Source organism: Bidens hawaiensis, unplaced genomic scaffold (assembly GCF_021521415.1).
Source record: "Bidens hawaiensis isolate Kalapana, Puna unplaced genomic scaffold, B.hawaiensis_p1.1 tig00043991_1, whole genome shotgun sequence".
NCBI lineage: Eukaryota > Viridiplantae > Streptophyta > Magnoliopsida > Asterales > Asteraceae > Bidens > Bidens hawaiensis.
In genome coordinates, this window is record NW_027505866.1 from 14,975 (window position 1) to 87,063 (window position 72,089).

General features: G+C 35.2%; 5 protein-coding genes and 1 non-coding gene across 6 annotated transcripts in view; 1 reads left to right on the top strand and 5 right to left on the bottom strand.

The window, feature by feature from the left end:
• Positions 1 to 725, bottom strand: part of LOC143615695 (pyruvate dehydrogenase E1 component subunit alpha-3, chloroplastic) — a 1,416-nt gene extending 691 nt beyond the window's left edge. Inside the window, exons 1-2 of the mRNA XM_077088762.1 lie at positions 702 to 725; positions 1 to 584 (exon numbers count right to left, since the gene is read on the bottom strand). The exon at positions 1 to 584 is cut by the window's left edge and continues 194 nt beyond it. Coding sequence (XP_076944877.1) covers positions 1 to 584; positions 702 to 725 — 608 coding nt within the window. The remainder of the gene's footprint in view (positions 585 to 701) is intronic.
• Positions 726 to 10,039: 9,314 nt separating this feature from the next.
• LOC143615703 (uncharacterized) lies at positions 10,040 to 11,204 on the bottom strand. Its single transcript, XM_077088768.1, has 3 exons — positions 11,099 to 11,204; positions 10,971 to 11,032; positions 10,040 to 10,349 (listed from the first exon to the last, which is right to left on the bottom strand). Exons 1-3 carry the CDS (start codon positions 11,154 to 11,156, stop codon positions 10,221 to 10,223), a joined length of 249 nt encoding a protein of 82 aa, XP_076944883.1. The 5' UTR covers positions 11,157 to 11,204; the 3' UTR covers positions 10,040 to 10,220.
• A 2,958-nt stretch (positions 11,205 to 14,162) lies between these two features.
• LOC143615698 (ATP-dependent DNA helicase PIF1-like) lies at positions 14,163 to 17,922 on the bottom strand. The gene is made up of 3 exons (XM_077088763.1): positions 17,630 to 17,922; positions 15,989 to 16,911; positions 14,163 to 15,502 (listed from the first exon to the last, which is right to left on the bottom strand). The coding sequence occupies exons 1-3, from the start codon at positions 17,920 to 17,922 to the stop codon at positions 14,163 to 14,165; spliced, it is 2,556 nt and encodes an 851-aa protein (XP_076944878.1).
• Positions 17,923 to 23,598: 5,676 nt separating this feature from the next.
• Positions 23,599 to 26,911, bottom strand: LOC143615699 (replication protein A 70 kDa DNA-binding subunit C-like). Its single transcript, XM_077088764.1, has 12 exons — positions 26,759 to 26,911; positions 26,601 to 26,674; positions 26,407 to 26,531; positions 26,114 to 26,213; positions 25,914 to 26,041; positions 25,724 to 25,808; positions 25,498 to 25,633; positions 25,193 to 25,407; positions 24,969 to 25,089; positions 24,689 to 24,871; positions 24,502 to 24,597; positions 23,599 to 23,832 (listed from the first exon to the last, which is right to left on the bottom strand). The coding sequence occupies exons 1-12, from the start codon at positions 26,909 to 26,911 to the stop codon at positions 23,599 to 23,601; spliced, it is 1,650 nt and encodes a 549-aa protein (XP_076944879.1).
• Positions 26,912 to 50,583: 23,672 nt separating this feature from the next.
• LOC143615701 (pre-mRNA cleavage factor Im 25 kDa subunit 2-like) lies at positions 50,584 to 54,976 on the top strand. Its single transcript, XM_077088766.1, has 7 exons — positions 50,584 to 50,702; positions 52,348 to 52,393; positions 53,239 to 53,332; positions 53,429 to 53,502; positions 54,451 to 54,537; positions 54,620 to 54,730; positions 54,826 to 54,976. Exons 1-7 carry the CDS (start codon positions 50,584 to 50,586, stop codon positions 54,895 to 54,897), a joined length of 603 nt encoding a protein of 200 aa, XP_076944881.1. The 3' UTR covers positions 54,898 to 54,976.
• Positions 54,977 to 72,068: 17,092 nt separating this feature from the next.
• LOC143615704 (small nucleolar RNA R71) overlaps positions 72,069 to 72,089 on the bottom strand; it is a 105-nt gene continuing 84 nt past the window's right edge. The window contains exon 1 of the small nucleolar RNA XR_013150518.1: positions 72,069 to 72,089. This exon is cut by the window's right edge and continues 84 nt beyond it. This is a non-coding gene — a small nucleolar RNA (small nucleolar RNA R71).

The following is a 72,089-nucleotide window of genomic DNA, read 5'->3' on the forward strand; positions in this document are numbered from 1 at the left end:
TCAGGGTCAGAAGTGGCCCGAAGATGTGACATTCCAATAGCCCATAAATTATTCTCCACAACAAATATTATAGGCAGTTTCCATAAAGCAGCCATGTTCAAACACTCGAAAAACTGCCCGTTGTTTGCAGTCCCGTCACCAAAAAAGGCCAATGTGACATCATCACAGTCTTCTTTCAAAACTTCTCTTTTATACTTGCTTGTGAACGCTGCACCTGTTGCAACGGGTATCCCTTCGCCTATAAAAGCAAAACCACCAAGAACATTGTGTTCAGCTGAGAACATGTGCATGGACCCACCTTGCCCTCTGCAACATCCGGTTGTTTTTCCAAAAAGTTCACTCATGACCGCGCGTGCAGGCACCCGTTTGCTTAAAGCATGAACGTGATCACGATATGTGCTCACGACACTGTCCCCTTGCTTTAAAAGTTTGATGAATCCTGAAGAAACGGCTTCTTGACCGTTGTATAAATGCACAAAACCGAACATTTTGCCCCTGTAGTACATTTGTGCACACATGTCTTCAAAGACTCTGCCCAAGTTCAAGTCTTCATAGACTTCTAAACCTTCTTCTTTGGTAACCAGCTGCACACATAAACGGTTATGATCAACTCCATTTACAGATGTGGTGAATTTCACTTAGCATATTTTATTGCAATAATCTGCTTGTACTGTTTGATAATTAACTTAAAAGAGTAGTACTGGTAAAATTGTTGATGTTGTCATTAACAATTTTTTATGTTTCTCATCAAAAGTTGAGTAATCAAGGCACTACTTATGAATAAACTGATATGTGACTGAAGAAATTTTAGAGATCACAGAATCAATGGACAGAGGCACTTAGGAGTTAGGTGGTGTCGGATTCGCCCAACACCATTCTTTTTCGCTCTTTTATATAGAATGTATAACACGAGAACTTTGAATGATCCCAATATACTTTTACGATTGAACCTGTTGGTTTAATAAAAATAAAAAATGAACCAATTTCCCATGATTTTTTACTAAAGAAACTCTTTTAATATAACTTTAACCAATTAAAAGAAACCCAAAAGTCAACAGGAGAGTCAAAGTCAACAGCTGCAACAAAGTCAAACCCTGGGTAGAAGTGTGTGCGGGAGTGTTACGACTCAGGGGTATTATTGGTATTTTGGTCATCATAGATTCTGAAAGTCAGCTATTTTAAAGAAGGTCAACTCTCAAAGTCACAAATACAACAAGGTCATCAGTTTTGAAATCTGTATCAGGAATTCAGGAGTGCAGGTTAAGAAAAAGTCAACATCAATACAGTCAATACAAATCTGCAAGTCAACCTGTTAGTTTTGTTTAGAACCAGGTCTGCTTATGTTTGGATCAGGGACAATAGGAAAGTTGGAATCTTTGTTGAGGGTTGGACTGTTTGGAATGAGTTATTTGTTTCGCCATTTTGACTACACTGGTCAATAATGACAATTTTGGGAGTTATAAAGAGGCTTTGAAAGAGTTTTGTACTGATTGGGATAAATTTGGCAGGCTTATAAGTTGGGCCTGTTTGGTATGGACTTGGGCCAAAAGGATTCTTTATGAGATTTTGAGTTTTAAACGATGTTTGGATTGGGCCGATTATGTGGACTTGCTATTGGGCTAAAGATTACCTATGGACCAGATTAGTGGGCTGCTTATCTTGTGACTTTAAGCCCAAGATGGATTTCTTGTATAGTATAGGTTACTTGTATGTGGACCTCTTGTTTTATAGGATATAATGTCTTGGAGCTAAGCCTGACTTTAGGTTTATGCATAGAAGTTGGGATAGCAATATTGTTAAAAGAGTTTGTTTATTTTCTTTTAGGGTCTTTTGAGGACATGTCCCAGCTAATTAAGATGCCTTGTTTTGTACTTTCTTTTCATCAATAATAGTTTTGCAAATGCCTCGGCCTTTTTACACCAAAAAAAATTTATGTTTTAAAATAAACCCGAATCTTTTAACAATTAAAAAAGATCATTCTGACACTGGGTTGTTAGAAATTTGAGCACCGAAACTAATCCGCCACTCTCACAGATGATCATCAAATATTGCTCAACTAGTTTGAGCCCATTAAATTTTTATCAAGAAGCAGCTCATGAACAACGTGTTAGTGGCAAATTAGGGTTTAACTGATGCATACCAATTAACAAACACTAACTCATGTTACAGATCAAAGAGTATAACCTAAGACTCATAATTAACAAATCAAGTCAGATCAATTTGGAATCCAACAATAACTTCGCTAAAGCAAATTAGCAAACACTAACTCATATCAGATTAGTGGTGCACGTGAAACTGAAAAAAAAAATGCCGAAACAAAAATCGAGATTTCTTTTTATGTTTTCACAAAAATCAAACTTTCGGTTCGGTTTTGGTTTTGTACGTTATAATAACCAAAAAGGCCAGACCGAGCCCAACTTACAAATTTTTTTTAACTTTTTATTTGAGGTATTTATAAAATTTAACAGTGTCACCCAAATATTTTAGCCCAAAAATATTGTGATCAATTAGTTATTGCTTAATATAAAAAATTAGACCCAAATTAATTATTTTGAGCCAATTTTTTTCGGCCCAAAAACTTTAAGCTGCAATGCAAAAACCAAAAAAAAAACCTAAACCGAACTCTTTTGAAAAATAATGTAACTAGTTTTAGCACATTCAACTTTAGCCGAGAAACAACTGAATGCGTGTGTAATTAAAGAAAAATAATGCTATATATGAAATTAACAAACACTAGTAATTCACGTCACAGATCAATAAACAATTAAGAAATTATATGAGATCAATTTTCACCTCCACAATAATAAATAGAACCAAATATTTAATAATAACATCGGAGACATTAGCAGCAATGGGGATGGAGGTGGAGGTGGAGGTGGACTGATCTGGCAAACGCCATTGTGTTGTGTTTTTTGGATTGATTGGGTTTGTTGCTTGCTTGATTTGATAAATAGAACAACAAGAGAGAACGAGGAGGTTGATCTGGAAATAAACGTTACTTCAAGTGTGTTTGTGGGCGTTGGATCTTGTCCACCCAAACACTATTTGTTTTTTATGTTCCAACTACAAACAAAGTGCTGGTTTGCTTCCACAAACGCTAATTATCTACCTCTTCTTTTTTAACTAATTTATAATACACATATTATATAGCATGTAACATAAGAATAAACTTGTTTATTAAAAATATGCCTATAAATAGTTACAACATTGACCAACTTCCCATCAACGATTTTCTAACGGACGTAACTTTTTCATATGCTAATATTTTTTTTTTAGAAATTGCATCATAAAAATTAGCATTTTATTGTCTTTAATTTGGGTATAGTATATTGCTATAGTTTATTCCAATTAAAACTAGCATGTTACGTATGGGTGTTCACAATTCAATTTTAACGGATTCTAAGTTAAACAATAAGCCAAACTGTTGGTTCATAATTTTTTTTATTGAAAACCGAAACTAAACCGTTGAAAACTCAAACTGAATCGTTACTAATGGTTTGGTTTCACACATTGAGCTTCAATAATAAGTTTACCGACCGGCGCGGTTTTATATGGCCGATTTTCAGTATAAAGCATAAACCACCGTTTGCTATGGTTGGAACATTCAGAAACCAACTGACAAAAAGTGACGATTGGTTTAAACGTTTTCAAGGTTTCAAACGAACCTTAAACATCCATAATTGTTAAATGATTATTAGAATTTCGTTCCTCGCCGCATCGCGCGGGCATCCGTCTATAGTATATATAATGTAGCACTCATTGGAAAATTAAGATACTAGGTTTTTAAGTAATTTACAATATTTAAAACTTTATGTAAAACCCTATAAACATGTAGCATAGGGGCAAAGTTCTCCACTACAAAATATGTTTTACGTAAATTCAATTTGTTAGAAAATAGTTACAATATTGGCCCTTAAACTTCACTAACCTTTTGTAAAGTTAAGAAATTGTTACAACGTTTACCCCTTCATCTTTACTCGTGTATTTGGCAATTTTTTATGTTTTCTTGTTTTCTTCTATATCTCTAAATATATTACGTTTAAAGAAAAAACAGAGCTTACCGATGCATCATACTTAATTTTTTCGACGTTTCCATATAAAATTTATTCAATACCAAGATACGATTTATAATGTACAAGTCACTAAAGCATTAATGCACAATTCAAATATGTAACTATAAATCAATCAAATGTTTAAACACATAAATATGCATTAAAGTATAACCCATGTTCTGTTTTAGTTTATAAATTCTGAGGTTACGAATTCAGTCCTCCATTTATACAACTCACATTACAAAAACAAAGCAATAAAATCAGCTCAAATTAATGTTATACGAAATTGCAATGGCTTCACAAAAAGTTTGAAGGCCAAACTTGAACCGTGGGCATAACCGTTAGCATCGGGTTTTCGTCGAAAACCGAAAACGACTGGCCAAAAGTTAATGAAAAAAATTAACCGTGAAATCAAGCCAATGATCAATTTGAACGGTTTTACGGTTTTAAATCAAACAACGAACGCCCATAAACTTATTACATGATTACCAAGGTATGTGTTTCCTACTGCATCGCGCGGGCACCCGCCTAGTATACTAGTATAATTGAGAACTTTGGTGCCACAAAAAGTGTTATTTTTGTTTTTGTATATGTAGTAATGGTTCTGGTGGCTGGCATATAGATGGGTGTTGGTTGGATGGCTTTGTTGGTAAGGATAAGTGTATATACCGACTTGGAATGAGGGTTCGAATCTCTAATGCTGTGGAGTGTTTGTTTCAATTTTTTAAGAGTGTTATGTTTTTGTGTTTGTTAGAATTTAGAATTATTTAAGTTTTTTAAGTGTCTTATTTATGTTTTTGTGTATCTTATAATGGTTTGTCTTTTAACATAACTTTGGTGTGGACCGAATATTTGCGTTGTTAAATGAAACTGCACCGCATTTTGTTTTAGCATTAGTATAGAAATGAAAACTGACCGAATATCAACTTTGTTTTTGTTTTTGTTTTTTTAGTTCCGGTATCGTAACTAACATGGCGGAGACCAGCCAAATTTTTGTAGACTCATTACCCCAACACCCGGAATCGACAATATGCCCGAGCTTTACTGGCCGACTCCACCCCACTAGTCCACCTCAGTTTTTAAATAGTTTTTGTTTTATTTATTATTGTAGTTCAGATACCACAACGCACATAACCAAAACTGACCGAATTCGTGTCGACAAACCGTCTCAAAGCCGGGACCTACAATGCTTGGATTTTTATCAACATCTGAGTTTTACCGACCTACCCGACTCAACACACCGGGTAAAACACTAGCTCAGTATATACGAATGATACTAACGCTCGTAAACGAACGAATACGCCCAACCTATCATCCATTCATATTTCTATAATTACACTAAAAAAACATTGCATTACTCGCTCATGTTCAATTAAATAATATTTTTTTATACTTTTATCACTGTAGTTTTTTCTCTTCTCTACTCACAACCAATTTAACAAATATTAAAAAATAAATAGGCACAAACAAAGTTTTCCCAAATTTATAAAAAAAAAAAATCACTACATTTTCTCTATTTACACTCACAACCCCGACCTATAATTTGCAAGCTTTCATCACATAATTTTAGAGGATAGGATGAGAATGCTCTAATTTTGTTAACTTGGTTTTCTACTACTTTTATTAGCATAATAGAACCATTTGGTCATTTCCATTGTGGTGTAGTGATAGGAAGCATGAATTTCTTAATAGAGACTTAGGTTCAATCCCTGCAGACAACGCTTTGAGGGACATGGGTGACTCAATGAAGGAAGGCTTGGATCTTTATGATCTCCAGTTGTATCCTCTGTATGATCTCCAGTTCGATCCTGATGGCGTCCAGGTTATACCACCAGTGGGCCTTCGAACAGGTGGGTTTTCCCCGAAATTGGATATAACTTTGAGGCGCTTAAGGGAATCGTATGGCTGGGTTGGTGGCCTTTTGCCATTGGGTTAACTCGTACGATGCAACTAGGTAATTCTCTATTTGTTTGTCGTTCAAAAAAGAATAAAACTATTTGCTTTTTTTTAATAAATAAGAGTGGGATCCGAATGCGGGTAAATACCCACCCGATCCAATTAGGCTTTCTAGAATCTTAGTTACTTTTATATTTTGATTCGTTAGTTTGTTTCCCAATATGATAAATCGATATAGGTTTGCTTCGACAAATGGTGTATATAAAAGACAACAAAAAGAATATTAATACTTGTAAACGAACTGAACGATCAAGCACAGATATGGGTATGTTCGTGTTCTTTAATTTAACTTTTATGTTGTGCTCATGCTTGTTCATTTAAAAAATAAACAAATATGAACGAACTTCCCTCCCAACAGTTAACGTATAGTTCACTGAATGTTGGGTTCAAGAGAGAACTTCGATTTTGATCCCTGTGGTTTCTTAAAATTATCAATTTTGGTTCAATGGTTTATTTTAGGCTTTTATGGTACAATAGTTTTAATTAACTATCAGCTGTAGTCCAACCCACTAACGTAATCCACCAACCATTAGTTAATATAGCTTTGATGGGCTTTTTTATATTTTCACAAACTTTTAATTCATATGAATATTTCTTTTTTTTTTACTAAATATAAGTTTTATACTTTTTGTTATTTTCTAACTTTTATGGTTTATTATATTTGTTTATATATAAATATATACTTTTTTAATTTTTTTTTTTCTGAAACCGGAGCTTTTATGCAACTGTGTATTTATTTATTTGTATTTGAAGACTTTTATTTTACTTTTTTATAGCCGTAATAACATCTAGGCTTTAAAACAAAATATTTATTTTTTCAAGTTCCTTTTTAATTCTACACTACTAGTAACAAATGATTTAGAAAACTTAACTATTCTGCTTTTATTTCTCGGTGGTAAAAAGAACATACATTTATTTTATATTGTTTTTTTTTTTACTTTTCAAATGACAGAGGGTTTTTGAAAATCTATTTATTAATTTAATTCTTGGTTTGTACTTTTTTTTCAAACAACTAAATTCTTGATTTCTATAGAGTTTAAAACAATTATTTCACATCTTAATCACCTTGCCAACCCATAAAAATGGGACTGATATCTTGGATTGTATGTATTAAAAATGTACACTTGCATAAAAGCGTCAGTTTTAAAAAAAATATATTTATTAAAAATAAAAAGTGTATAGATATTTATATATAAACAAATATAACAAACCGTAATACTAAAAATTAATAAAAAAAAGTATAAAATTTAATTTTGGTAGAAAACCCAAAAATTCTTATGATTAAAAGTTTGTGAAAAATACAAAAAAGCCCATCAAAGTTGTATTAACCAACGGTTGGCGGATGACGTTAATGGGTTGGACTAAACTGATAGTTAATTGAAACTATTGTACCAAAATTGATAATTTTAAGAAACCACATGGACCAAAATTGAAGTTTTCTCTAGGTTCAATTACATGTTTTTTTAGATTTTAAAAACACTTATAAAAGTAGAATAGTATAAAAACACAGACTTGGACCTGTAAACAAACAGAACATTTAGTAAACTGTTTATGAAACATTTAGTTAGAAGTTCATTTTAGTTGTTAAGCACCTAACCTTATATGCGAAACCCTCAAAACTACGTAGTTTTGAGTCGAATTCATTAAAAAATAATTTTATTTTTATATTCTTATTTCACTCCTATAATATTTCTTCCCCAATTTTATACGTATATATCGTTACGAATTGATACCCACACACTACTAATCTCAAATCTTAACCGATAGTAATTGTTCTTAATATCAGCTTCTTACGATCTATTACAATCCATGAACGGGGTTGGTAAACTACCCCAAATCCTCAATTCTTACTTTCTACACGTAATGGATTTTTTTACATGGCTTTTTTTTTCTTTTTTCTTCTTTTCTTTCTTATTTTATGTAAAGTCCATTTATCTGGTGTGTAACATTGAAAATTTGAGCCATCTCATGCAAAGCCATTAATTGAGATGCAAATGGATCATCAGTAAGTGCTCTGTTTTAGGCGGCGAATTATTTTTTTTTTTTAATTTATGTATTTGATCAGTTGTAAAGTATAATTCATGACTTGCAAGTTAAGTGTCAACGGGTAGAAAAATTGGCTATTTAATCATGAGATTGTAAAGATATGTGAATCCGTAAGGGAGATGGGGGAGTGGGAGAGAAATTAGGAATTTAATAACAAAAATTAAATTTTTAATTGATTTGACTCAAAACTACGTGGTTTTGGGGGTTTCGCATCTAAGATTAGATGCTTAACAGCCCCATATTCACTTTCCCCTTACAATATAGTCTAGTTACTTGAAACTAGAATATCACGCATAACAATTTAGCCTAGCTTTATTAGTTCACTTATAATTAGCTTTCATTCACTTGGTTAGTGGCTACAAACCATTCAGAAAGGGATAATGCTGGTTTGTGAAAAGAGGAGGAAGGAACGAGAATATCGAATCATTTGTGGAGATGTGTGGCTTGTATGACATTCGACGCGTAGCTCAGATGTGGCAACACTCACTATGGCATCGTGTTCTAGTTTCATCTTAGGACATCGGTAATGGTTTCCCTAAAAGTCAAAAACGTCCTATCACATAGATGGATGGGCTTTATCCACAAAGGTGTGTGATAGTTTCACTAACCACGTTGATTAAAATAGTGTTTAAATTAAATAAATAAATAAAATTAAAGGAATATGATATTGTTCACATTAATTGGTTAAATGAATTAAATGGGTGATACATTTAGTGGGTAGTCCCCTACCTAAATGTTGAGGCATTCACGCCTTGGTTGGCAACACGCAAGTTTATAAAGATTAGTAATGATATTGGAGCGTTTTAGAGGATGATGTGGCTTTGGGGTGTACCCATTGCACATGCCTTTATATAGCAGCCTACCCCATTGGATTCTACAAATAGTTTTGTTAGGTAAAAGTTTTTGGTTTCTTGGGAATTTAAAACCGAGCGGGGATTCTTTGACTTTGGAAGAGTGACGTAAATTCGATTCCTCTTGTTGGAATTAGTTTTGGCGGTTGCTGTATTGTTGCTTCGCGATATCTTGTGATTGACGGTGTATTTAGTTGGGGTGCCTTCGGGTGTTAGCCGGCATATATATTATAATTTTTATTGGTCGTTCAAAAAAATTTTTTACTGTACATGAGATTTTACTAAATGTCCCAGAGTTTTTATCTAAAAAAATACCTTTTTTTCTTAACCATTCAAAAAGTTGACCTCTTTCTTAGTATTAGAATTAACCATTCATTGTCAATTTATTTGTCCTATAAAAGAACTCATGTCCATGTTGGTTTAAACCACAAACTTCCAAACTAAAATCAAACCCAAAAGAAAAGGAAGAAAATCAAAGGCCGCAATGATAAGATATATGGAGTGAATGGAGATTTACGCTGTGTTCACAAGAGAAATGAAAAGATCTGAGAGGTATTGAGGCGGTACAAGGGTTGTGGAGGCGAGAGGTGTTGGCTGTAAAGCGTCAAGTTTGATGAAACAACTAGACGAGAGCAACAAAATCCACAGTTATAAATTATATACGCTCATCATAAACATGTAGTCATTTAACACATCAACATTTACCAACTCTTATGATAATGTGTGCATCATCACTATACGAAAACATGAAAAAGAATTAATAAACAAAAACCACTCCCAGACCGGCAATAGCCACAGATACATCAAAAACCGCCCATGAACAGGCCTCACAAAGCGCTGCTCGTGGTGCATTGTTCTTCAGTGTCACATCATCCGTTCATGGGCTCACAGAGGCCTCACTTTAAATGGACCTTGCCTCTAGAGGCGCTTGGTAAAATAATTTAGAAAACAACTCGACCTCACACACTTTTAACACGTTTTTTCCAAATTTTACAAAATAATCCTGAATCTCGTAACCACGTTTTACAAAAGCATGTCTTTCATAGTTTAATCGTGCATCTTTAATGATGTTTTCAGTGTACGACTCATTACCTACCATGACTGTTCGGCGTAAGAAAAGAATATCGCATAACATTATATAAGTTCATAAAACACCATTTTAAAGAATACAAACTCAACTTGTAAACATGATTACACTTTTTAAGTGACAGAAACGCCGGGCCACTATTTCTCGTCACTAACAAAGCGTAAAACATTTTCTTTTGAAACGTTGCCATCAACAAAATCTGTTAAATTCAACTATGAAAATATGACCTCAATTGTCAAGTTCCATGGCTTGAGCAGCTTTAGCTTTAGCCAACGGTGTCATTCTAGTCTTCAATTTCTTCTTCCCTACTGCAAATCCACCGCTACCCTTTTTCTTCTTGCTTGCACTTCCGTCAACCTAATCACAAAATATGCAGAGATTGATTCAGTTTACAACACTCCAAATAAAACAGTAACATCATAAACTAATAAAATTTGCCTATGTTGACATCCGTGTACTAAACTAATTGAAGTTAAAGGTGTGAACAAGCCAAGCCGCTCACTAGCTCTACCTAGCCTGATCCCGAGCCCGAGCTTGAGCCTCAAATAAAGCTCGCTAGTTATCGAGCCTCAAATAAAGCTGTTTAGGTATCAAGCCATAACAAGCCTCGTGTGCTCTTAACTTTTAACGTACTGTACACGAGCTCAGGCTAAGCTTAGGCTTGTTTAAGGTTTTTCTCAAAATATATAAAAAAGTAACAAGCGAGCCGGGCCCATGACAGCTCAAACTTGAAACAACAACTCGAGCTCTCGTATATCAAATCAAGCTTAGTAGAAGGCTCGGGCTTGGTGCAGTAAATTAATTTGAGTTGATTCATATATTTTTCCTAGAAACCATATCAATTTGCTAAAAAATAATAAAATTAAAGAAAAATCAATCAGTTTTATAAACATAAACATGAAAACAAACACAAGTATCAAAAACATATGAAGTAAATAAATAAATAAATAAATAAATAAATAGAGGTAAATGAGTTACTTTCATCTTGTGCTTCTTAGCTTCTAACTTCTTCGCCTTCTTTTCCATCTCTTCCTTTTCTCCTAATCATCCAAAACAATTACATTAAAAAAACAATAAATCAATTAAAAATAATAATAAGATCTTACTTCGAAGCTCGAATTCATGCTGCTTTTTTCTAAGAGATAAGTTATTTTTCTTCGACATCTCGAATCAAATACTTTCTTTCCGGCGACTGTTATGATTCAATTGATTTGATTATTATGTATCAACTGCGCCGAAACCCCATCCCTAGAGGTCAGTTTAATTTGGGTGACTTTCACCTTTTAAATATTGAAAATGATGAATATTGCTACTTGGTCCTTATAGTTTTTGCCAATGTAACTTCGAGTCCATTTTTTTAAATGCCAACGAATTCTCCAAATCGGCTACACGCTAAATTCATCATATCAGTACACACCTAGGCCCAATGCCCGTGCGCCCTATTCGTACTGGCGGAGCCAAGACAATTTTCCCTATGGGTTCGGGATTTTCGGTGCTTGGTGTTTTCCCGGTGTCAAATTTTTCGGGCCAAAATGGGTCGGGTTGGAAACTTAGAAAGCTCCTCTGCCAAACCATGATCAATGAACCTACAAAATCCTTCAAATTGTATCTGATTAAATCCAGGTATTGTGGACATTGCGTCTATCCCGGATTATTTTGAAATTGTAAGTTATTTATGTCGTCAAATTTCAGTTAAAATAAAAGGTCATATGAAACAAAAAGATAATGCATATTATAATTGTTCCTTACACGTTTTCATGTTTTGAAAATGATTCATAACATCTTCAATCGCGACTTTCAAAAATAACTTATTTTCAATATAGTAAATGCAGGCATCATTCATATCATTCATATAACCGTCGACCATCCAACTACGTAAATTCTTCTTCATGTATCTCATTAAAGAAAAATATCTATCAACACTTGTCGGTGCGCAAATCTATCTTTTGTGTTTTTTTTTATCTAATTTTTATTTAGGTATTATGTTTAAGAAATTGGGTTAGGCTTATTAACTGATTCTATTAATAATTTTGGGGTGTTCTTATAATCTATATATGGGTTATTATTGGCCAATATATAATGCTTGTTAGTAGTTTTTTTAATAATTTTTTTAAATTTTTTTATATTTTATAAAAGAAATATTCACTACCTACTCACTAAGTCTCCCATTATCACCTGGTGTCGCCAAAACTAAATTACGAGTGGCATGAATCAAACTTAAGTTACATAAAACATCACGTCTATGTCTTACCACTCCACCATCAACATATTAAACTTCAAGTCGTATTTTACTATTTTACCTTCAAACATTATAAATAACTTAAAAAAGAAAAAAAAATTGTGGTGCATTTGATTAAGATAAATACTAGCTAGCTAGACATGACATACCTAAAAAGCCCTCATAAAGTTTCAATATTGAAATTATTACACCGGTTGATCCAATCTAGTAATAGTTTCCAGGGATGAGCTCAGAACAGTATCAGTATCGACCGGTATTGAAAATACCGATTTCGAAAATCACAAAATTTGGTACCGCTACGGTACCGGTATTTAAGGTAAAAAATTAGGAAATACCGGTACCGTTCCGTACCGATCGCGAAACTCAAAACTTTGGTACCGATTCGGTATTGACGGTACCAAATCGGTACCCGTTCCGTACCGGTACCGGATTTACTTATCCCTAATGGGTTGCACCAAGTCCAAATAAAAAGACCATACTGTCCTTGCAAAGTTACAGTGCATTAAGACTAGTGATGAGATGGTATCGTACCGGTATTGGTACCAAAAATCCCGATCCCAAAAATCGTAAATTCTTGGTACTAGTACCGATACCGAAATTTTCGGTTCGGTACCGAGACAATACCGGTATTTAAGGTAAATTTCAAGAAATACCGATATCGTACCGTACCGTACCAATACCGAAACTTAAAACTTTGATACGGATTCGGTACCAAAAGTACCGAATTTGCTCATCCCTAATTAGGACAGTCTGCAACGATAACATCCATTATTTTCAATGTAGACTTAACCAACATGTCACATTAGTTTTTCACTCGTTTTTCCCGCATACTCATTTTACTCTAACACTATCATACTCATCATTCACAAATGCAACCTTATTGTTAGGAATAAGCCACGTAACGATGTGTTCCTGAGTTCACTTAACGAATTAAGACAAATGAAAGGAAAGAAAATGAAAGGAAAGAAGGAAAGCATTTTCATTCATTTCCTTTCTATTTTATTCATTTTCTTTTATTTTCTTGGCTTTACATTCACCCCCCTTTCCTTTTCTTCCATTCAATTCATTCAAACCGGAGGTAAAGCATTTATGCTATAAAAACCCTTGTTTTCTCTCTATTTCTTTTCTTTTCTTCTTTAATGAAACTCGGAGACACAAACCTTATTTTCTTTTCCATCATTTTCTGCCATTTCCTTAAGTGGAACTCATATAACTTTGACACATATCCTTTGGTGCCACAATTATTAATTTTCATATCACTTTATTTAGAAAACACCCTCGTATGATTTACAGGACACATTTCAAGTGTCGGTTAAAACTATATATATATATATGTATATATAGGAAGTGTTAAATGAAAACCCACTTGAGTTATGAAAACCCGTGTAAACCCTATGTAACATCGTTTTTTTTACACACATAATATGTGTTGTTACATTTAATACAAAATATCGAAAAATCAAAAAAACATTCTTTTGCTATTTTTTAACATTTTTTTACAAATTTTTATATATGTTTCCAGGAGAGAGAAAATATTATATATATGTTTACATTTTTTATTAACTTTAATTGTGTACCACAAGATTTAAACTTTAATTAAAAGCATGTAGTTGAGAATGAATTTCTAAAGTTTTCACAACTCAAGTGGGTTTTTATTTTAACCTAACCCTATATATATATATACACTAGCTTTTTGCCCGCGCGTCACGCGGGTTACTTTTAATTTTTTGTAGCTATTGATTTAGCCTAGTTTGAGTCGTTACCTTATAATACGTTTGTTAGTAAGCATTATAAATTCATAAAATTTTATTTATAAAATTGTACTAAATTGAGAAATCATAATATTCTAAGTGATAAAAATTAACTTTATTTCAAAAAAGAGATTGTACTAAATTGAGAAATCACAATATTGTAATTGGTAACAATTAACTTTATTTCAAATAAGAAAAAATTTCCTTGAAATCGACATTTGTCGTTTTGTTAGTCTGATTGCCATTTTTGTCAAGAATCAGTATCTTTAAACCCTTTTTGCTCGTAACTCTTGATAGTGCGATGTATAGCTGTCTATGTGAGAAGACATCGTTCTTTAAGTACAACCCCACCCTACTTAATGACTGCCCTTGACTTTTGTTTATTGTCATAGCGAAGCAAACTGATAAGGGATATTGCCGTCTTGTAAACGTGAATGCTATGTTCTTATCGGAAGGTGTCATGGCGATTCTTGGAATAGAAATCCTCTCACCATTATTATTTCCCAAAAGAATTTTCACTTCGATTACATGCGTACCCAAAGAAACAACCTGAAGCCTAGTGTCGTTGCATAATCCCTTTTTTTGATCAATATTTCTTAGAAGCATCACGGGTACACCGACTTTTAGCATAAGCTTATGGTTTGGCAGTCCGGATATTTTAAGACTGTTAAGTATTTCAGTAGAGTATAAAGTCGGATCGACATTTCCATCTATGTAGTTGGACTTAGCTACAGAAACTGAGCTTAAGTACTCGACCGGATCACCAGGAAATAATTCAAGCAGACGATCATTAATCTCATGAACAACATCGTTTGTTGGTGCAAGCAACCCCCTCTGTTGAAAGTATGTAGGGTCTTGGCTGCTGTTTAGAATGTCCGGATAGACAAACTGAATCAACTTTATGATAGGGTCGTCACATTGTTCAATAAGTAAATCAATTGATATCTCTATTTTTGCCGTACCCTCATTAGGTCCACCGACTTTACCTTCTCCTATGTCTAGTAGCCATTTAGAAAATTTTTTGGTCTCTTCTATGTCAGCCGATGGCTGACCAATTGTTAACCTTAGGTTTCTTGTTAATTTCAGAACACGACAATGATGCCAAATATAGGACGAACACAGAGAGGCGTTTACTATTTGCTGCCTGCTTCCTTTCTTAATTACCGGCAGAATCTGTCTGAAATCTCCTCCAAAGACAACAACCTTTCCTCCAAATAGCAAATTTGACTTTAAGACATCGTTGCAAGATTTGTCCAGAGCTTGAAATGCGTGTTTGTGGGTCATTGGGGCTTCATCACAAATTATTAGCTTTGTTTTCTCTAATAATTCAGCCTCATCCGAACCTCGTTCCATTACGCAAGATGAGTCCTCATTTAGATTAATCGGAATATGAAATCTGGAATGTGCCGTCCAACCTCCAGATAGCAATAATGATGCGATTCCGCTTGATGCAACATTTAAAACAATATTACCTTGGGATCGTATGGCTGAAGACAATGTCTTCCATAAATATGTTTTCCCTGTCCCACCGTGACCGTAAACAAAAAAACGCCACCTTTATTTTGCTGTACGGCTTTCGTTATTATGTCAAAAATAGTTTTTTGCTTTGAGGTTATCGATGTAAATAGGTTTTCAAATTCTGTTCTCTCTGTTTGTTGATCGTATGATTGCTCGTCTAGAACAAGGCAATTATTGATAACAGATAAGGACTATTCATCAGGGAAAGGCATTGTCTCATACCTTGTTAAACTTGAGTTGTTTTGTTGTAGGATTTTATGGATTTCGAGTAACGTAAGGTTCTTGATTTGGTCTTCTGTCAGCTGTAAATCTGTAAAAGGTTGTTAGTTTTTTTTAGAGTATGATGCTTAAAAATAATTAGAAGGTAACATATATTGATTAAACACTAATGATATTCCGCTGTTTTATTTGGTTGTTATTGGTAAACATCATGTAATTCCATAAATATTGTTTTTTAATTATGATTTGGTAAAAAAAGTAGCATATACCTAGTGATTTTAATAGCTTTCTTTGCCTGTAGAGGATATCGTCAGACAGAAGTTTCCAGGTGCTATTCCATACGTGCTCGGGCCTAGAGAGGCTATCGGTGGACAACATTGTAGCAAACAATGAACGCAGGTAAGCACCTGTTCCGGCAATGCTTGCCTCTTCAATTCCCTCAATGTATTCAGTGTCATCGTCTAATAATCCAAGGGAATAACATGTATCTCTGAAAGTAGGGTATGTATGGCCGTTAACGGTATGTATTTCTTCAAATGTTTTTGGTCCTATCACTCTGTTTAAAAGGACCCGTAAAAAGTACGCTTCTCCAAGAGCGGGTGATACTGCATGGATTCTGCCAATTGAAAATCCCTTCTTTCTTCGTTGCCAGCCGCGCGGTTTGTCGTGCCAGACGAATTTCGTCGGGAATTCTGAATAAGTTAGTTTACGCGCTTCCCGATCAACGCTGTTGCATTTCATCCACAATTCAAACATTGAAGATGCAACGGTATCTGTTTTTTCCAACACATTATCAATATCGTCCTCGGTACCGTAAATCACCTGTTGTTTACCAGGAAGGTGGAAAGGCAGTCTCATAACCGCAGGTATTCTATAATGCACATCGAATGCGAAAATACGCCACGATGCCTCACACGCTGAAATATATCGACAGTCATAGAACTCTTTAATCTCGTCAACATTACGATTTGTGTTCTTTTCATCCTCTCCACTATTAGAGAAGTACATAGTCGCACGATCAGGGCCTTTGTTTATGTATTTGAATAGGTACTTGATAGACGAACCCTGATTGCACCATTCGACGTTTATGTGAGCCTGGTATCGTTTCAAGAGTTTCTTGTTGTATGGTACGACGCTTCGGTTATCAAGATTGACGTCTAATTTTTTGACAACTGTGCCTGAATCGTGTCTTCTGTATAAAGGAAAGCCATCTGTATCTATTGACGTTTCATCTTGAAACTTCTTTGGGAAGTTTCAAGAACACTTGTTGTCTATAACGCACGAGCATGGCTTGTTATAATGTGCGCAAGGACCATGCATCATCAACTCAGCCACAAGGTTGTATAATTCAGGATCTTCGTTCTTATCAGGAATCTCGGCGCTGATGTACGGATCGACATGCTCTACGTTTGGTAGTTTGTCTTCCTTTTGCATAAACAGACAAATATGGGCATCAGGCAAACCACGCTTTTAAAACTCCACCGTATAAACAACTGTAGAAATACGAATAATATATTAGCATATAATTAATTCTTTTCGTGTTATTAAGATGTATAGTATTTGTACCTGCTTGAACTTTTCCAAGGATATCTCCATTCTTCAGGTCTTTCATCAAGGAGTCAAGTTTTATTTTAAATAGCCTGCACAATATGTCTGGCCTATCATCTGCGTTAAGATTTTTGTCTTGAAGGAATCTTTTGACTTCTGGCCATTTAGGATTGCATGTTATTGTGATGAAGAAGTCTGGGTATCCATACCACTTACAGAGGGTCATGGCATCTAAATAATTTTGCATCATGTACCGAGCTCCTCCTGTAAATGAAGAGGGTAATATGATACGTTGTCCTACGTTTGTGACATCCGAACGTCCCTGTTCCTTTAGAGATTTTAGGTTCTCAAATGTTACGGACCTCAGTTCTTTTTGTTTACTTCTTATAAAACAAAGCCTTTCGCTTTCAATCATCGTGTAACCGTCAACCAGTAATTGTTGGAATAGCCTTCTTGAGTATAGAGTTTTTGAGAACTGGCCGACCCTATCTTGAATCATATACGCAAACCATTCTCTCATTGTAGTATAAGGTCGTTTGCTACCGTCGTCGTCTTCAACTCCTCTATGCTTGATTTGAGTTCGGTAACCATCTTCACCATTAGGATGTAGCAGCGGGTACTGAAGAGGCACGTACGAAGGATGTAGCTCATTCATATATTCTAATTTGCCTCCCACTTTGTTAACACAATATCACGTGGCTCGTACGACTCCTCGATGTCTCCTACAATTAGTGCCGCAACTTCTGAAGTTGTTGGAAGGTTGTATGTTCTGCCATCTTGTTGCCTGTTACATATAAGGCATAGCTTCATATCCGTAGCTGGTTGTTGCTTATAAACATCTCTTGCCATTCTATAAGTTTGTACTAAAACATTTTGACGATCAAGCATTTCTTTCAACCATATAATAATCTCAGTATCCAGCATCTTTTCGGTAGCTGATGTATCGACATTGGCGTCTCTGACGAAATTACATCTATTAGTATTAGTATAGACAGATAAATATAAACGTAATCCTTGGTTTGATTTAAAACCGAAAATGGTTAGATGTTGATATGTTTACCTGAAAATGGTTTGTCTGTTTTGAATTTCGTTTTCTATATCATATATGTAAAGCTGTGAGAACTTTGGCTTCGTCCCATCCTTTGGTAACAGACTACCAATAGCATGATAGTTTTGACCGCTCATTATGAACACGTAAGGAGCTTTTCCTTTATTAATTGACGAGTCAACCTTTCCTCCCATAGAAGTAAAAGAGAACATGGAGTTGTAGCGACGAATATTTTTCAGGACGAACTTGCTTTTAGCATTATTTGATTTAAATAGTTCTTCATACTCTGGGTCCGATCTAACAGGTGGTGGAAGCTCAACAGCGCCATTATGACAACACAAACTATAAGTCACTTTTATTTCTTTTCGTTTGCCTCTTCTAGCCTCGTCGTCCCATAGTTTAGCGTGACACATCTCACACACAACAGAATGGTCTCCATGATCTAAGTAATCTGCAGTTAAAAATTTAAAAATGATAATTAATACTAAATATGTGTTAATTAATGTAAAAGCATCGCATAAGTGAACCAACCTTTGGAAATTCCATTAAATTCGTTATTCTCAGGCATACAACGTTCCCTTCTTCGCTTGCCATCCATTTTTATTTTCCTAGTTATATGTTTCTGTTTAGTCGCGGAGATGTCTGTTTCAATGCCTAAAAATGTAACGCCCGTTAATTCCGGTTTCAAGAATTAAAGCTTGTAGAGTATGTATAATTCTCGGGATTTATCCGACGTTTCTCGAAAGCCTTTACGTTATCCCGGTACGTTAAAAAACTTAAATTTTCCTTCTATTTTTCCTTACACTTCAATTTGGAGGGACTTGTATGTAACTATTTTATTTATATCATAAAACAAATAAACCCTAACCCCTAACCCTTTCTAGCAGCCGATTGGACCTCAAGACCCCCCTGCTCGTATTTCTTCTGCCCAGCCAAGTTTCAGCCGTGAAAACTTCAATTCAAGGTCGGTTTTATGATTCCCCATGTCTTTTACACCTTAATTGATCATATTAACGCGCTTATTGGTCGTTAAGGTTGAGTTTTGATGATAACAGTTTGCTGACAGATTCGTATACGTTTATTGTAGGGTCTGTAACACGATAATAATCCACTGTTTTTGATCAATTCTTGATTCCATGATGTTCTACTTTGAGTCTAGTTTCCAGAAAGGTATAATACGTAATTTTTGGACGAGATTTGAATGGTTTTTATGAATTTATAAAATCGAGTGTCAAAGCTGATGCGGGATGACGGATTCTGGTCTGTCTTCCCGACGTCATAACCTTTTTTCGACAGGTCCAAATTGGTTGGTTTTACTTCTGGAGGTTAGTATTTTGAGTTAGGAACCAAACCCAAATGTAATCGTTTAATTTGGTTCGGTAATGAATTTTATAAAAATAAAACTATTTTGTTGCGCACTGAAATAGCTGCACGTACCTTGCTGTGTTGGAAGAATTTTTATAATTTTTGTGTCCAATAGAAAAATATAATAAAAATATTTTTATAAACCTAAAACATTTATCAAAGTCTGGTAAAAATTTAATAATTTATTTCAAAGGCTATCCTATGTAATTAAATGCATCTTCGCATGCTAAAATCTACACGTTTTACTCGTTATTAATCGATAAGTTCGTTTTAGGCTTAACCGGTGGATTTGGTTAGTTGAAAGGTTTTAGGGGCCGAGGTAAGGTTGTTGGGCCTTGGGCCAAGTGTTGGGCCTTGGGCCAAGTGTTGGGCCTTTGGCCAACGTGTTGGGCCTTTGGAAAAGTTGTTGGGCCTTGGGCCAAAGTGTTGGGCCTTTGGCCAACGTGTTGGCCTTGGGCCAAAGTGTTGGGCTTGAACAGCCCATTAGGCAAGAGTGTTCTTACGGTCTAGTTTAGTAACGCGTTGTGTATAATTTACAGGCTCTTGCTTGTGATTGTGCACTTAGGGATTTCCTAGCTCGTTGCAGGTGTTCGATTGATTTCAGGTGAGTTGTTGATGCCCCGTTTAACTCTTTTTATTTTGGGCTAGCATGCACACCTAAGTGTTTTCTTACATGATGAAATGTTTTAAACGATTTTATATAGGCTTGCTAGTATATGGTAGGCCTTGGGATGTTAAATATATATATATATATATATATATATATATATACACACACATTATTGCTTGGCCTATATTTGGCGATGTTGTAGTCGTTTCGACTACTGATGTTGCGTATGCCTACTTTGTGTTTGCATGCGCTGATGTTACGTGTTTGGGTTGTACGTTTGCTCGACCCTGATGTTATACGTGGATGTTATATATATATATATATATATGGATGTACTTGAAAGGATGTTTATATATACATTTTGTATATGTATGTATGAGAATGTTTAGTTTTCGGTAATGATGATTTAATGGATGCACTCTTTTATTTTTAAACTTTTGGTATGACTATCATAATTGTTACTACTGATATTATTTACTTAAAACTTGAACTCACTCAGCTCAAGCTGGCTTTGTGTGCATGTTAGTGTGAGCTTCAGGTTAGGAAGATGATGCCTTATCGCTTGGACGTGCACGAAGCTACTTGGGCGGTGAATGGCATACGGGAATTGAAGATTTTATTATTAAACATTTATTTTTAAAAGTTTTTATTTAAAGATAATTATGTTGATTTTGGGCAAAATTCCCGGGTTTTGGGAACTCATTTACTTATTTACGTTTTCCGTCGAATTATACTCTGTGACGCTTATTTTAATGAAAAGAATTGTTTTTAAGTTTAATTATTTTTACCGGTGTTTTGAATGAATACCAACTGTGCGGTTTCTGGGGTTCGGGGCCTTACAAAAAATGTATGGGAAAAACGTGTTAGTAGTTAAATCAACAAAAGCTGATAAAATTTAATTTTTAAGATACCTATGTTTAAATGAGTAATTGAAGAAGTTCCGGTAGTAATAATAGCATTTGAATTTGATGATGTGGCCGTATTGTGTAACATTCGCATTTCTGAAGGTAATAAATAACAGAGAGTTTATTATTAATCGTGTGTCGTTAGTTTAATTGTGTGTGCAAATGTTTGGATAAGGATTGGAATGGGAATGGAGAGTGGGTGGTGGGACCCATAACCCACTATATAAGCCCAACCCACCCACCATTTCACCATTTTGTCTCCCTTACCACACACTAGAAACACACACACACTTCTTCTCTCAATCACCCGGAACCAAATCCGAGCAAAAGAAAGGTGAATCTCGTGTTCAACGTCATCAAGAAACGCTTGGAAGATCCTGCGTGTTGTCTAGATCTGAACTCGAACCCGAAGCAAAAAGGTAGGTTTCGGTTCAAATGGTTAAGTTTTACGGTTAGAACCCTCATGCAACTAGTTATGATGATAGACCGGGTTGTGAAATGTAAGAACAACATAAACTTGGTGAGTTATAACCTCACAGGTGTGTCGAATGACAAAAAGGTGATGTCCGGACCTCATAAACGCGGGTACACAAAGTTGGTACAACCCAAAACCCATAAAAAGGGTAAAATCGAGTCCTAAGGATGAGTCTCGGAGGAAAATGGCTTTAAAATGGTAAAAACGAAGAAAGGCAGAAATTTCGCATCGCATGGCCATGCGAAGCGAAACGCTCCCATGCGAAGCGAAACCTCCCCATGCGAAGCGAAACGCTCCCATGCGAAGCGAAACGAAACCTCCCATGCGAAATTGTTAAGTTGTGACCCGATTCATTTTCTAAAGGACCTATTAACGAAAATAATTTTTTTCCGAGCTAACTTGGCAGCTTAACCCCAGCCAGGGGCTCTGCCCCTTGGACCCGCTAGGGGCTGCCGCCCTAGACCCCGCTACCAAGGGCGCTGCTCCCGGACCCCCCATTAGTTGAGGATTTCATTAACTTAGATGTAAGAAGTATTAGTATTGGTTAATTGACGCGCGTAATGTATTGTACAGTTAGCCGTGCACAGCTAAGGAAGGGCACTACCATTGACGGTGAGAGAAATCGTCTCCATGTGAGTTCTAGCCCCATTTCTCTTTGAGATGGTTTCGGGGCTGTGTGCATACTTGTAAGAATAGTAATATATATATATATATATATATATATATATATATATATATATATATATACTTATGCGCTTAACGTGAATGATTAATGCAAGAATGAAAGAAAGATATATATCTATATGATGAAGATAACTGATTAATGTAAGAATGAAAGAAAAAGGTTAGAACTTGCATATGTTAGTTGTTTAACTTAACATGCTTGTAAGAATCTTGAAGGAATGTGAAGTAAGAGTCAGGGTGCAGGCCCTTCTAATATCTGGGCAAGAATAGTAAGAGTCAGGGTGGCAGACCCTTCTAATACCTGGGCAAGAATAGAGTGGCCGACTCTACGATATCGGTGCAAGAAGTCGGGTGGCAGACCCTTATAATATCTGTGCAAGAATGTATGTATAATTGTATGTTTGTAAGAATGTGTAAGAGTAGTACAAATAATACTTGTATGGATATGAAAGAATGTGTAAGAATAATCCCGTAAACTGTTAAACTAGAACTCACTCAGCGTAGCTGACTATTAGTATGCACGCAGGTGAATAGGATGCGACGGGTTGCTTAAGGGAAGACACGTGGCAACAAAGTGAAGACTGGCATCAAAGAAAAGAAGAATTCACGTGTCGTTTACGTTACCTTTTAAGACTTAATGTATTTTGTTTAAAACAAGCACTTATGTTATGTAAGAATGTTTAATATTATGTATTCCGCGAAAAGTTTTTAATTAACTCTGATTTTAAGAACTATGTTTATGAGTAAGTCCAACGCCAAAGTAGGGCTTCCGAGAACGGGGCAATACAATTGGGCATTGAAACATGTTTTCTTCTTCTGCTATCCAAAATTAATTTTCTTCTCATACGATCTACTTTTGCTACATTGGTAGAATTAACCTTTCCTCTTTTTGCATCCAAAAGCAACTTCCTTTTAAAACGATTCTGTTTGTAGAGCATCTTCTTTATCTGAGTTCCTAAAATAATATTAATTATTTGTTGATATAACTTAGAGCAAAACATAACATTGTTATTAATCTTATTATTTAAGTTGAAATGTATTACCATTAGTAGAATTACAAGTCTGAGTGTTGAATATTCTTCGGGTACTAATTTCTACAAGATATATAGGAAATAATGTCAAGTCAATTGCAATGCAAAAGTGTCCATCAACGAAAAATAAAAAGTACTTAAAAGAACCTTCAATTAACCAAATAAAAACTAATACAAAGTTTTGCATGGTTATTAAAAAATTAAGACGATAATTTATTTCTCCTTTTTAGGTGTTAAAAGATGGTTCTTGCCCGAATCTTGAACTTTTGATGATCTTTTTTGTTTCGAAGTTGATTGTTGAGGTACACTATCAACATCATACACATCTTGGACCTTCCTCTTTCCGGTTTCAGCATTCTTGTTCTTGTTTTGTTTGTTGACAGCTGATGCCTTTGATGTCTTTCTTTCCAAAGGCGTGACATCATCATCTTCAATAATAACAGAATCCTAATAAAAAAATTTAAGTTTCATAAAAAGCTTTATAAATTATGTGTATACTTGTACTCGTTCTAACGAAGTTAATCTATACTGCATACCTTATCAATCAATCAATCAATCAATCAATCAATCATACCCAGTAAAATCCCACCGACAGCAAAGCTATAGGTAGGGTCTGGGGAGGGTGGGATGTAGGCACACCGTACCTCTATCCAAAGGAATAAAGAGGTGGCTTCCAGAGAGACCCTCGGCTCTAAGTACATGTGTATGAAGCAAAATAAAGGAAATCAAAGTTTATCCGTTATATAAAAACTACTACTAATTATAATAATATTAATAATAAGGTCACAGTTTAACAGCAATATAAAAGCTAATAATAATAATAATAATAATAATAATAATATATGTAAGGGAAATACCATTATGGTATGTGACCTAAATAAGTTAAGTCTAAGCCCTAAGTTATTCAATTCTCTCTAAAAATCCTTAACTTTAATTCTACTTCTCCACGAATTCCTATCCTCAACCATGTCCTCGGAGAGGTTTAGGTCTATCAAATCATGCCTAATCCTCTCATCCCAAGTCAATTTAGGTCGTCCTCTACCCCTTCTCCCCTCTATAGTAATGTTTTCTACGGATCTAACAGGATTCGTCGTCTGTCTTCTCTTTACTGCATACCTTATCAGATAGGTTTATATCAGGATATGTAATGGAATCTTCATTACTTGAATCTAAAGTTGGTTCTTGAGAATTTTGAACACAAATAATCAAATTCTTTATGTTATGAAATACGGTATGTAGTAGATATCAGAAATCTTAAACATGTATAAACCAAAACCAGTAAGTTAATTAACAAATATCTTACCAGATTCAATTCATGCTTTTTTTGCAGCTCATTTATTATGTTTGGATCTTTGGTAAGTCTAAAAATATTGTAGGAAGACCCTTCATTCAGTAGATTGTATTGTTGAATGTTGATCTTAAAAGCGAAAATTTGACCCTCAATATTGTGTATCTCTTTAGGAATTTCTTCAGTATTAGCACCACTCTGTGCAAAAATTTAAAATATTGATACTGTAATTATCATTTAATTGCTAAGTTATACCATATTTTGAAATGCTATTTTATAGTATAACAAAACTTACCTCTACCAATCTCTTAAACAGATCCATAGCAGTAATCTTGAACATGGGAAATGCTTGTCCTTCCCATAAAGTTAACGACAGTGATCCAGTTGAGTCTTGAACATCAAAGGGGACTTGGTACCTGCATTAATGGTGATTAACGTTGTTATAGGCAATAACTATATTATCTTATTATAAGCGTAAACAGTATTTATGTCTATAATCAAACGTTATTGTTCACAAACCTGGCAACTGCATCTACAATAGCATCGTTGCATTTTTGGCTACCGCATTTATATGTTCCTTTGAATTGATTCAACGATGTCTCCCCATCGATATCGTTTTCATGGCTTACCTTGTTTTCGGTTTTCAGCGTTGTAGCACACACTTTACAGCCAATATAGTACCAACGACTATAATTAGATGTTGGCATTATGGTTCCACAGACAACTTTTTTGGTCTGAAACAAATAAACAGAATTTATAATTTAGAATGGTTATAATAAAATTACATTATTAATATATATATAAAGATGACGGTTAAACATTACTGTTCTTATATTCTCAACTTCTCCAATATGACTAAACTCCGTGTCATTAACAAATTCAGTAAGAAACGGATTCCGAATAGTTGGTGGGCTTAGCAAAGCGCTTGAAGACGGTTCAGAGGCAAGCATTTGAACCAAGCTAACAATGAACATTAAAATGTTAGCTAAACGACATATTCTTGCATTTAAAATATGGATGTTATTTGCAAAGTTATTTAAACTGTTTTACCTGTTCTTAAAATCAACAATCTCTGGGATTTCTTGATTAAGGATTAACTTCGTAACACCGTTTGCATTAGAGATACAAGGTTCACCTGAAAAACGATAACCACATTGATACATATGTAATCTAAACTGTTATAAATATTTTTAATATAATTTAACACGCCAATAGTAAAAAATAAATTTTATTAACTAACCATAAAAAGGTTTGTATACAGCAAAGTGTAAAATAACAACCATCGGTGCTTCTTGTGGATTCTGTTCAATGTAAGATAGAATTTGTGTTGCATACGAATTCCATAAAGTGACACTGATTTTATTGCCACTGAAATAAATATATAAAAAATGTTACTAACAAGTTTTCAATGCATAATTCTTTTAGTATGAAAATACTTACTTGCTTCCATATAAGTCGATCTCTAATAGTTTGGCAGGGATACCGATTTTCTTTATGATATCTCTAAATTTGCCATTATCTTGAATAATTCCAATAACATCTGTTCACAACATAAACAAAACAATAGTTATTAAATGCGTTAAGTGATAAATCAAAAGATATCAACAAAATCAAAAGGAATAAAAAAATAAAACACAAGATCCAACAAAACATTAATTATTATTATTATTATTATGTCAATGTGAGAGTCAATACAAATCTAACATTAATGCTTAGTATGTAAATGTACTAACCAATGCATGTATCAGCAGCGATTGTTCCAGAAAGCAACGTGTCAATGGGTGTAATGTTGAATGCGTTAATTTCGCCGACAAAATCATCACATAGTTTTACATCAGTCGTCTTGGAAAAATTTACCCTATGTGAGTTTTTCACATACTTGTACAGATCAGCTTAAGCTACAAAACTTGCTTTTGATATTTTATACCAGCTAGATTCTTTTATCTTGTTATCAAAGGAGTTTATAAGCTGCTTTGGAATAGAAGCATGAACTTTATTTCCCTTAAAGAAACAAAAAATAACACATATTATCATTTATTTGGTACAAAACGTAAAGTAATTATTATAGTTATAATCAAGTCTTACCTCTTCGTCTTGTAATATAAAATCCAGAGAAATAACGATAAGAGGTTTGTCAAGCACATGGTTTATCCACTTCCTTAACACCCTTACCAACATAACTGATTTTTCATTAGCATCACCAAGATCATTCAACATCTTGAAGTTTTTGGTATCCATTCTGTAAATAATCATGTATAGGAAATCATATGTATACTTGCTTATTTATTTTATATTTAAAGTTTACTACTTTATTGGTATATAGATTACTTAATAATGCACAGGGTAATACTAAAATTAATATATATAGTGATTTTTGTGGTTTAACAAGGAAAATACAGTTTAGGTTTACACAATCAAACATATAGCTAGTCTAAAAGCTACAATTAGAACTATTTTGTAATATGATTTTGTTTATTTAGTTTACCCTTCAAAGAGTTATTCTGAGATCATATTGTTCATATATTGGAGTTTTGGTTTTTCATGTGTGCTGGAATATGAAATTGTTAAAAAAGGATTATAGTATATTCACTTTACACATACAAATTCCAAATTCTTCATATCTTACTAACCCACGAAACTTCATCACAAAAATCAATAGTTATGAGAAAAAGGTCAACATTCCAAACTCACGTAAAAAGATTTAGGTCACAAAAGAGTGCAACTTTTATATGCAGAGTAATTATTAGTTTACATGCATCATTAAGATCATGGTTCACTGAGCTTTTATTGATTTTTGGGCAAAAATGGAAAGTAGAAAGCTGGATCCAAATGTAGATTTTCTTAAGGAAGTGACAAAGTTGAAGTAAAAACTTTTAACTAAAAGAATTTCCAAAAACCGAACTAACTTATAAAATCAATAAAATCATAATTCACATCTACATCATCAACAGACAGCAGCACAAAGTGGCAGTAGAGTAAAACAATTAAACAAAGCATCAATTTCACCAAAAACATATGAGTTACATATTTATCAAAATTCATATATAAACTACTTGAAATAAAAAAAATATAAAGTAAAAATCTGTACATTCGGTTCAATTTTGTCGGTTTTTACTAACACAAAAACAAAACTGAACCACAATTTCGGTCTTCACAAAAACATAAAACCAAACCTACAATTTTTGTTTCGATTTGGTTTTTCAGTTTGGTTTATTTCGGTTTCAGATAGGTTTAATGGCAGTGATTTTGCTGTGAAATTTAATTCTATCCATATTAAGATGTTTAGATCCAATTTAAAAGATGACGTATGGTGTTCATTTCAGCTACAAATATTAAAAAGGTTGGCCTTAAAAGTCAAATTTTATATAAGAGTAGAACATGCAAAGAGTGGTGTTTTACCATGTTGAGGTTACATGGTACTCAACATATTTTAAAAAAAATATATTCCGATTCAGTTTCAGATTTGCTACTGAAACTGAAAAAACCAAACCGAACCGAACAAAGTGATTCATGGTCATATAGATTAACCAATGTAGATTCATGAGGTTAATACCCTGATTTTAATTATAATACAACCAACAACACTAACAGTAACATCAGCAAATATAAATATTATAATCTAACATACTGTATGTAGCTGGATTGAAAGGTTTGGTTGGATCTTTAAACACGTATTGGTGGATGCTGAAGAAACAGAGGTATCGATAATTGTAACAGAGGTTGGGATGGTTGTATATTTATAACGATTACCGTATGAGTTTTATTATACTTATAATAGGTAAAGATACACCCTAGATTAAATAGGGATTTGAATTAAATTATTATTATTGTTGAAGGAATATCATTATTTAAATTATATTCAGCTACAAATTAAATTTAATACATCTCCTAATATTCAGCTACAAATAATCTGATTAGAATTTGTTTCCAAATCATATATATTACAATATGACTAAATTAATAGTATCTATTAATTAACATAATCATATCTATATCACCAAATTTATCAAATTTATGTTTAAAATTTAAACTAATAGTAGTTAATTAAACAGAGGTATAATTAATACTTTATTAATTATGAAAATTCATTAATACAATGCTTTCACATTTGTTTTGACTACGTAAATTAGATAATTTTCAATGTTAAAGAATCAACTGCAATATAATTAATTTGGCACGTGAATAGTGCAAATATACTGAGAAAATAATAAGCTGATGATTACAACAATATATGCTTACCAAGCATGTCATCATCGCCTCTGATGGTAAACCATCACAACTCCATGGTGTTGACCTTTTGACTTTGTTGGTCAACATTAGTCGACTTTCCTGGAACTGGTGGGATAGGCAAAGAGCTTATTTTGTTAAGGATTTGCATGAGTTGGTCTTTGTTTCGTAATGGTGGAGAACTCCTGGTTATGTTTTCGGTGTTTCCTAATATTTAAAGAACCACAAATATTAGATTGTTGAAAAAATGGCAGAAAGAAACGAAGAAGGTATTTTGGTAATTATACCTTGAGTTGCTTTTATTATTTTCGTTTAATACATGTGAAGCAGCATCTTCTGGTTGAGTTTTTCTTCTTCTCCTGTTGTGGCCCGCAAGCCTACGCCTGCAGCTTCGTTTACCCTCATCAAACTCAGAAAGAAGGTGAAACCTAAAACATAAAAAGTTACCAAATTACCCTCAATTGAAATATAAGAGACTTAGTTAATTAACTAACCAACCTGATGCACTGTTGACAAAATGGTTTAGCCACGAGCCTTAAACTGTCCCACTCCCAATTTCTAGGGTTCCAATTGTTTCCGGACTCATCTAAACTTCAATTTAATCTTTGAAAATACTGTTGCTGTTGCTGCTGCTGTTGCAGCACACAGTTTGTGCTTTGAAACGGTATGCCTCGTTTCTTGGCGATTATCAATAACGATTGAATTAACACAAAATTGAACCGTAAACGTTAGGAATGAGAAGTTATACTTGATTTCTGCATAAAAATCCAGCAGCTTTTTGAATCAGGCAATTCATAAGACAAAATGCATTAGAAGTAGACTTTGGTCACACTTTTATTAGATCCATTTTGACATAATACACAACCAAATTATAGATGTATCATTATTCAAGCAGAATTAGCTACATGAGTATTTATATAAAAATATTCATGAAAATCAAATGAGAAAGAAAAAAGACAGTGATCTTTGGGAGGAAAAGTTTGAAACAATAGTTGGTTCTTACAAGGAACCCCCCTCGTAGTAATAAAAATGAAAATTATTCTAAGCGTGATTTATATACACATAATCAGCAAGATTTCAAGGATAGTATGCCTAAATCACCCAACTACATCTTGCATTATTAAAAGAAAAAAGAAACACACAATGAAAAACACAATCAGCAGATTTTACACTACTAACAGTTTGGTCACAGACATATCAGTTCAACCACCTAATTAAGCCAAATCATTGAGCAAATTATCAGACTTACTCGAGTTTTCTGACCGAAAACACCATACGACTTCCAATTTGCTTAGATAAACGCACTCTTCATCATCCCGTCGTTGATTGATTCATACCATTGATCATTAGCGGTAGATGACGATGGAGTATTTTACCAAAAAATTAGAACTTGAAATTGAAATCAATTTGATCGTAAAATTAGGATGATTCTGCTTGTAGATTCGGTGTCTCCGTTCCGAATGAGGGGGCGGTGGAAGAGTTAGGGTTTAGAGGATATTGTTGTAAACGTTATTGTTTATGAAATATTATTAAATCCCCATTTCATAAAACAAATTTTAGTTTTATAATATAAAAAAGAAGAAAGTCATACGTGAAGTTATATTTAATAATTAATATAAGAATTAAAATAAAAGATAATAATTTAAAACTAAAAGTTACAGCTATTTTCTAATTTCCTTTAATTTTTTTAATTATTTTTTGTATTCTCTTTCAACTAACCAAACATTCATCTAAGCAATCTTTCTTCTTCTTCTTCTTCACAAACAACTAGAATTTATGTCCGACGATTCAGGTGCAATTCGATTCGTCCAAGTATTCATTTCGGTATGAAGATAGAGACAGAGATCTAGGGCTAAAATTCGTTTTGGGGCTATGGCGGTGGTGAGGGTGTTAACAGCCGGCTTTTGAAGGAAATTGTGACAGTGAGGATGGTGGAATTAGTAACTGGGTTTTTAAGCAAATGAAACCTTCATTCTTCTTTCTCTTCTTTCTTTTAAGAAAATAAATGAAATATAATAAGAAAAGAGAGAGGAGAGAGAGGTATATATATATACACACTAGCCTTTAGCCCGCGTGTTACGCGGGTTTTGTTAGGTTTTTGTTTTTTTATAATTTGTTTTGCTAACGATATGTTTTATTTTTCAATTGAGTTAAATTAACACGTATGTATTAGTTTGTTAGGTTTATTATATTTTTTAATGTTTAAAACTCTTTCAATTAAGATGGGCATGTCTATATTTGGGTTGGAAGTTTGAAGATTAGAGCGAAGATGATGAACCAATCGTCTATATCAAAGAATGGTATTATATTGGGGATTCGGGTTGAGTGGGAAGACGGCACCCAAGGCTTTTACTTGTTCTGGGGGGAAGACTCAACAGATTTGATATTTTTGATGGGTTTAGATAGTTTGAAGATGGCGAGCAAGGAAGCTAAGAGTGCATTTGGAGTTAATGAATAAAATAATACACCCTTTATTCGAGTAAAAAATGTTACAATTAATATTACGCATTACAAAAAATAATAATGATTATCAAATATATTTTTTATAACTGAGTCAAAAATTTTGAACTTTCCCTACGACTTGTAGTTTAAAGACGGCATAATAACTTTTCATAAAAAAAACCCTCAAAATTCACGGTTTAAATCGAAACTTTAATTCATACAGTGCCATCCATAAAGCAAAAGTAAATAATAAAATTGAAAATATGACAAAGAAATGGCCTAAATAAAGTTCATTTTCTTACACAACCAAAACTTATATTCAATCAGATTTGTCAAAATAACTAACCGTAATTAATCACACCGGCGGGTGACTTTAATAGAAATTTAACCGAAGTACCGAAACAAATCTTGACTATTTCCGCCATTTACATGACCATTCTGATCGCGAATCATTTGCCTATATGCTTCAACCTCTTTTCCAAGAAATGTTTCTCCCTTTCTCCTCAACAATTTCTTTCAAAATACTCATTTATTCAGCATCATAAGCCGATTTTTCTTTTATCATTCTTTGATAATGTAACAACTCCATCTTTGCAGTGGATTTCTCCTCTTGTAAACGAAGAATCATCGACATCGCTTCATTTGCAGCGCATGCAACCACGTTTCTTTCCTTCTCAAGCTCAACATTGAGTGTTGCGCGTGCAACTTGTGCCTGGTCAACTCGTGTGTCAACAAAACAATCATCTTTTCTTTATCATCCTCATTAGAATTCAATAAAAAAATCATGAACTGCAAATGGAAACAAAATATCATAAATGACACAAATTTATAGCTTGCATACATGATTTAAGTTTTTTTTTTTTTGTTCTTCGTCTGAAACGATATTAAACATTCATATTCTCTAAAAACTTATATGATACTGACTTATATGATACTTGTAATCACTCTTAAAAATTCATCATTAACTGAAACAAATTGAGATGCACCATCTTTCTATATTTTTGTTTAATAGAAATCAGCTTATAAAAATGGACAACGTATTTCAAAATATGTAACTAATGATTACAAAAAATTGTTTTCAGTTTGAATTTTGATAATCTACGTTTTCAAAACTTATTTTTTTTCAATATAAAATAAACTTTCGAATTTAAAGATCGTTAGCTAAGAACCCCCATTCTCATCATAAATCTCATGATATTGCTAAACTCAAAAGTAGATTTCAAATTGAATTCTTTCATCCATACATACAAAATTTCAATTCGCAATATGCATATACAATTGGATAACCATAAACATTAACACATACATGAAGGAATGGTCATGCCCGAGTGATGATGATCAAATTGCACAGCTTGTTGAACTCCAAAGGCTTGATGATCTATAAGAGGTCTCTTTAACTTTTTCAACCTGAAAAGCTCATAACTTTTGATGTTAATTTTTTAGTTGATAAATAAGATATTATGAAGGATTTCTCAATCATATGCCACAATAAAAATACCTTGGATATTTATGTGATTTAGTCGTTATTTTTATTACCATGATTCCATGAATAATTTAATAAAACCGACGCAGTTCTGGAACGATCAATAGCTCAAGCAACTTTGTGATTAATCAAAGGCGATAAATTGAACCACAGGTTCCATAAACTCTGTTCTTATTGCATCAAAACTTAATCAAACACTAACTCAATAATAAACCCTACACTTTATTTATGCTAAACGAAAGAAAAAATATAAACATGGAAACAAAATAAACGTAAATAATAAAAGATAAAATATAAAATAGACTTTCGAATTTGAAGTAAGATATTTTGCATAAAAAACATTAAACATCTTTTCTTGTTATAAAAAATTAGGCTAATAGCTGGAGTTTCGGGTCTATTTAGGTGATCGATTATGGCTAAAAAATATAAAAAGGTTTTGGGTTTGTTAAATCAGCTTTCGGGCTATTTCCGGTCAGGTAAGACGGATGTTGTTCACTCAGGTTTCTTGTGACTTCGGGTGGAGTTCAACAATTGAGTTCAGGTCGGGTAAACATTCTTACTCAAGCTATGAGCTTTTTTTTCCCTTTTTTTTATCTCAACCCGGTGTCGTTATTAACCGTAATCCAATACCAGAACTGACCCGAAATCAACCGACATAAACTCAAATACCGAGCCCAACCCATCTAAGCAAACCTATTAACACAAAATTATGTTATGCTAGCATAATTTTCTAGACTTGGTAATGCTTGCTCACGTTTACTCAATTCACCATGTGTGAATATACATGTACATATATGCGTATACACATACATGTGTGCCATTCAGTTTACAAATGATGATTTCTTTAGTTCATGAATACAACATTATTTATAATAGTAATTCTTCTTTAATGACTTATTTTAACCGACGAGATTACAAATACTATCCACGAAAAAAAGATTGAATTTCAGGTTTAATAGGTTTAATAGTCTGAGACATCTTGCAGACATGGACGGACAAAAAAAACTTGATTAATAAATGTATCATAAAAACTTAAACTTGAAACACAATGTTCCTAAGTAAAATGCAAGACTTACCAAACACAATTGAAATGGCCCTTTGAAACTACCTGTGCTTTCTAGTTTCTACCTTCACCAGATTTTCTGCACATAACAACAGAGAAACATAAACACATTAATAAACCTAAGTAAAATGTAAGATTTGTATGAAAAGAAATTCAACACACCCAACAAAAAGGTATTACCTTTTACAAACGACTGGTAAAAGTCGAACTGCGATACGCCATCTAAAATGTCAACCAAACCTGCAAGGTTCAACAAAACTACAAATTAAAATCAAATAAAAAAATAAATAGTCGATCTGTAATGCGAAATGTTTAATTCATGTGTGTACAGTGAATATTAAGTGGTCTAAACCGAGAAAGCTACTCCGGGATCGGCTAAGGAATCAATTATTTCCAGCTATCTTTTTATATCACACCTCTGTTTTTTGCCTAGCTGCAACATCAACACAAAATCCTTTAAAATCCCTCGAAAACAGCTTTATAAATTACCATTTAGCTCACAATAGTAGCAGTAAAAGTACACAAGTAGTAATTTAAAATCAATAGTTTTTAAAGAAAAATGGTAGTCCTTGATCTAAGTAGCTTGTAGCCTGTATTTCGTTTATTTAATTTTATAAGATTAAAAGAAAGAACCTGATATTCTATTTATTTAGAACCTGAAACGGGGTTACTTCTTAGCAATGCAACTGTTAAGATTTGATATGAGAAAAATCGAGATGACATGTTATAAAAGAAGACAACACGCTACTGGCGTATTTCGACTGTTGTACACTTTCCTCGATCTCAAACTACAAAATCAATTCGCCTAACAAAAAATCCAGTGAAACGACTTACCCAAATCTACCGTCGCAGTCGAAGAAGAATGGTATTCCCTGCCTTACATGCTTCAAATTAATGTCGAGCGAAAGGGGATTTCTGAAGTAAAAAAAGAGGCAAACGGAAGTATTATTATTATTATTTATTATGTAATGGAAAAATGCTCAAACGTTGAGAACACGTGTAAGTATTGGAAAGGCTTGGTAAACTCAACGCCTGCATCACTCTACTCTTGGAGTCTTGGTTGTACTCTGCGCATTAAAAATTGTACTGCAAAGTGAATAGTTACTTTCGTGTCTACCACCGGCATTACTAATTAATATATAGTGTTCGTGTACAGGTAATGCTCAAATTTCCAATACAGTTTATATGTATGTGTGTCGTAGAACGACCACGGCTAACTGAGAAGACCACCGGTATAGTTAACTCGGGGACCTTAACAACACAAATTGTATCTAAACATGTTCTGAAAGTGCATTGATTCAGTGTCAAATGTATATGTAAATAGTTTCAATTATTTAGGAAGTAATAGATTATTTATAGTTCAAAATTAAAATCAATCAAATCCAAAAACTGTTCTGAACCTGAGAATTAGTCTCGGCTTCTTGGTGGAGCATGTTAACCAATTCTTGCAACTCAAGAGCAAGACCTGCAGATTAAGTTTTTATAGAGGTTAATTAGAGTTTTCTGTTGCTATCTTTTTAATAAATAAGCTTGTTGATTCATCTAGTAATCTTTCTTGACATTCACTTTTTTTTTCCAGAAACAGATATAATATTTATAAACCCAATTGATAAACTCACAGTTTAAGCTAACACGAACATACAACTAACATTTTCATACGTTAATCCACACACACCCTCATCGAGTAATCGGAGAACAGCAAGATAAATAAAAACATACAATGATTGTATCACCCTATAAGCATAACATAATCAAAATTAGTTCTGGTGGTAACAGAGATTAGAACCACCAATTAACTGACGTTAATCCACACACACCATCATCGAGTAATTGGAGAACAGCAAGATAAATAAAAGCATACAATGATTGTATTAGGCAGCGGGTATAAAACGCAATCGAAAACCAGAAATTAGGGTTCATGACTACACGAGTAACACACAAATACACAACAGATACGATAAATAAACTCAATTAACGAAGAATTATGATAATTGTTGTAATCTTAATTACCTACGATGATTGTAAACACTAAACAGAAGGAGATGAGAATTCTAGTAAGGCACTTGTTAGTCAGCAGGTTTAGGGCTAGAGAGAGAGAGATAAGTGAAGTTGAAATTAGAAAGAGGTAGGAATTAATTATGACCCGAGAGTTATCCGGGTCAAACTGGGTAATTATGGTGTCTTTTCATAAAAGAGGGAGCGACCACATCGTGACACGTAGGATTTTTTAGGTTTCGTTTATATATATTATAGATACGTGTGTGTGTGTGTTATTTAAATATCTTTATTTATTCTCTTTATTAACTTTTATTTATTAACTAAATTGTAGAATTATAAAACTACCCTCATGTGCCTTGCACATGTCAAGATTTAACGAAAAAATTAACGTGGTTAGTGCCAAAGAACGAAACATGAAAGGAATTTGAAACATGATATACGTCTTTTGCTATTTCTTTTGTTAAAGAACGTCTACTGAAAAAACGATCAAACATAAAGTACGCATTTTGCTATTTTGTCTATATTTTATTATAGGTATAAGATAGGTTGTTACTCTTTCATATCCCTCATTATTCTAATTCAAAATAGATGTTGTTCAAGAAATACATGGATTGTAACACCCCGGCTTAAGCGGAAACGCCCGAGTGTGACGTACAGATTGTTCAAACACACGTGACACTATTTTGTGACCATAATAACATTAATTCATTAATAAGCCAAGTAAAACAAGTTCAAAAGTAATAATACAAGTTCAAACCAAAACACAACCATAACAATAGTTCTTTTATTTAAATACCCTAGGTATTCTAAGTGTCTTCTAGTCCTTCATCCTCTAATCACGGTACCTGTAACATATGTATAAAATAAAGTCAGCTATAAATAGCCGGTGAGTTTCCACAGTTTTAAATACATACATAAAAACCGTACAACTCATGGACAAGTGATAAACGAGCAAGTAAGCCCTTTCCAGTTGGTAACAACCAACGTACTTGGGTAATCGCGCAAGTAAGGTCCTTTCCAATTGGTAACAACCACGTACTTGGATAATGAGGCCCTTTTCCACTCGATACAAAATGGACCGGAGTGCAAGGGAAGCGTATGATCATACTTAATGAGGCTTCCCAATCGTGCAAGTAATACAAGTAGCACACAAGTCCATATACGAATTGTAGTTTGTAATAGAAGAAACAATGCTTGAATTTTTATAAGGATACATATGCTACCCCAAAACATTAAAACATTAAAAAGGGGAGGTGAAAAACTTACCTTAATGATTGAGGCGAAAAGGGAATAAGTACTTGAAACCGTTTGAGAATAACCACAATCGAACACGTCACGTAAGCCGAAGCAAACAATCCGCGCTAACTAAATTGAGTAAAAACAAGACTTAATCGATAATCGTATGGGGTGTTTTTATTGTAAAACTTGTAATGAATATTTTATATTATTTTCTATTCTTTGATTATAATATTATTATTTATGCTTTAACGATAAATCGGTTATTAGTACGATTTAAGCACTTTAATGGCGAGAAAACAAAGTTATATGTTCGAAAAGCTTGAATTATTGATTATAAGTTATAATTATAATTAATGCGTTGACTAGACGATTTTTAGGAATTTAAAGTTTACTTTACGTTTATTAAACGATTTTTAATAGCGGCTTACGAAAACGAACAACTTGGTTTTTAAGTGTAAAATAGTGAGATTTATTTTATAGTTAATTTACATAATTTTTATTTAATTTAAAAAGGTTTTTATAAATTTATTTTGATTTTTAAATGATTAAAATTGATTAATTAATAAACCTGGAAATTAAATAAAATAATAAAAAATATATGATTGACCGGGGTTTCGAACCCAGGTCTTGAGGTTATAATGTTCGTGCCTTACCAGTTGCTCTAGGGTTCATATTCGTTAAGGTCTTGATTATTATTATGTATAAATTATAAATTTTAAAGTTATATAATAATAATAATAATAATAATAATAATAACAGAACAGGTTATAAAAAAAATAACATCATGGACGCGTGACCTGGGTTTCGAACTCGGGTCCAGAGCTTGTAACGTGAAGGCCTTAACCAGTTGGTCTGTGTGAAACATTCGTTTTAAGTATAAAAAAACATAGATATATATAATATATTTCAGGTTCATCTTCTTCATATGAACCATAGATTTTACAATCGACTAATCTGTTCAAGGTTTGGTGAAATTAGTTTAGGGTTTTTAATCATTGATGTTACGACAGTAAAAAACATATATCAATTACCTTTAACGTTTTGATTTGGCCGAGATTAAGGTCGTCTGAATAAAATAAATAAGAACTCCCAATTACAGATTACTCAGTGTATTAGAGGGGGATTTAGAGGAATAAGCAAGTTGGTCTAAGGTCTAAGCTACTATTTATACTAAGTGGAGTAGTGTATTCGTTGATTTGATTTTCTGGATTTTCCGGCGGGGATCACTGTGACATCTGCCCCGATCCGACCCGACCCAGGTACCCGTTTCTCTGACCCGATCTCTTTCTTTTATGATTTAATATTTATTTATACTTATACTTTATTTTTAATAATAATAATATATTTTCCTTCCCGCCTCTTTCTCTCTCTTTCTTTCCGCCGTCCCGTCCCTCTTCTCTCTTTCCGCCTTCTTTTCCCCTCTTGTCGCCGTCCCGCCCTTACGCCTTGTTTCCCTCTTTTTCTTCTCTTTGCTTGTCCTTTGTTCCTTCCCGCCTAAGGTTGTCTGCGCAGCTCCACGGGCCAGACTCCTTACAAGGAAGCCTGCGTGAAGACCACCTGTTACAGCGATACGCGAGACGAACTCTTCTCGCAGCGCGCTAAGAATTGTAATTCTTCTCGCAGCGCGCTAAGAACGGTAGTTCTTCCCGCGACGCGCTAAGGATTTGTAGTTCTTCTCGCAGCGCGCTAAGAATCGTAGTTCATCCCTCGACGCGCGAAGAATTATAGTTCTTCCCGCGGCGCGCTAGGAATTTTAGTTCCTCCCGCGGCGCGCTAAGAAATGTGATTCTTCCCGCGGCGCGCTTAGAAATGTAGTTCTTTCCGCGACGCGTTAAGGTTGGTTCCGTCTGCCTTCGCGCTCGCGCCCTCTTGACCTTCTCTGTCTGCCTTCGCGCCTTAGCTTTCTCGCGCTAACCCTTTGAGTTTTCTTCTGTTTAATCTAGCCATTTGCTTTTGTGTTGTCTTATCTTTTGTGCTGTTGACCTAATCTGCTTTATGTCTGAAAAGCCACTTTCGGCGCAGCATGCGCACCAACCCCATTGGTTGGCAGAAAAAGTGACTGACATTATCTTTTGAGATCTGCTGTTTCCATGCTTGACCAGTACCTTTTTCTGAACCGCCCATGCCTTTTTACTGTTAACCTGTCAGCTTTTTTCTCTTTTTCCCTGCTACCATATCTTTTGATATCTTTTGCTTTTGGAATCTTTTGCTTTTTGAGATCTTTTTTCCCCTTTTCTAGGGATTGTGTTCCCTAGGGTTTCTCTATAAATAATAGTATTATTTTTCCTAACACTACACACACAAAACACTTAATCTCTCCTGTTCTTCCTTGCTCTCTGCCGTTGATCCTCTGCCGTCTCTCTTTGCCTCCGTCTTCCTCCCTATTCTGCCCTGCTTTTCCGGTAATATATAATATATATAATAATTTACTTATTAATTATGCTAACTCATAATCAAGACTTAAAACCAATCATTAAAACAATAATCTTATTTATAGGTTAACTTGTGCTTGTTTAAAGTTGGTTCTTGCTTTATCTTACACCGCATCGTTTATCAAGTGAGTAATCTCGTACCTAATCCCTTTTTATTTTTAATGTTTTGGGATGTTCATGTGTTCGTACAAACTTGAGTCTTAAACTGGTTTATGAACTTTAGTCGCGCAGTATCCCATGTGTTGAGGACGTTTACTTGGCTGTTTATTTGTATGTGTGTATCATTAACCGCTTTGTTCGGCCTATTCCGCAGTTTTCATGGATCCATTAGATGAACACGGGAGACCTATCGTTTACGGTTTTCTTTGTTTACACTTGCACAGATGTTTTCTCGTTTTTGTGCTCAATTGGGAGCACGGATTGAACTATGAACTATGAGCTATGATCTATTTAGGCTTGATCACAATCTGATTGCACCCTTGTTAAACACCAGACATACACGTGTTGCGCGCAGATTTATTGTTATCTATGTATTGTATTAAACTTGATTTCTCACCAACACGCAAGTGTTTGACGTTTATTTTAACACATGTTCAGGTTTGCAGTAGCTGTTTTGGAGCTTGTGGACACATAGGAAGTTTTCTTTATTTTGGACCTAGATTAAAATGTATCAAGACAAGTTATTTGTTCTAACATTTTGCCTTATAATATATTGATTTATGTTATCTTGTGTTTACTTTGCGCGTGCGCGAATTAATGTATTTATTAAATATTGACACCCAATAGTGTCACGAGTAATGAAACAATATGTGGCGCCCCGATGTATAATCCGCCTTTGGTCGGGGTGTTACAATCACGGCTTTATTTACGGCGAATAAACGCAATTAACTTGTTGGTTAATGTTTTATATTGGCGGAGAAACGCGTTTACATATTTATTTGGTTAAAACGACGAAGTTTGGTGGTGTTTGTGGTTTAGATTCATGCAACAAGACAGGACATGTCGCAACAAATTATTGGAAGAAATCAATGACTTGCTTTAATTGCAAGGAGATCGGACATCTCAGTTTTGAATCTCCGAAGAAAAATATTGTAGCTGGTGGAGGTGCTGGAGGAAGCAGCACCAAGAATGATAGGAATAAGGGAAACGCTCGAGTCTTTGTACTTGACACCAAAAAGGCTGCGAACTTACCAGACACCATCACCGGTACGCTTTTAGTTAATAACGTTTATGCAAGAGTTATATTTGATTCAGGTGCAAATCAAAGTTTTATTGATTATAAGTTTTGTAATTTATTAAACGAACCTTTAAAGAAATTGAATAAAACTATAAACGTCAAAACAACCAGTGGTGAGATAGTTAAGATTTCAGAAACCGTAGAAAACGGAAAGATGCTTTTAGCAGGCTACGTCATACGCTTACAGTTATTACCAATGACTTTAGTTGGCTTTGACATCGTTTTAGGTATGGACTGGTTACCCGATCACCATACCCGTATCATTTGTAATAAGAAAACCATAGAACTCTAAGCCCCTGACAAGATGATCTTAATGAAACATAATTACTTTTATGATTTGTAAACAATTTAATAAACGAGTGATTCACTTCATGTTCAGGTAATGTGATAACAAACTAGTCACAGATTCTTTTAAGTTGATTGCGTAGTAATTACTAGACCTAGTAGTTTGGTTGTGATGACAAACGAAACCCTATCCGAATTGTTGACAGAACTGAGCGCAATCTACCCAATTACCAGTTTTATATTATGAAAACCAATTATTAAGTAATGACTAACGGTTATCAAATCAATGACATAAGAATATAATCCTAAATGTTGATGCACACAACCTAATAGTTGATGCAAGATTTGATAAACAAAACACAAACGGTTTAAACAATCAATTAATAAAGCAAAGCAAGATAAATAAGATAATCAATCAAGCTTTGAAACAATTAAGAACATAAAATTCGATCATAACAAGTTTTTATAAAATCCTACACCTGAAGTGGTCACGAGGGGGTTTAATCTTGCCTTTGTATCATGAACACAAAAATCATCCAAGAGTTGTAGAGAGAAAGACTTGTTATGAGAACTCTGAATTGTCGTCCAAAAACCCTACTTGTGCGTCACTCCTTGAAAAACCTCGTACAAAAATTCAATTCCCATACTCTTTCATTAAAATCCAAGTAATAAGTCCATGTCTCGTTAAAAGCCCAAGATGCCAATTAGTGGAGTATACTTAAATTTCATTTTATATTTCAGTTTCGTGAATGCTACATTGCTACTCTGCCACATTAAAATAGAGTAATAGATATATCATTTGCATCCCATTTATTTCAATTTAATTATTAATTCAAAATGCTTTATAAAAAAAATTGAAGGCAGCCACTGATTGGACTACCCTAAAGTTACTGTATCTATAGGTTTCCATTTATATATACCAGATCTAATAATATTCTAATAACAATCTTCAAAACCCATCTTTATCTTCCCAAATAAGATTCAAAACTGCTAACTAATGAGAAATAATAATACCCTTAAAAACCCATGTCTCTATCAATATTATTTCTCTCAGACATTTTCACAAACACCTGGTGTGCACAACTGGATCTAATAATAATCTAACAATAATATGCAAAACCCATGTGTATCACTACCCAAGTAAGATTCAAAGGTGCAACTAATGAGTGATTTGAGGATAGATTTAATACCCTTGAATCGAATTCTTTCAGAATTGGTGGTTAGATCATAAAACCCAGTAGGGTTTAAGCTTGAAATCTGGTGATTGTTGGTGATAATGGAGATTTGGAGTTTGATTGATTGATGGAATGGTGAATTGTGGAAGAGTAAAGAGTAATCAAGGTTCGGATACTTCAAGAATTGGTAAAATGGAGGCTACAAGTAAACGGTCAATGGTGATGTTGTTGGTGCGTTGAATATGTTGTTACTGTAGGTTAGCTACAGTAGCGCCGCCCACTTCCCTTTATATATAGATAAATTATATACTATATATAAGCTATAAATTATAACAACAATATATAATGATATAATTAGTAATAATCTCGATGCATTTTATAAATAGTTAACATGTAAATGCGAGTACCAAAACCACAACGATAATTTATGCTAGTCTAATTTGGGGTTTTTCAATTTCACTATTAATTGACCCGAATTAGCTTCTGACCCTTTTATATTTTTTGTTTCTTATGTTATTTTGGACATGTTGGAGCCGAGTTCAATCTTAGTCTCACACCGACATCCGAGCCAAACACGAACCGACACTTACTTAACTCTTGTTTCTTTAATATCTAGAGAAACTCAATAATTTTTGGTAATTTGGTTCGTTTCTTCCTAGTTTTAATCATGGTTAAATATTATGAAATTTAGGTTTTTCATATAATTTGGTTGGCTCGCTTATTTCATGTCACATCCCAACCGACGGTTGAATATGTCGAGGTGAGACGGTGATTGTTCATAGCACATGATACTACGTATTATAATAGTTGTGTAATTCAATTCAGTATCAAGCAACACAAAGATACAATAAAATAAATTGTTTTATAGTAAGCTAGGTCCAACTATGTAATCCTATATCTTGCACCAAGTAATCACACACAAATTTCCAATACCTGAAAAACATGTGAGAGTGTCAACTAAAAAGTAGTTTGTGAGAACATAAGTTTTAAGTTGAGAGCATTCCATATGGGTTGAGTTACTTGCATACTTTGTAATCACAACCAAACCTTTGACACGTTTAGCGAGTCTTCTAACGATTATACTATTATGTTTAATGTTTAATGTTTAATGATAGTCGAATTCTGAAAACACATGCCTCTACTCGAGGCCTGCGTGGGTGGGTCGGGCCAATAGATATATCATCATACTACCACATGCTTAGCAAGTTAATGATTGCCAATGCGAATATGTATACACTTGTAAGGATCACACATAACGAATAGTATGAAATAAAGCTTGAATCAAATAGCATGTATAGAACATAGAATAAATAAGTTGCATGTTTTCCACCCTAAAGTATAAAACGTTTAAAAGCATGTAAAAGAGGCTATGAACTTACCTTTGTTGATGAATTGAGACTCGCAACACTTTGGTTTAGAGCCCTAATGATCAAGAAAGTTTTTATTAGGATGTTACTTTATTTCGGTGGAATAGAATTTCTAACCTCAGGTTCTCAGGAAAAGGTAAGTGGGCCCATTCACGCCCGGACACGCCACTTTATTTTTCCTTAGGCCATAGCCTTGTTGACAGAACCCTTGGTGAATATCTATAGATTTGGTGTATGTTTGGAAGTACAAAATGGATTTTGTGGTTTCATGTGATAATTTTATGGTTTAGAGGTTTAGATTATCTTTTCCAGTAACAAATAAGTTGCTTGTTGTTCAAAACACGAATTTTTAAAAATAGTAAACCTTTGAGCTAGATTACGAAAATTTTATATGTTGTAACTGTATGAGTTTTTTAGCTTACATATTTTTTATAAGATTTAAATGTTTATTTAAAAAAAATATAAAATTCGTAGCCTACCGATGGGTCTGATTCAGAGTCAGTTTAGTAGAATAATCACTAAAAATCGATACTTTAACGAATTAAGGCGATTCCAGTTGAATAATTTTTCTGATTCAAAGTTCTACAATATATACAAAAATTGGATCATAATTCGTAAGCATGGGTGAGTTATGGCATTTGTTTCGAGGCCAAAGTTATCTGTTAGGATTTTCAGCAAGATCCTTTGTTTAAGAAAAATAGTAAAAATGTTTTTAAATTTTATAAAATTATACGCCAAAAATTACAGAGATACTAGACACATAAAGAACCAACTTAGGATTTTGAAATTTGTGATTTAGATATATTATGAATGTGATCTAAGCGTTGAAATAAAGGTTTTTCTATATAATGAAAGAACAAAACATTAAATGAAAACCAGAACTTACTAGGAATGAAACAACTTGTGAATCTTTGAGAGGATGAGGATCAAGACTTTGCAACCTTGGAGATTTGGAATATGCAGGTTTGAAATGAATTTTGAGAGTGCTAAGGGGCTCTATTTATAGGGTAGTTTAGAGAAGAGATTAAGATAAATCTTATCTTACTATACTATTAAAGTAATACAAGGTTTTCACATAGCATTCAACTAGCATGTCCACATAAGCTTCCAACTCATCAATTTTCCATTTATATAATTTTCACATGTTAATTTGAACAATAATTTTAAACATTAACTTATAAGTTGAAGAAAATTTCAAAATAAATGGCTATAATCATCATTTATTGAGTAATAAAGACAATTAATTGTTTTTATTGTTATTTTTTTAAATTTTGAGACTTTTTTTTTTTGAATTTTGGAAAATTATTTATGAACGTTTGGACTGGGTGTATGGATGTTTGGATTGAAATGGTGGTTTAAGTCACGAGGTTTGGATTATATTCTTGCTTTATTAAACACGCGGTTTAATAAAAATTGTAATTATATCTCATTGCTATATTCATATTTTTACCATTCTTTATGTTGTGTACTTAAATATTTTATAATTTGAAAAGAATAGTTTTTTATAACGCACAACTTATGTTGCAACGTCTACATATTTACGCTTCATAGTTTACAACATATGACTTCAATAGAAATATGTGGCATAACTTAGAATTGTATTTTAAATTGCTATTTTTCTTTATTTGTCTTTGTGTGTTGGATTCTTTAATTAAAACAACAATGTGATACGCTATAATAATAATAACGCTAGATTATCTGGCGTTTACAATGTAACACCCCGGCTTTAAGCGGAATATGCCCGGGTAACGTACATATCATTCATAAGCTCGTAACGCTATTAATGCGACATTAATTTTAATTAATTCATTTCATATCATCAAAAATACACACCTTGTTCATAAATAAAAGAAAACAATAACAATTCATCGAAAAAGTAAACAAGTTCTTTATTTCAAATATCCTAAGGCAAACTAATTATCTTCGTCCTTAGCACACCATCGGTTCAACATGTAACACGTTGAAAATAATATATTTTGTCAACAATTAAGTTGGTGAGTTTTCATAAGTTTTTGATTATACATATATATATAAAACTCGCGATTCAACAGTCGTAATGCAATAAGTATTCAAGCGTAAAATAAATGAAATCAAATAGTGTCGTCCTCCCGTTCATTTAGCCGAAGCCGTTGAAGTCGGGGAAATGAGAACCACCTTACATAAACTACCGAATTCGTAACGTTAGACGGCGTGGGTACGTCCGTCGGACCCTCCCACTATGTGTATGCGTTTGCGTTTGCGTTTGCGTAACTTCCACCATAAAAACAATATACACATTGCAAGCAAGTTCACGTATAATCATAAACAATATACACGAATAATATTAACATGTACGATATAAGTGAATCGGTTTGTAACCAGTCACACAACTAACGAAAGAAAAACTTGTGACGTGCTACCCCCAAAATATTATAAAACGTTAAAATGGGGTTATGAATAAGTCACTTGGAATGAGGAATACGGTAATAAGAAGACGATAAAGATTAGAGTAAGCTAGTTGGTCCCATGAGAATTCCACACAATTTGTCCTAATTATTAAGGAATAAATAAAATAAATACTTGAACGAAATAGACGGACAAGATACACGGAGATGGGTTTATAGCGGATTTGGGGTCGTTAACGTATTAGATGTATTTTATAGATTATTAATATAGGTGAAATCAAATTTTATTAATTTTAAATTATAACAAGACTTCATATTTGCTTATTAAATGAAAACCATTTATAATATAAATGTCGATTTTATTTATAAAGAAAAAATTTTATGTAATCCATTTTAATAGTTTAACAAAGAGAAGTAACACATTTATTATTATTATTATTATTATTATTATTATTATTTAGGTATAAAGAGTATAGATAAATAAATAATTAAATATCTTTATATATGTATATAAATATATATGTATATGAAAAATTATTTTATGACTTTATTAGGTTTCGGTTCGTTTAAACAAGCGTAATATATATAAGTTTTTAATACCAATATATGTCTAGTTAGTATGGTTTAATAAAAGAAGAAAAATAAAACAAATAAATGAAAAGCATAAAAACCGGACCAGGGGAGTTTTGAACCTGCGCTCCTGGCCGGGTTTAACGTTGGCTTCATGTGCATTGGCCACTGGACCAGTACCTTAACTTGTTTACAGAAGCAGAAACGAAAAGATATAACCATTAGTTCAAACAAAAGCCCTAATTAACATAAACCCTAAATCATACAAATCCCAATTCGATGGTCCTTTACCCTCTGTCGATTAAAATTGACAGAGGGGTTTTAATAACCATTAAAATCCGACCCTAACCCATATACTATTTACCTGAAATGGTTACGGATGGTATGAGAACGGCGAGCTAGGGTTTCGGCCAAAGGGTGAGATCAAACGAGTCCAATAATTGATTCAACGCTGCAATTAGGATTGGGCTTAGGTTCGCATAGTGCTAGGGAGTGTGAGGTACAAGTTAATTGTGTTTTGGTTGAATATTTATAGGCTAACAAGGTCAGCTTAGTCCGCGGCCCTAGAGTTAAAGAAATTGATATGATCGAGCTGTCAATTAACGAACTTTCTATAATGTTTGATTTCGCGTTGAACAAGAAACAAATATGCGCGTCCAATTCCGTGATTCCTGGGTTAATTGAATCAAAATGATGGAAAGGGGGGGGGGGGTCGTCGGTGGTGACGGGGTGAGGAAGAAAAGGGGGGAAAAGGTTTTAGTTAATTTGCAATAGGGTCCTTTGGGTTTGGTTGAGGATCAAGAATGGATAAAACTATAGTTTAGGGATCAAAATGCACATGTTATATACTTTAAACGATTTTTGAATAATTAAATCGAGCCACACGTAAATACAATGAAGATAAAAATCAGTTAGCATAGGTAATATTCTAACATCTTTATTAAATAAGAAGATCCAATAAAAACGACTACATTAAACGGATACAACATTAAACCGAAATTGACGAATGTCACATACAATTCATCAAAATGTATATAATACACATACGTATGCGCGCGCACACCTACACACCCACACCCACCCACACACACAGACACACACACACACACACACACACACACACACACACACACATATATATATATATATGAAGTTTGATATATTTTCCGTCCGCAGTTAGATATATAATTTAACTAGGTTTGAATTTAAAATCTGGATAAGGCAAATCTTGGAGATCAAGAATAGAATATTCTATAAGATTCCTTTTAATTTAAATTAAATTAATAATGATGAATTTTTAATGTTACATGTTATAAAATATTAATCTAGCCATTCACGGTTAAACATGCCACATTAATGATTAAGCATGTATATGATGAAATGAACACAGAATCATGTAATTGTGCATATGATAATAATGTTACTAACTAAAAATAAATAGTATATGATTCCATAATAATATAGACGGTGAACTAATACACGAACTTTATTAAATACCAATATTGTAAAACTCGCTAGGCAGTCCCTAGACGACCGACCCCCTTGTAGGGAGTACTCGGAGTACTCGGGGAGGACTCGGCTTGTACTCGGGCATGATAAATATAACGTAAACTAATTATTGGATATTATACATGTGTTAAGTCAAGCATAATTCACATCAAAATAAACATAATTCATATGAAAAAAATATACAATTCAAAAAATTCATGTTTTGTTGTTATTTTCACTTTTTACTTAGTTTTACTCTTTTTTGTTATTTTAATAGTTTATTGGATTACATCGAAACAGAAGGCAAGCGGGCAACAAGCTGCGCCGCTACCCCCGTTTTGAATCGCAAAACCCAATCTTTTAAAAACTATATTTGCTGATCTTGGAGTCATAACATTACTATGCATGACCCGCTGAACACGGGTAAGTAGCTCCACAGCTTCAGGCGCAAGGAAACCAAAAGTGTCAAAAGCAAAAGGAATCCCGAGTAAAAAAAATTGGTGGCCGAGTTGACCTTGGAGGCCAAGTAATCCCGAGTACTTAGACTTTTGACCGAGTTGGACCTTGGCGAGTAATAGTGGCCGAGTTGGAAAAAGGCGCCAAGGTTGATGTCCGAGGACCTTGGAATCGGAATCGCCGATTCCAAGGCCTTGGAATCCGACTTTTACAACAGTGTTAAATACAAGTATAAAATACTAGCAATTTCATGCATGGACATGCATAGATGTTATATTCCACGCGCACCTTCTTTCTCATTAACTCGCCTATCATCAAAGGTGAGTAATCGCATCCCCTTTTTTATACTTTTGTTTTGGGGGCTTTATGCGTATAAAAATATATGTTTATTATACCGCAATATCTCAACTACATTCTAATAATTGCTTGTTGTGTACTTGCTTCAATTAATTGTTACATGATATTTGACTATGTGTTTATTTAGTCGGTTGGTATCTCATCCTCATCCTCATAGTATGATCATACGCAATCCGAATACTTGGCCTAGTGTCGAGGGAAAGGAATTAATTGTTTACATTTATTGTTGTAATTCACAATCGCAAATAGAATCGGTCATCTTTATTATATAAAATATGAAATCATGGTAATTTGCTCTAACACTTGTTGTTGACACATATATATTGTTTTTACGCATATTCCATGTCGTTTTTTGGGATGATTGCAAGTTTGAAGACTTATATAGTTTGGACCTTAGGTTATTTAAAATAATACGACAATTGTTTTGTGTTTCTTTTGGATGATGTAACAATATTTGGTTTTTGTTTCAATAAATGCTTTGTGTGTACTTTGGTCGAAGATGAGATGACTATTGCTACTTATTAAAAATATTGTCTTTAAGTTATGATATGAATCTTAGTCGTGTCCCGACATTTACGCTGTAGATTGGGTGTGACAGTCGCATGTTGCATTTTGGTGTTGACCATAGGAGCGCAAAACACACTTAACTCATTATCTGATATAGAGTTTGTAACGCTACACACAAAGACATGTAACGTATTATATAATTTGGTTCACTAAGAGCCATGTCCATTATTAGGTTTGCTAATTAGCTAATATCTTTTATCTACAATAAATATTTATTGGATTTGAGTAATATTCCATTACTCGTAACAACAATATTGTATGCTTTGCTTGTAAAGAGCTTATGGATTTGTTTTTTGTTGACAAGTAAAGGCTTATCAAGAGATCACCCATCTTGTACTACTCTTTGTGTTGAAGCCGAAATTATCTCGAGAACCAACCTCTTTATTCTCACGGGTTGAAATGCTTCCCTACATCTCATCCTTCTTAAACCCAACCAATAGGTAGCTATTTATAAGTTTTACTATATATGATTATTATTTTTGTATACATTAGTTGTTTAGAATAATATTAAAAGTTCACACATGTAAGCCCATATAAAACAATCAATTAATCAGGTTAATCGTGTCATAAACTTGTTAAATTGAATGAGTTTTGTCAATTACATGAGACGGTTACGAGTGATTGTGAGTAGATGAGAAAAAAACTACTATATGAGAAGGTTAAATTTGGAGTTTCATTTTTCAACACTGTATAATTTTTTAATATTTTTCGAATATGGTTATGAGTGGCAGAGAGAAAAATGATAATGATAAAAATATTAAAATATATTATTTAATTGAAAATGAGAAAAAAAAATAGTTTAATTATATAGATACGAATAGGGACCAGGAGTTCCCCATCCATATGCACATAATTACAATAAAAATAACTAATTCTTCTCTCTCATATATAATTAAATAATATTTTTTATACTTTCATCGCTCTCTCACACGCTCACAAAAACTTTAAAAAATACTAAAAAGTTATTTTTGTGTAAAAAATGCAACATCAAATGTAACATTCTCGTATCATATTTTATTTATTTCTGTGTGAATATTATATTGTCCCTCCCTAATAAAACCTTAACGAAGACCCCCAAAAGAAAGAAAGTGTGTAACCCAACCCTAGACCTGGTTGAAATCAAGGGTGTGGACTGGAGAGATGGTGAATACGTCAGTGGTAAACACATACCCGTTGTCAAGCTACTCCTTCGGCACCAAAGAACCCAAAATGGAGAAAGATACCTCTGTTGCTGATCGTCTTGCTCGTATGAAACTCAAGTACGCAAACCCCTTTTTTTTTAATGGATATACGTATTTTATGTAATATTATTATTGGGTTTCTTTGTTTTAGGGTTTTTTTTTTCTTTTTTGAGGTTAATTACGGATCAATCGTACGGCAATTTAGGGGTTTCAGACTTGTAAATCAAGAATTGAAACCTGACCCAGATTTCTAATGGTTTTTTCGGGTTCGGGTTGGTTTAATCGGGTTTCAAATATCTAAGAAAACAAAACAAAAAAAAGAATAAAGTTAAGAAAGATATTTTGTTTATTATCATGTTCTTCCAGTTTAAATTTTGTGTTTCGGGTTTTAAATCTAGAACCAAAACCCGGCCTAAATTTCTGACGGTTTTTTCGGGTTTTAGTTTTTGTCTGGTTGGGTTTATCGGCTTTCGACAGTGGGCGCTAGTCGGGTGGTGGGGTAGAGACTAGCGATTAATAGGGATTAATTGGATTGAAATTTATTTGTAATTTATCAAATACACACACACACACACATATATATATACACACACACTATACCAGATCTTATATATAAAATTTTCAATTTTGATTGATTTTGACCAAAAGCGATTAATCGACGACTAGTCTAGGTGCGGTTTTCACAACCACGGTTTCGAGTATCTAAGTAAACAAAAAAAAGTTTGAAGCATATTCATCTTCACTTGTAAACTAAATAACCAAACAATAAATATTAGATCGGTTATGTTACTTTTAGCAAAATTAATCTAAACATGGATATGATATTCCAGGTTTTGAAGGGTCAAAAGTTGGATGTTTATATAATAATCAAATATATATTTGATTATTTTGACTTTGGGGGGTTAATCGTGTCGGGTTGGGGCTTGAAATGTTTAACCCGAGTCCAACCATGCTTTTTTTGTGTATAAAACATCAACCCTAAGGCCTAATCCAAACACACTTAAATCGTGTACCTACACGAACCGTTTACCTCATTTGTCTAAGCGTGTCAAATGGGTTAGCGGGTTGGTGGGTAATGAGCAAGTTGTAAATGTGTTAATCGGATTGATTGGTTGTAAAAAATGGATTAAACAAGTTAGTGGGTCAACAAGTTTAAATAAACGGCCTATACAGGCTACATGACAATCAAACCCGACCCGTTTTTTGAAAGGATTAGACATGCATGATTGCCTGCCAACTGAAAACCTGATTATTTTCGTGTTGTGTTAGAATCTGCCACCCTATATTGTCTGATAATTAGAAAACCTCAAAATCTTAACAATTTTTTACCAAAATGTTATGACTTATAATTAAGACTTCGTTAGCAGTAATCACTTATATTTTCATCCAAACCCATCCTTCAACTATTACAAATAAATAGGCAAGGTTTGGACTTTGAACATTGATATTTAGTTCTGCGTAGCTACCGGAGGATCGAAATTTATAATACTAAAAGTGAAAGTTTCGTTTAAGAAAAATTGAGGAAGAACAAATTAAGTTTGAACACATTAATATTGAATGCCAGGATTCTTTGTCTTCATGATATTCATATGGATATCATAGTTGAAAATTGTTATAACATGTAACTCATGATTTAAGTTATAAACCATAGGCTACGTGATTTCTTTGTTATTATGTCGCCTGCATAAAGTTGATGAAGTGAATAAACATTTTGGTTATGCAGCTATATGAAGGAAGGTATGAGGACCAGTGTTGAAGCAATCTTACTGGTAAGTTATGATTGTGCATTTTGATGTATTTTTTGATCGTTGTGTTAATCATTCCTCTGTTTGCTGCGGGATAAATGGTTGACAGACTGAGTAGAAGTTCTTTTTGACTTTTTGAGTCATTGACTTATAGTCATCGTTAATTTGTTATCGTCTTTTTAGTTTCAAGAAAATCATCAGTCTTTGAAAAATGCTAAAAGGACAAGAGAAAAAGAACACTACTCATTATTTGGGGGTGTGCATGGGTTGGTTTTCGTCTCAAACTGAACCAAAATCCGAAAATTTGGCTTTTAGGGTTTTGAAAACCGTTCAGTTTTTTTTCTTGGTTTTACCATTTGGGCTTGAAAATATTGGGCAAAAAGGCTCAAAATAATGAATTTGGGCCTGAAACTTTTGGCATAGTGTGTTCTGTTAATTAATTATTAATTGATTGCTACACATTTGGACCTAAAGTTTTAGGCTACACCTTTAAAGTACTTGAAATTGGTTTTCCAGTTCAAATCGGTTCGGTTCAGTTTTTTTGGTTTTTGGTTGGTCGCAAAACCGAAACCAAACTGAAAAATCGGTTTTCAAAAGCATAAAACCAAGCTGCTGGTTTTTTTTATTGGGTTTGGTTATTTTGGTTATGTTATGTCAGTTATTCTGGTTGCGGCTTGGTTATTTTAGTTTCTTGCGCACCTCTACATTATAAGAATGAATAATATGGGACAAAATTTGCCAAGTATTATGGTGATTTTTCCCATTATCATTAGGCTAATGAACTTGTTGTTTGTACACAACATTATATAAATCTTTGTATGATTTTATATCTGTAACTCTTGTTTCAAAATTGTTTAATGAACTTGCAGGTGCAAGAGCATAATCATCCGCATATTCTACTTCTGCAAATCGGGAACACGTTCTGTAAACTTCCTGGAGGTCGACTGAAGCCTGGAGAAAACGGTATTACATTCCACTCAATTATCTTTGACCATCACATATAAATCTATTTATGCAAACTTGACTCGTGTATATTTATTTCCAATTTTTATTTTGCAGAAATTGAAGGGTTGAAAAGAAAATTGTCAAGCAAACTTGCTGCTAATTCTCCTAATATGCAACCGAACTGGCAGGTTTGTTAGTTTTACTGAATTATTTGAATTTTTTGTTCTTCTGTTCTCGCTATGAAAAAATTTATATAATTTTGCGAGCAGAAGCGGAGATTTGTGAACCATTATCATAACCTCAATGCAATGAAATCCTCAATGCAATGAAATGAGGCAATGCATTCGTTTTCTTTTTCATGATTTGAGTGAATGGTTAACTTAGGGGTGTAAACGAGCCGAACTCGAGCTCGTGTTATCTTGGGGACTTGAGCTTGGCTCGTTTAACTTAGAAGAGCTCAAGCTTGGCTCATTTCAAGCTCTATTTCTGAAGCTTAGGCTCGTGAGTAGTTTTTGAAGCTTGAATTTGGCTTGGGTTTGGCACGGCTTGGCTCATTTAACTTACAAGAACCCGAATTCGGCTTGTTTCGAGGTCTTTTTCTTAAGCTCATGCTGGGCTCGTGTGTAGTGTTTCAGGCTCGAGTTCTGCTCGGGCTTGTTTTATTTATTTCTTGTTAGTTGTTTTATTAGTTAATTTTTATATATATATTTATAATTATTCATATTTATGTTTTTGATTTTAGTATCTATATCTACAATAAAATATATTTTTTCATTTTATCCTATATTTAGGCATAATAATAGTTTTTTTTAATATGTTAGATTGTTAACTAAAATATATATAAATAATAGGTTCGTTTAGGCATGTGAGCTTACTCAAGTTTGTTTCTTAAATGAGCTTCTTTTAAGGCTTGTGTTTGGTTCGAGCTCATTTAAGCCAGGGTCGATTCAAGCTTTTTAGCGAGTCGATCCCATGTAGCTCACAAGTGGATTGGTTCGGCTCGTTTGCATCACTAATGGAAATACTGCAAATATGTGACTACAATGTTTACAGAAAGTTTTGCCTCAACTTGTTGATATTATCATAATATTTTTGTTAATTATGTGACCAGTCAACATCGGTTCGTGATTTTGCAGATTGGCGAGTGTGTGGCTGTATGGTGGAGGCCAAACTTTGAAACTATCATGTACCCATATTGCCCTCCACACATCTCAAAACCCAAGGTTTGTTAAATTATGTACATATAAATCTTATTACACAAAACGGTTCTTTTCAATATATTTATATTTTTATATTTTAATTCAGGAATGCAAGAAACTTTATGTTGTACACTTATCGGAAAGAGAGTACTTCGCTGTGCCCAAAAATCTCAAACTTCTTGCTGTACCACTCTTTGAGCTGTATGATAATGTTCAGGTAAATATTATTAGTCTTTATAAGATTTTGTGCACGGGTTACATTATTTTTAAAATTATTAATGTTAATAAATGGTAAATTTTATTTATGTGCAGAGGTATGGACCGGTAATTTCAACCATTCCGCAACAGCTCTCGAGATTTCAGTTCAACATGATTTCGTCATGAATATGCGTCATCCGATTCAAGCATTTGAGTTCAAAAGTTTAGATTTTGGTAACAAACTTTCATTAAAAGTCATCTTATTTACAGAACTTGATTTGAGGATTGAATTCAGTGTTAACTTTGGTAGTTTGTTGTACTTGTTTGTGGTAGAGACTAGAGATGGTTTAAGTTCAGCCTATTGACTATTTTGAGTTGTATTTTATTTACTGAAGTTGTTATATATTGTTTTTGGTTGGACTATTTTTAGTTGTATTTTATTTGTAACATAAAACAACTATGATCAAAGTGATTATTGGACGCAGTAAGATAATTATTTAATTTTAAAGGCTACTAGTTATTCAAATTACAAAGTACTTAATATTTCATATTTATAGTTTTCATTGTATGTAACTTTTTACTTGACCATTGTACCCTCTATTTATTTATTTATTTTTGCACTCCCGACTTGTATCATGAAACAGTAAAACATGCTATAGAAGGTATAGATGTACTGAATTAAAAATAAGTATATTTGACATAATTCTTTTTCTTCCCGGGTGAATAGCTAAATAGTGAATACCAACAAATTCTAAAATAATATACCTAATAAAGTCTTTGCTTTGGATCATGTGTTCTTGCTTTGTACATAAGAGATTGAAAAAAAACCGAACCCAGAACTCGACCCGAAAAAAGCCCAGAACCCGGTTTTCTTTATACCCGAGCTCGTACCTGGCCCTACCGTAGGGTACGAATATGCATATTAGTATCAAAACCCGTACCCAGAACTGAACCCGATTTGTACTTGGTAGTGTCCAAAAACCGGAATTGGTTCCATACCTGAAAGGAACCGGAGTTTTCCAATACCCGAAACTGGGTTTTCACATACTTGATCTATACCCGAAAAGTATATGAAAAATACCTCAAAAAAGCACCACCTCTTAAAAGTCTCAATCTATACTCGAAAACTACAACCCCCCCCCCCCCCCCCCCCCCCCCCCCCCCCCCCCGAAAATAGGGTTTATTTAATACCTAAAAAGGGTATTCAAATACTCGGTTTTGAATACCTAGTTCTACACACTGCCTGAACCCACACGCATAAGATATGATTTTTAAAAGACAATACCGGGACCCGAATCCGACCCAGGTATGGTCAATGCCCGGTCATACCCGAAACCGGGTATTAGAAAAACCCGATTTATGCATCCCAAGTGAAATTGATTTCTCTCAAAGCTCCTCCACAAATGATCTCTTGGATCATCATGCGTTGGGCCATCGTCTAAAAGGTGCTAAGAACTAAACGTTTCGCAATCATATACTCTACATGCTGGTTAATTTGGATAACTAACTCTTAATGCTATTGCCTTCTAAGGCTACGTACGGTATCTCTAATCCAAGACAACAAAGTCAATAAAACATTATGAATATTCACATTATCAAAATACTAATTCATTAGCTGGAAAATGAACAAATAGCACATTTAATTTGACCAACGACATTCATTAACTGGCCCCCTAACTATACAAATACCCAAAATGGTCATTACAAGAACGACCGAACCGACCGTTTAAATCTATCGTTCGACGGTTTATGAAACCAAAAACATCTTGACACGTGTCATCAAAACAACAAGATCTGTCATCATACTAATTTATTATGTTGGTCGGCTGATCTATTCGTTCGACCGTTTGCTTTAAAAATTAATCATTTTCTAAAATTCCCGATCGAATAGACCAATTGATCGACAAATTAGATCAGTCGGCCGATGGAATTCATCAGTCGCCCAACATAATAGATCAGTAAGATGGCAGATCTTGTTGTTTTGAGAACACATGTCAAGATTATATAAACCGTCGGATGAAAGATAAACAACCGGTCTGACTGTTCTTAGAGTGGTCATTTTAAATATTTGTATAATTGACGGGTTAGTTAAAGAATATGATTGGTCAAATAGACTATTTTGGTCTTTTCTCTTTATTAGCTGCTTGTTGCTATGATTATGTCATATAAATGTTGCTATTTACAAAGAAGTGTCAGTTTATTGCTTATTTAATTTGCTATAATAAAATTTGGGAGACAAGAAAACATGCTACGAATATTATATACTCTATATAGAGACATAGTCTTCTGGACATACAATAATGATCGGTTTGACTCTTTGACCACATTAAAATCTTCTGGCGGGTCCCTTCTTTGAAAGTATATTTGTTTGTAACTTTGTGACTTCATTGACTTGCGTCCTACTATTCAAATGCCAAATATAGACAAAAAGTTAAAAGTGGAGATTTATTTTTAGAAAATTATTATATGTTACGAAATAAAAGTTTATTCACTAGTGATTAAACTGTTATGACCTAGTGACCTGTCTAAAAAGTGAAAAGCTAAACCAAACTTTAGTTTTACATATTTGGTTCCGTTCAAAAAAAAAAAAAGGTGTTACATATATGGTTACAAGCTAAAGGCTAAAGAATAAAACAATATGAATGGTGGGTGGGGGGAGTAAATAAATCAATTACGCTCTATTCTTGAGATTAATAAACGAAAGAAAAGTAATTTAGGAGAGAAAATAAAGTAAGGGAAAAAATATATTATTTGATTGCTTTTTCTCGAATTTACAAGAAATAAAAAGAAATTAAAGAATTTTGAAAGAAATGGATTTTACTTTCTCTCCAAATCCGTCCACATTGGAAGGAAAGTTAGAAGGGAAATTGTTAAAAAAATTTCTTTTTCTTCTTAACATTAAAAAACTTGGGAACGCAATACTGAAGTTATAGAAAAAAACATGTTAAAACTAATAGAAAGTCGTACCAACCTACCGGTTCCAGAGATTTGATTAGCTAGTTGAGTCGTTGCAACCAATTCAAACGTGACATTGAATTATATAAATGATATGCCAAAAACATACTTGGTATTTAAGATTTGCGTCTTTTTTTTTACTTCATTGTAAGAGATGATGTAATTATTCTAATAATATACATATTAAAGTATAGACTAATTTATGACAACAAAATTAAAATGTTATTTATGAACTATGAACATCTACTTATACATAAAAACATATGTACTTGATTTTAACTTTAAAATAAATTGGTGTAGTTGTCATGATATCTATGAATTTAGGGTAACATGGCAAGGTCCCCTACATGCTGGCCATTGAAATAACTCATGATAAGTATGGGTTCAAATTGTCATTTTCAAAGAAGATATATAGTTACCCAGGCCAATTTAATTTACTTCTATGGCCATAGGAGTGGTGGTGTAAAATAGATTGAGCTTTTTTAAGTTTGAGTTTACAGGGACGTTAATTTTTTTTAACGACCAACAAAGTAGCTATTCGTTAAAATCGATCATGATAGATGAGTTTACGGTATGATTTTGATAGATGATTTAACCATTTGGTTTAGAAGCTCGGAACCAGCCGTTAATTTTATTATTTATTTATATCTATACTTTCTACGTAGTTATGTTTATGCATTAAATTTCTAGTGCAAACAAATTTTTGAAAAATATAAAGATAATGATTTAAAGAAATGGTTCAAACCGTCAACACCAAATCATAAAGCCGACCTCTCTGAAAGACCGACCCGATCAACCTTGCCCGGTTATTTGTGGTTTCATAGAATGTAGTTAGCTGTTCGCCCAGAGGTTTTTTTAAACCGGTCGAACAGCGTCGTGAGTACCTCTACTTTTTAGCTAGTTAAACTAATTATGATATTTTAGGTTTAGCTTGTCTTGTTTCAATCTTCATGTATAAAGTTTAAACTTGGTTTGTAAGATTTATTTCAAGCTCAAGCTGGTTGAATATTCAACTCATTTGTTATTTATTAATTATTTTATAAACATAAATATACAATTATAATGTTTTATAACCATGAATTTTATATATGAGTTATGTTATTCAGTTATTTATTGTAATTTTGTGTAGGACGACGTAATTAAGAGTGAATAACATATATGGTGCCGGTGGTTTGAAATGAGTTATTTGAATACTAAGGTACGTTTAAAAGTAACATTTATGGTTTATGGCTCTATTTTTGTAACGAGTTTGGTTTATAAGGTTAATTTTCATCAAGTATTCTTATAACTTTAGGTAAGCAGGTCATTTATCTATTTATAACTTGAGGGGCGATTAGTGTAGTTAATTCTATTTTAATTACTATACCATACGTTATTTGTGTAATGGCTAAGTTAAGATATACAAGGCTTTTAAGTAAAGGTAATCATGAACATGAAAAAGCAATGTACCGTTCAATAACTATGTATAAGGATTAGTTAAATTTCTTAATTGACTTCGAGCCTCTTATTATTGCTTTTCAGTTTGTTTTTTAAAATTAACATGTAATAATATTGATATTTTTTAAATATAACAAAGTTGGTCACAAAACCATAATATGCATATAAGTATACCAACATGTGAGTTCGGTTAATTTTTCACCTTACATTTATGGTAACTATGTGTAGTATATTTCACTTTTGATGTCGTGAACTGTTTGCGGTAGAATGTTACATGAAAGTGGTTGTTTAACGAAGTGACACCAATTTTTGGCCTTAAATGTATGCAACTATTAATGAAACGAAACTAATGGGATTTAAAAAATATTCTCTTATTTTAAATGTCATCGAACATACATTAAGAAATACTAAATTAACCCTCGGCTTAATTACTTAGCCCTTAGGTTGAAGTTAGATGCTTCTCACGGGGTTGAAATATAATCTGGTTGAAAGAGGGGAGACACCTGCAAAATAGAACACCGTGAGCTTGTTATGAGAAGGAGATGGTTTGGGGTTGGGGGGGTTCTCGTAACCACCCTAGGACATGAGAATCAGTATAAGGAATTGATCTGGTATGGATACAAGTTATCGTTGAGCACTAGTGAGTGTTCTTGCGGAAATGTAATTAAGATCCTTTTACCGTTGGAGGTTTAATGTTATTTATAGCCGGATGGAAAGGGAGAAGGTATGGGTCACCTGCCATGTTTGGAATTCCACAAATTAGAGGGCTTACACGTGCTGAAGGGAAGTTGGTGAACAAAGTAGTTGACTGATGGTGACATTTGTACTATGTAGTACTATTGACGATGTGTTGTCAGTTTCTTATTGGCTAGACGTCCTTTTTAATGAGATACTTTCTTTTTGCACCATACCTAGGAAGATCTTTGGCGCCACTTATCCCGATATGTCAGAGAATGTTTGGCGCCTGGTAGAACTTTATAAGCGTGATTGTCTGCCAGCGCCCTGTACTTTTGTACTCAGTGTGGCTATTCCGCTGAGACTACATAGGTTCACCTTGCAGGGGGCATGTGCCGCCTCTTAGGTGGGTGTACGACTCTACCTCTTCAACTCCCCCCAGTCCATTGTTTTCCTTCTATGGAAATAACGAAGGGAATTGTGAACTGACGAGGCAATATGAGTATTTTCTTGAAGTCCCCCCCGGCTATTCTTCCTCGCGGGAGGGTTACCCTCATTGGAACAAGTTAGCAGCTTCAATCTTAGGCGAAAACCCTTTTGGGTGGAAGGTTATTAGGAACCTTCCTTAGGTGGAAACCTTTTCGGTGGAAGGTTATTGAAAACCTTCCTACAGGTCGTAGCATTTTTGGCGGAAGGTTACTTAAAACCTTCCTTAGGTGGAAGCCTTTTTGGCGGAAGGTTATTGAAAACTTTCCTTATGCGGAAGACTCTTTGGTGGAAGGTTATTGAAAGCCTTCCTTAGGCGGAAGACCTTTCCAACGGAAGGTTATCGGGAACCTCTTTTAGGCGGAAGCCTTTTTGGCGAAAGGTTACTGAAAACCTTCCTTAGGCGGAAGCCTCTTTGGCGGAAGATTATTGAAAACCTTCCTTAGGCGGAAACATTTCATGGTGGAAGGTACTTTGTGTGTTTTTGGTACCCACCTGCTGAGGTGTCTTGCCGGCTGTATCTTGGTGGGAGAAATTTGAGACATGTTATCTTAGTGATGAGGATAAGAGCGCATGTGTAATGGGACGTGGATGTGACCGTTACTTTTTGCAGGAAGCTTTTTCGTCTATGTCAGGCGCGTGGCCGAGAATTCCGATGACGCGCCCAGCTGTAAAACACCTGACGGTTTGTTTCTCATGCATGGCGCCGTTTGATTGGTCCAACAGTTTCTCTCCCCTCGGTAACCACGCCGTCCCATTAATTGTGATGGGTATATATGTAGGGGTATGGAATCCATTTGCACACTATTCATTCCAGAATTCTTTGCTTCCTTTGCATATTTCCTTCTTCTTCCTCCGACAAATCGATTTCCGGAAAATATTCATCTTCTCCGGCGAATATCTTCCCGAAATCCTTTGTCTCCCAATTTGTTCTTGATCTCTGGTTCCCAACGAGATAAGGATAATGGAAAGAAAAAGGCCCTTATGATGGACGTCGTGGGTTGCTGGATGACCCAGGCCGATTTTGATGAGATAGCGGCCGCTTATTGGATAGATCCATCATTCGAGCCGGAGTTGCCAGCTCCCGGCAAGATGATTAAGGACGCTCCTACCGGAAATATTACCGTGTTTAAGGAGCTTTTCACGACCGGGAACTTTTGTCTCCTGATGACCCGGTTCGTGTTGGCGGTGTTAGACACATTTGGGTTGCACCTGACCCAGATTCATCTACTCGGGATGGCGCGCCTCCGCCATTTCGAGTTTACTTGTCACTGTTTGGGGATATCCCCTTTAGTTGACAAGTTAATGGCGTTCCATTACGTCCGTAATTCCCATGGCTACTACAACTTGTACACCCGATCGGGGTCCAAGGTGATTGCTGGGGAGGCGCCCAAGAGCCTACATGACTAGAATAGATTTTCTTCTATGTCACTGCGCGGGTGGTTCCCCACGCTTTGAGCTTCTTCGAGGGGAAGGAGTTGGCAGAGCCCAACAATACTGACTGGTACAACACCTTGCAGTGCAGCTTGTCCCCACTCCAGCATTATCCTGAGTGGGCGTTGGTGTTCTTTGGGATGAGCCGCATCTGGGAGGATCCCATGAAGGTTCCCACCATCAAGAATGGGGGGCAAGGTACTTTCTGATTCTTTATACTTAGGGCTTGTCTCCCTTTATTTTATCTGACTTGATCTATTTTACAGTTGTGGATGATCCTCTATTGTTGCTGCAGCATGCTCCTGAAGGAGTTAAGACACTGTTCCGGCGGGCGCTGGGTCCAAAGGTGGAACCCATGCTGGCGCAGACGACTAATAATTTCATTTTCCCCACCCCGGCGGATCAGGATTTGCCGCCACGTCTGAGCTTCACGAACCCTAAAGAGGGTTAGTATCTGTGGCTATTGTTGTTTGTAACAATTAAAATGTGACATTCGTCAATTTCGGGTCTTGTTTGTATTCGTTTTTGTATTTGTTTATTATGTAAACCGACCTGATTTGTAAACCAAAGCTTATGTTATAATCAAAATGATGGATTTATGTTACAATATTGTTTCACACTTGTTGGGTCTTGAAAACATCCTATTTTTTATTTTTATTTTTATTTATTTGTTTATTTATTTATTTTTGTTGTTTTGTGTTTTTGTCTTGATCCACTTTGCATGAAAACTCTTGTGTCTCACACCCATATTTGACCACCAACCTTACCCTATATATACACCATCTTTCCTCTTCATTTTCCCTTGCTACAACTCCAAAAAAAAAAAAAAACTCTCTCAAACATCAAAGATTTAAGGTTATCTTCTTAAGTGTTCTTGAAGGTTTTTAGTCTTTCATCTTAATTAGTTTATGTAGCCTTATTAATACTTGTTTATAGTTGTTGTAGGTTCTCTGGACGGATCGCACGAGATATCGCGGTCTACTCAGGTGCGGAATCCCTGCGTAGATCGTTACGAGTATAGAACGCAAATCAAACAAACACGATACGATAAACGAACACGTTATATTGATAACCGAACACGTGATACGATATCACTATTATAGACTCGTGAACCAAAACTGCTAACAACTATCACACGATTCACTCTCCAACTCGTTAACCAACTATCCGTAACCTATATATAAATACACGACAACTTCGCCTGATATGTTCAGGCGAAGTTGTCCATAACTTCGCTTGTTCAACAAGTTCGCCTAGGCGAACTTGTTAACAACTTCGCTTATAACAAAAACATAAATAACAATACAGACTCGATTACAGACACTAGACTATGAACTACTGACATTCATGCACCAACAGACTCCCCCTTGGCAGTAGCTTCATATCTTGATCTTTAAGCTCTTGTCTTGTAATCCTGTATCTTCACGCATGCACTCCTTCTCTAACACATACCGTGACTACTCGCTGATATTTCCTTGCTTCATCCTTCCAAGCAGGAATATAGAATATCTTCTTTTCATTCAACACTTGCAGATCAGCTTTCGATAAGTTAACAAGATGCATCGGATCATACACCCTCAGCACTTCTTGTTCGTCTTCGTCTTCCATCACGGCTTCAGCAGTCTGGCAATCAACGTACCACCATTTTAGATTCTTCAACACATCTTGAGGCATAGTCCTCATTGGAACCTCCTTGATGCATCGGATCGGTTTGTACTTCATCACCATCCATGGCTTGCCATCTGCTCTCATTCCCCTTTCTGTATCCTCCACGAGCTTTCCCTTCTGTGGCTTTAATAATTCAAACTTCTTCTCTTTTATGCTTTCTTTCCACACGATCTTCCCAATCACTCTTGTCATGTTGTCGTCACTTCTATTTATCAGGCCCAACCTGGCCAAATCCTTCACCTCACATTCCGGCAACGTATTGAGAGATCTCACAGTTCTTTTGAAGTATTGAATACCATCATAACGCTTCACCACAAACAACTTTATCTGTTCATCATATATCCAACAGATAATTCCCTTCTTCGACTCAGCATAGCCTTTGATGTTATAACTCTTCTTGAACATGGCTGGAACAGCAGGCTTCTTGGTCTTAATAAACCAATGAGCACAGCCTTCATTCCACCTAGGCTGCTCCTCCCACTAAGTCTCATCCATCTCAGTACCCATGTCGGCTTTCTCAACATCTGGGATCTCGTGTTCAACGTCTTCTTCTACTATCTCCCCCTCTTCTATCCCATCTTCAATCACAATCTGTGCGCCAATCTTCTCAATCTCCTCACACGGCAACACATCATCATCAAACACATCATCATCTAGCATATCATCATCTAACTCTCTCAACGCATCAATCACATCATCTTCATCATCAACCATCACCACCTCATCACCACCAACTGCACCTGCAGACTCCCCCTGAGCTGTGGAAGTCCCAAGAGCTTGAGTAGTTCTTGGCAACTCACCACCTGCACCTTTCGGTGCATTGGGATCATCGTCTCTGTCGTTTCTCTTCTTAGTCCTTAACTCGTCGCCTCTACAGCCTGTCTCCCCCTGAGATGCCAAGAACGCCTTCATAGCATCTATAATCCTCCCATGCTCAACCAGGAGGGACGACTGTAGTTGATTTTCTGCTACAAGGCGTTGAATAGCCTGGGTCTGGATAAAGTTGATCCTTGATTGCTCTGCCACGACCCGCTCAAGTGCAGCTATTCTCTGCGAGTCTGAGATGGTTGCATCGAAATCAAATCTCATATTAGATGTATCTGGAGAATACTCAGCAGGGATTTCGAATGCAACTGGGACTTCAGAAGCAGTTGTGGACGTAACCGCAGGTGGTATCGTGACCGACAACCCTGCAGTTGCGACGACCGTCGACTCTACAAACCGTGCCATCACCTCTGAAGGAGTAAGCGTTGGAGGTGGTAACGACACAATCTCCGGAGTCGTCGTCTGTAGTGTAGTGGATGGGATGCCGACGGCTGATGTAGCCACCACAGGAACATCTGCAGCGCTTGTAACCTGTACAGAAGTAGGAACAATTGACATACCTGACAGTGCGGATGGAGCAAAACGTATAACACGTGAAGTCTCTCCAGCTCCCATACCAGCACCTGTCCTTTCACGTCTCGAACGTCTGATCAACTTGTGTATGTCCTCCTCTTCTTCCTCTGACTCACTATCATCCACCGTCCTCTTTCTCTTCCCTAACGTTATCTCTCGTCTCACCATCATCCTTCTCGCCTCATCCATAACCTCGTCAAGATCTGAGTCAGCCACCGTCGTAGCTGCTCTAGTTACAATCACTTCCCGAACCTGTGCAGCAGAGACCTGCACTTCTTCATGTGGATCAAAACGATCCATGTCGAAGAAACCTTGGCCGCCAAATGCAGCATCAAGGTCAACATCCTCCTCAGCCGATACAACAGGCACAGTAGGTACATCACGAGTTGCTCCTGCCTGTTGTGGTTGAGGGTCTCTGAACTCGTCTCCCCGAGCTGGCACATACCCCGGGTTTATCAAGTACCCGAAGAGTGGAGTATGCCTTGGACGACGTTCAGGCTTGCTCCTCGCACTCGAAGTACGACATTGAGCAAAGATACGTTTGCTCACATTCTCCACGTATCTTATCGGGCGTCGTTGAGGCAAATTTGGAGCCACATGGTTCAAGATCATATGGATGAATCTTGGATACATTATGAACCGCTCACGAGCCATCGCCCTCCTTTGTCTGTCGATCTCGTAAAAGACCATCTGACTGAAACTATAACGTTTGTTATAGGTCAGAGCAGTCATTGCGGACTGCATGGTGGTACCCATACCATCAGTGCCCGCCTTCCTCCCAGACATACACACAATCATGACGTGCATGAGGAAGCACCACTGATCGAGCAGGAACCCCTTCCGTCTCTGGGTATCGCCCAATGGACCAGAATAGCCCATTCTTAGAAATGCTCCATCACGAAACGGAGCCACAAACTCCGTAGGGTCGTTCCGAGTCTCCTCTCCAAAGCGTAACGCCACCCGAATTTGTTCAGACGAGAACTGAACTTCTTGGTTGTTGACTGTTGCTCTCATGACCGGGGGCTCAACACGACAATCATACTCCACCGTCTGCCAGAAATCCTCGATATTGGGTAAGGATATCGGCAGAGTCGTCGTGATTGCGTGAAATATCCTCGAGCGAATGAGGAAAGAAATGATCTCACGGTAGTCCTCTACGCCGCTCGCTTCCGGGTCTAAGGTAATGTACATATTGTGACCCGGGAAAAAATGTCTCTGGTTATCTCCGTCATCGCCTCCAGCACCTCCAGCACCAGCTACTGCAGCCATATCTGCAACAAACGAACCAAGTAAGATAAACATTAAAGCATAATACAAGTTCGCTTATTACCATGAGCGAAGTTGTGATAAAGACTGATACCACATGTAGGTCCCCCCGGGGCGTTGCCGATCGATACGAGATCCGCACGAGGTCTAGGAGTGCGGAATCCTCCTAGACTCGTTTATTGGTGTAAAGATGAAGAACACAAACACGTACACGAACAAATACACAAACAAATACAAAAACGGGATAAATAAATCTGCAGATTCTTTATAATAATAATTAAAACACGTTATATACCGTAACATAAACAAAAACGTCCGACCTGAGGTGAGCTCTACCTCGGGTCGTCTCTCACGACACTTCCTCTCTTTTACTCTCTAGACAAATGAACTATAACACAATACTCTTATTTTCTGGATACAAAACCTAAACAAGACACACATATATATAGACAAAACATCTTCTCGGGCTTGGGCTTGGGCCAGTAGGCGAAGTTGTTCATAACTTCGCCTATGGCGAAGTTGTGATAACTTCGCCTAAGGCAAAAGTTGTTACAACTTCGCCGTTGGCGAAGTTGTTCTAACTTCGCCTAAGGCGAAGTTGTGCTAACTTCGCCTGTGGCGTTCCGCTGGTCTGAATTGCATAGCGACGGTCACAAAATGCACCAACAGTTGTGCAACATATATATAATATACACCCCTTGTTTACCTTTGGTAGTTACTTCTCCGATTCCGGTCGGTGAGGTTTCGGACCTAATAAGGCAAGGCTTCATGGAGGACTTCGTGTCCTTGATATATATACATCTATATAACTTGTTCATACATATTAATCTTGCTTATTTCAGTTTGTTGGTCATGTTTACAAGTTCCATGGTTATGGGTTTTTAAGAGTCTATGCCTCGGTTTAACCTTAAATAGCTCTAAACCGTAAACCGAACTTTGTTACTAGTTTTGTTAAATAATTGTTTAAACATACTTATTGTTAGATCTAAGTTTCTAAAATCATTTTTACAAATTCTATGGTTATGGGTTTGTAGAATCTTACCTCGGTCTTAACCCGAAACACGATTCGAACCGAAAACCAAACTTTTGTTTAAAGACTTTATTGTTAACTTTTGGTTGTAAAACTTAAAGTATTTTTATTTGTACATTATTATACAAGTTCTTTAGTGTTTGGACATGTGGAAACCATCTATGAACTTGTTGTGAGATGGAAACCGAACCAAACCGATTCTTACTCGCTTAAGACACACAAGTGTGTTTTTTTTAGCCATCAAGACTTGTATATTTCTTTAAAATTAGTTACAAATTGATTTTTAGTATTTTCTTAAGTACTTGGAAATGTTGGATCCAACTTGATCTCATAGCAAAGTTTGGACCGACAAAACCAAACAGTCGCTTAACGTGCGTTGTTAGTTTTAAAACAATGGAACTACATACTTGGTTAAGTCTTATTAAATTTTATTGAGTTATCTCATAACATTCAATATTTTGGAAAGTTGACTTTGGGTTTGACCAATTATCAAGACCCGAATCGACAACCCGAACACTCGATAAAAAAACCCGTTTTAGTATCTTTATTCCAAAGGGATTTGCATTCTTGCATTTTACTCACCTTATTACTTAACATAGGTTGAGTAAATATTAAGGTTAGATACTTTAACCCGGTTTCGAGCAAACTTACATTTTTAAAGGGTTGTTATTATAAATTCTTAAATAGTTACATTTTAAACCTTGAACTTTAATTATTTACATTTCTCAACATTTATTTTGTTTAAAGACCTTCAAGACAACCTTTCTAAATTCAAGAATTCTTTTCTTTTTAGACATTGTGCGTTAAACTCGTCGTTCCGACAAATCTCCAAATTATCATCTTTCAAGTTTACTACTTGAAGGTGAGTACTTCATACCCCATTTTCCATCTTTTATTTTGGGGGTGACATTTCATTCTTATTCAACAAAATGCTTTATATTTGAATCTTAAACCACAAACGTAGTTGTATACTTTACCTAAATAATTGCTCGATTTGGTGTTCTATGCTTATATGCCTATGTGTTTTTCTCTTTTGGTTGGTGGAACTATAAAATCCTAGACTATTTGGCATCCCCTTATAGCAAGGTGTCGTTAACGTAATGCAATTAACGATAACTATAAAATCCTAGACTATTTGGCATCCACTTATAGCTAGGTGTCGCTAAAGTGTTTAGCGATATCTATTTATCCAAATTACCACTTTTATTTATCGTTTCGTATGCAAGTTTTGTGGCTATCTTTATTATATACTAATATGATTAAACTTATGAATTGCTCACCAACCTTTGTGTTGACAAACTTTATTTTATGAAATGTTGCAGGTTTGCATCTTGGTTGATTTATGATTGTGAAGAAAACGACATCAAAGACTTTAGGATATTAGTAAAAATGAACAATATCAAATTTGCCATATTTTGTGATATCTTGTTTATGGTTATTTTATGGATAATTGTTATGTGACATTTTCGATGTTGTGAAATGAAATGAGTTTATTAAATACTGTCACTTTAATTAGTGTCATGTGCTTATGGACAATCGTTACACCTTGGCAAATTCCGCCGCCTTTGGTCGGGGTGTGACATAAAAGATAATTGTTTTAATTTCTTCTTTTTTAGTTAAGAACTCTCACTTGGTGCGTCTCAGCGGAGTGGAGGATCCAAAGGGCGCCTAGAGGAAGGCTGCTTCCTCCAAGGGCGTCAAGAAGAGGTCCTTGGAGGATGAAGACGATGACGAGATGGCCATATCTGATGTTTTATATGTTTTGCCACATGCTTCCTCCACCACAGTTCATGCCAAGACTGAAACTGTGGTGGATACCATGGTGACTCCACCCACCAGCGTTGGGGCCGTTATTGGTGGTAACATGCCTTCCGCCTTTTAGCTTGGAACCGTCGTGGACACAAACGTGTTTGCCGGTTCTGCTGGCGGGACCGTCGTGGGCGTAATGGCGTTCACTGTTCCACACAATGTGGCGCCCACGACGGAGGAGGAGGAAGAGGTTCCTCTATTTAAAAACCTTGACTTGGCGATTTCGTCAAGTTGCCTGGTTTGGTTACTTCTCCAAGTATGCTTATATCTCCACTTCTTTCTTCGTTTCTCTTTTCTTTTTTTTTTCTGAAATTTGCTAACACTTTCTTGCTTAGAGGCGCGAAAACTGCTTCCGGCGAAGAAGAATGCCCAGAAGAGGCTGGGCAGAAGGATGCTCAAAAGAGGTCGCTCAGAAGACAACTGTTAACGCGCAAGCCTCTTCACCGGTAAAGACGAGTGTGAGTGGATCGTCGAAGGCATTGCTTAAGGTTCCTTTGGAGAGTTCGCCTATGACGACGGAAGTGATTAAATTATCCGAGGCCGAGACCATGGCGACAGCGCAGCATGTGACGGCGGAAGTGGTTATTTTGACCGAGGCCAAAACCCCGACGGAACCATTCCAATCTATGGAGGTGACCTTAGCTAAGTCACCTAAGGTTCGAGAAGAGCAACCGGGGTGGGGGGGGGGGGTGGGGGAGGGGAGAAGTGGAGAAAACCTTCTCTCATGACTTTTTGTTAAAGTCACCAGGTAAGTCCCCATCTAAGGCCCTTGTCCTTGACAGGATTGGGGAGGTTGCGATCGGTAAATTTGATGACAACCTTGGATTTGGGATTGGCGCCGGCGCTAGTGTTGGTGCGTGGTCCAAGGGTGCAAATCTGAGCGAGCCATCGAGGCGAGCGAACTATGCTTTCCTCGGTAGAACATTACTCGTGGCCCCGATTTTGAAGACCCAGTTGTCAGCGTCAATTTTTTGGAGCATTACTTCCCACTTGGGAAATGCATAGCTTGCAAGTTCTAGCCTCGCAGTAACCTATCCTCTGATGCTGGCTACAACGCTGTCCGGGGTCTCTCTAGCCTGAAAGAGCTGATTCGCAAGAATCGGATCCTTCATGTAGAAAAAATTGAATCCGACCCCGCTAGGAGAGAGTTGGAACTTGCCATGAAGGGCTGTGATGAGGCCGCTTGGAAGGCGGACTGGGAGGCGTTAGAGCACCGCCATGTTCTGGCTACTACAAAGGAAAAGCAGAAGAAGGCGGAGGAAGACTTGACAGAGTCTTCCCACGAGCATGCTGAGCGCTACAAGGAGTTCTAGGCCGTGTGCAAGAAATCCAACGAAGATCATGTAGAAGCAAGCGGCCGGGCTTTGGCTGCGCGGGAGGCCGTTGCTAAGTGATGTAACCCAAAGTGTACATCTTATTGCATTGAATTATCCTCATATTTGTGTTGAACTCCATGCAAATTCATTGGTTTTGGTACTTATTAGAGTTATTTGTGAAATTGCAGGTCTGGGCGCCCGCCCGACAAAGAAAACATGAAAAGAGGGCGTTTCGGGGACAAAATAAGCATTCTGCCAGACCTGCACAACCATGCTTGCCAGTGCCAGACCTGCACGACCATGCTTGCCAGTGCCGAGCCAGTGCCGAGCCGCACGACCGTGCCACTTTTTGGCATGACCTTTCCAAATAAGAGAAAACTGCAAAATTGGTCGGGAGAAAGCAAAACGTTGACTTACTATATATGGGCACGACCGTGCACTTTTTGGCACGACCGTGCCAAGTGACCAAACAACTTATAAGCCTTCAATTCTCTTTATTTATGGGTGGAGCCTTAGGGGAATTCTCTGAATTTGCTGGAAATTTATTGTGTGTTTGCTAGAGAGAATTCAAGGCTTCCATCTTTGTGTGATCATCCTTTCAAGTAGCAATCATCATTCATCTTATTTTGCAATCTTTTGTTCTTGACAATGATTTGTAAGATTACTTTGATTTTGGTTGTTTTATTAAGCCTTATGGGCTAAATACTCTTGTTACTTAGATTATGTTGAAACTTCTACTTATGTGATATTTATCTATGCATGATTTTGGTAAATTGGTGTTCTTCAAGTTTATGACATGTTCTTGAATAGAGTTTAATGGTTGAATGCTTGTTTTAATTCCTAGTCTTGTTAGTTTGATAGATGCTTAGCCATAATATGTTGGAAAACTATGTGTTGAGTATTTGTTTATGAACTTAGTTTGTGTATGCATACTTTGTTTATATCACTAAGTTAGGAATGACTAGTGGAAGTTAACTTGGTTATGAATTTTAACAAGCATGAAACCTATCACTTGATATTGGAAAATTGTATGGTGATAATATGATTCTTTGAGTTGGTTAATGTTTGATAGAGATTAAGGCCATAATCCTTAGTTTATATTTTGCTAATTTGAAAGACTCATGTGTTTAACTAGTGTTCTTGAACTTGTCTATTTTACATGATTCTAGGTGGTTAGTTTGTTGTTTTCATGCTAGCTTTCTTTTAATTGTGGGACTAGGTAGTTTTGACAAACTTACTAATCTATGGTTATTAACTTGTTGGATGCCCATCATGATGTTTTGTTGTTAGTATTAGGTTGCCTTGATTGGAATTTGATATTGATGCTTAATACATGATGTTTGCCATTATCATTGTCATTTTGTCACTAAGTTTAAGTGGATGCATAGTCTAAGTAGCTTTGTTTGGATTGATTGTTAGTTGTATTTTATTTGCTTTGTTATTGTTGTATGCTAGTTTAGTTACTTGAAAAATTATTTGGATTATTTTTTGGTTAAATTAATTACAAAGATTTAGTATCAAAAGTTAGCCGTGTCCATGGATTGACACTCGGTTCTTACCGATACTTTGCTACAAACGATAGGTACACTTGCCTTTCGTGTGTGGTTTGGTTGTTGGTGAAAACCATTTTTAAAACCCGTTTATTTCCATGGCCTCTCGAACGAGGACCCTCGTTCTCATGTTGCGCATTTCTTTCGATTATGTGCGACATTCAAGATCCAGGGGTGTACGGACGATGCCATGAGACTCCGACTTTTTCCGTTCTCACTTCACGGGGCTGCCTTGGAGTGGTTAAAGGCACTCCATTCCGGTTCCAACACCAGTTGGAACCAATTGGTTGAGCAGTTTCTTCTTCAGTACTTCCCACCCGGTAAAACTGCAAGATACCGGGCAAAAATCACTGG

Bases quoted from the DNA above. Each gene is read 5' to 3' on its own strand.
- LOC143615698 (XM_077088763.1), bottom strand. From the start codon at position 17,922: ATGAATGAGCTACATCCTTCGTACGTGCCTCTTCAGTACCCGCTGCTA. The intron at 16,912-17,629 runs GTCCGTAACATT...TCCTTTATACAG, and splicing joins AGTAAACAAAAAGAACTGAG to AAGACACGATTCAGGCACAG. The intron at 15,503-15,988 runs GTATATGCTACT...ACGGTGGGACAG, and splicing joins AAAGCTATTAAAATCACTAG to GGAAAACATATTTATGGAAG.
- LOC143615699 (XM_077088764.1), bottom strand. From the start codon at position 26,911: ATGGATACCAAAAACTTCAAGATGTTGAATGATCTTGGTGATGCTAAT. The intron at 26,675-26,758 runs GTAAGACTTGAT...TGTTTCTTTAAG, and splicing joins TTATATTACAAGACGAAGAG to GGAAATAAAGTTCATGCTTC. The intron at 25,090-25,192 runs GTTTGTGAACAA...CCATTAATGCAG, and splicing joins ATTGTAGATGCAGTTGCCAG to GTACCAAGTCCCCTTTGATG.
- LOC143615703 (XM_077088768.1), bottom strand. From the start codon at position 11,156: ATGTCGAAGAAAAATAACTTATCTCTTAGAAAAAAGCAGCATGAATTC. The intron at 11,033-11,098 runs GTAAGATCTTAT...TTGGATGATTAG, and splicing joins GCATGAATTCGAGCTTCGAA to GAGAAAAGGAAGAGATGGAA. The intron at 10,350-10,970 runs GTAACTCATTTA...TTTTGTGATTAG, and splicing joins CTAAGAAGCACAAGATGAAA to GTTGACGGAAGTGCAAGCAA.
- LOC143615701 (XM_077088766.1), top strand. From the start codon at position 50,584: ATGGTGAATACGTCAGTGGTAAACACATACCCGTTGTCAAGCTACTCC. The intron at 53,503-54,450 runs GTTTGTTAGTTT...GTGATTTTGCAG, and splicing joins ATATGCAACCGAACTGGCAG to ATTGGCGAGTGTGTGGCTGT. The intron at 54,731-54,825 runs GTAAATATTATT...ATTTATGTGCAG, and splicing joins AGCTGTATGATAATGTTCAG to AGGTATGGACCGGTAATTTC.